Genomic DNA, 64,443 nt, shown 5'->3' on the forward strand with positions numbered 1-64,443 from the left:
ATATTAAGTGTGACTTAAATGTGAGACCACATTTATTGTAATGATATTATTCTTGAAGTAATTTTAGTTGAGTTTTACTATGAAGTGGGATAATGGTAACGATATTATTCTTCAAGTCTGTATATTGCTATAAATATTATAAATAAAATTTATACTGAATTGACCTAGCATAAAAATATTATTGGGTTATGGTCAAGTCACTCTGTATCTAAATGACTCAAGCAAAAGTGGTTAAAATGGAGAATGGATATGCGGTTTTAATAAATTTTTGGGTAGTTGTTCAACATATTACGGAGAGTTTTTGAATACTTATAATTAGCTCCGGTACATGGATATAAAGTTGCTAAGGTTGATGTTGATTCTTATAAAGTGGCTTGTTGCTTATTTAACAGATGTCAAGGTGGCGCCTTCATTCGAGTTCGAATTTAAACCTTTACAATTATGTATACAAACTTAAAAATAAAATCCTTTTTTTCATTAAAACAATTCACTAAACCAAAAATAGAACAAAACAAAACATAACAAAAGAATCGAAGAAATAAACAACCATCACGCACATGCATTTTCTACAACCTTGCAACTATTAACCTGATTTTTAGCATCTTCCCATTTCTTCATTGAGTTAAAGAAAAAAAATTATTTTTCCCTTTTTCCATGTGTTGTTCAAACATGGCATACGTGGCACATGTTGTGCATTTCCTCTTAATTTTATTTCCAATTGTCTTAAGGGGCAATGTTGTAACCCATCACCTTGCTAAACAAACCTTGTTAGGACATGAGGGCTGTGGATAAGGCCACCTGATTTTCCTCATGTTGGGGTTCGATTTCAATTTATGTTGAGGATAGTAAAGTTGTGGCTAAGCCTTAGGGATCCTCATTACGTAGTTCATTATATATTTGTTCAAGAATGTGTTTGTTTTAAGGTTTGTAATATAATTTTTGGGAATGTGAGATCGGAAATGCAACATTTCTATGTTTGTTTCAAGTTTTAAAAATTAGTTCATTGGAATGTTATATTCCCGAAAATGTTATTTACACATGATTTCTCCTCACACATGTATTTTATTCATTAAGATCACTATCCATGAGTTTCCACTAGTGAAATTCATTAGTAGAATACTACTCTTTTGGTCTTTTAACTATTTATTTGGTTTCACTTTAGCCAACTGGTTTTCATTCTGTAGATCTCTTAATTATATTTTTGTTAACTAAGTAGGTTACCAAATATTTCACCTCAAATGTTTAAAGTGGACCAACATTGTAGTTGATCAACCAAATACCTTACTAATTTTTTTTCTTTTAATTTTAATCATTTGATTTTCTTATTAAAAAGAAAACATTGGATCATTCGATCTTCAACCACTAGATATGATTGACCTTCATGATCCAATAGTTTCTTTTTGGCAAAAAGATCAAATAGTTAAAATGAAAAAGAAAAAAAGTAAGGTGTTGGTGGATCACCGACAAAGTTGATTATTAACGGAAATGATCTATTGAGTAACAAATATATAATTAAGAGATCAAAACGAAACTAAAATTAGTCAATGAATCAAAATAAAACCAAATAAATAATCAAGAGATCAGAAATATAATTAAGCCAACAAATATTGATCGTTAATAAATCAAATGCTTTAGGGGATTCGCGGCCGTTATTAATATATTTCTTTTTTTCTTCGTCAAAAAAAAATTACACAACTATTGAATAAGTCTCAAGGCATAAGTCACTGTGATCAAAGAAGGAAGTAAACATATTAAAAAGACAAAATTTATAATTAGTAATGTGTGTGTATGTGTGTATTTTTTTTTTTTTTGGTGAAGGTGTATGTGTGTATTAAAAAGACAAAATTTATAATTAATGTGTGTATGTGTGTATTAAAAAGAAAATTTATTTTTGAGATTAATTCTTGTGCATTGATAATGTATATTTTTACACATATATTCGATCAAATCATATAAAGTAGATGTTTTTAGTTCTATATTAAGAACTAAACTAAAAAAAGGCATCATAGGATGATTTGATTGAAAATATGTATAAAATAGTTTTAAACCGAGAATGTATACAAATTATCTTAAACATTTGATACATTGCATGAAGATAACATTGTTAGTGTATATGCCGCATGCTATCTTAGTTGAATTAAAAATACAACATATTATTTATTTGTGAGTGAATGTTTAAACAACGATGTTAGGACTCTTTAAGAGATTTAAGTGGAAATATATTTGTAAGTATTCTTTGAGTCTAAAGGTGTTCCATAATTTGGATTGAAATATCATCCTTTCACTTTAAATTTTTTTTTAAAAAAAAATGATGCGGTATATACATCTTTTTAAGATGTTATTATTATTATTATTTCCGTTTGATCAAATTAATTTGCAGTTTTATTATGGTTTTATCAAACATTAATAAAATAATTTTTATTTTTATTATTAGCATTTTGGTTTAGAAAATTGACGAGAGAAAGGATCATTATCATTTTTTTAAACAAGACTGGGATCAATTGCAACACACATTGTTCCATCCACACACCAATTGGCAAATGCTGCAAAAATCAACACCAAATAGGGAAAAAATAATAGCAGAAGAATGAAAAGACGGAGAGAAATTAAAATGTAGAGAGGAAGAGAAAAATCAGAGAACTCATAAGACCCAACTTTTGTCTACCCTTCCACCTTTCTCAACCAAAGTCATCTACGCCATAATGCCATTGTGCAATAGTTGATGGTGTTCATCCTGTCATCGCATAGCATTCATATGGTTGCCATGACAGCACCCTTGTGGTTGCCATGAGTCCCATGAGTTTTGATGTGTAAGCACTTTTGCTCTTCGCATTTTTAGCGCATGTGGCAATATGAGTGATTGGCGTTTTCGTAAGATAAAGGTCTTAGTTTGTTGGGTCATCGAAGATTGTCTTTCTAATAAACTTTGGTAATCCTAACTTTATTGTTGAAAACGAGCGAATAATATTCTCAAGATTGAAGTTTGGATTGCCATAACTTTCCTTGAGAAACAATTTTCATATTCTCATACAGGGGCGTCCTTGAGGGGGTGCAAACAGCTCAAACGAGCTGGGCCTCCCCCAAGGATGGGCCTCAAGAGTGGGGGTTCCTCATGATTGATTTTGGTGTTAGGTGGGGGTTCCTCATGTATACGGTAGTCATTTTCACCTCCGAGTGTACTGCATATATACGGCACCTTGTATTTATCTTTTAAAAAATATAAATAGAACATCGCTCTTTTAAAAAAAAAAACGTTTTCATTTTATCACTGACCTCTTTTCATTCCCCGAGCTGAGCCTCCAAATTCTCAGGGACAGCCCTGTATCTCATACATACTAAGATTTTGCATTTTTCATAGTCAACACATGTCAAGTAATTTGTCAATTTCACGAGAACATTGTGTTTGGATTTGCTTTGCGCGTCCTAATCCTCACGTCTCAATAATATTTCACCTTGAAGAAAAAAAAAGCAAATGCCACTGTAGTTGCAAACAATGGCGAAGTCTCTTGGTCACATAGTTAATGTTTTAGCCTTATTTCAATTTGGCTATGACTGTTTTTATTCATACTTTGTTGATATACACCATCTTTTTTAAGTAGATAAATGAAATTACAACAGTTATTGAAAATTTATATACATGAATGAAAGAATCGGGGTTCAAAGCTCAATCACAACCTCCGACCTAAAACTTTCATAATTTCCGTAAGATTAATTAGAATTTGTGGACTATTCACGGCTTTTCTTAATGAGGTGAAAACTATCATTGTAAAATACCTTTTTAATAACAAGGGTGCTGATTTTATTGCATCTCTTGGTCATTTGGCGAAAACTAACGTCCGACCTAAGGAATATTTAGCATTCTTGTCCTCTTAAATACTCAATTATTTGCTGATTGTAAGACATCTTTTTTTTTTTTAACACACAACAAAAGACCTTTCAATATCTTAATATTTTTACTTAGGTCACAATTACACCTTAATATACCTCAGCGATCTGGGACTTCTTGTAATCCTCTTATATATCGTTAACTAATTTCCTCTTTGCCACAATAAAAAATAAAAATAATAATTGATTGACACGTACTTTAGATCGAACCAATTTATTTTTTGGGTGTTAGATTTTTTTTTTTTTTTTGTTCCTAAAAACAGGATTGAATGCGATGAACTCAATTGTTGTTCAATCAAACAGACAAAATACGATGAGCTGACTTCAACTAAATTGTTGTTCCAAAATTTGTCTCCTTTTTTTCCCTTCTCTCTCTCTCTCATGGCATTTCTCTTCTCCTCTCTTCCTCAGGTACTTTCTCTCTCTAACTTTCTTCAGTTTTTTCATTCTTTATGCAAAAAAATAACAAGATCCCATGTACCAAATTTTGCATCTTTCTTAATATCTACCAATTGGGTGATCAAAAGTTTGAATCTTTTCTCATAAATTTCAATTTTTTATGATTAACTAAGATTTTTCCTTTGCGGGGTTTCTATGCAGATTAAGTCTCTGATTCCATAAAACAGACCCCACTTTTCCACTATTGTTATGATAACTTGGAACCTTTTTCAAGCAAGAATAACCTCTACACACGCAATATTGTTATCGTTTCTTCTTCATTTTTTGGCTAAAGAAGCTGTTGTATCTGAGAATCTTGTTGAATATTCAACTTGTGATATGGGCTATCTCAATTCTGTTTTATCACCTTCAAGTCAGGTTCATGCTGCTGATGATACACCTGTTAGTGGTGGAGGGCTCAGGTTTGTTAATGTTGTTAATTTTTGTCTAGATCTATAAATTTTATGAAATTGTTTTGTTTTATCATTTTTGTTTAAGGTTTTAAATTGATGTTGCGGTTGTATGTTGCACAAGGTTTGATCCTGAGAATAACCATGGTTTGTTTAAGGTTTTAAAAACTCAGAAGCCTCTGCAACACAACCACAATTGCTGCTGCATCTGCGGTTGCGCTGTCGAGGCTTCTGAAAACCTGTATATTGCGACTGCATATGTAGTTGCAGACGGAAATTTAAAACCATGGTTATTCTCAGGATTTTAAATTGGCGTTGCGGTTGCATGTTGTGTTACCTTTTGGCTCTGTTTGGTAAAAAATAGCGGATAGCTGATAAGCTAGCTTACATAGAGCAGTTTTTCTTCAGGTTTTAAATTGATGTTGCGGTTGTAGGTTGTGTTGTCTTTTGTGGTTGTGTGGCAATTCTTGATATTGTGAAATTTGTCTTGATATGGTGGGAAATTGAGGATAGATGCGGCTGCAATTGTGGTTGTGTTGTTGAGGCATCTAAAAACATTTATATTTTTATAGCAATTGTAGTTGCTGACGGCAATCTAAAACCATGGTTAGTCTCAAGGTTTTAAATTGTTGTTGCAATGCGGGTGCCTGTTTGTTGCCTTTTGTGTTGTGGTTAAGTTGCAATGTTTTATATTGTGAAAACTTATCTTGATATGCTGCTGCAATTATGGTTGCGTTGTCGAGGCTTCTGAAAACCTTTATATAACAACTGCAATTGTTGATGCAGATGGCAATTTAAAACCATGGTTATTCTCAAGGTTTTAAATTGATGTTGCGATGCGGGTGCCTGTTTGTTTCCTTTTGTGTTGTGGTTACGTTGCGATGTTTGATATTGTGAAATGTTATCTTGATATGCGGTTGCAATTGTGGTTGTGATATGGTTTCTAAGGCTTCCAAAACCTTCATATTGCGGCTACAATTGTAGTTGCAGAAGGCATTTTAATACCATGGTTATAGTTATTGTTGTTGACTAATGTCATTCATTCATACTTGGAAGGTTTTGCATTGAAATTTTCATGTTAAATTTGTCTCGAGTCTTCTATTGCTCCTTCTGTTGCTCTGCAGATTCGCAACTTGGTTTTATGTGGTTATTGTCTTTGTACTTTTCTGATCACTGATTGAGACGAAAAATTATTGGAATTTTTGAGATTTATTTTTACTATTGTTTGGTTGATATTATTGTCGTGTAGGCGAATCTATATTCTGTTGAATGTCTTTAGTCCAATCTTGGCTTTTTCATTAACTAGGCTTCCTTTAATTTTTCCGACGTTAGGTCGATTGACTAAGATGTTTCTTTTGACATACTTTGTTGTTTTGATATGTATCTACAGCCAGAATGGAAAATTCAGCTATGGATATGCTAGCTCCCCTGGCAAGAGATCTTCAATGGAAGATTTTTATGAGACAAGAATTGACGGCATTAATGGCGAAGTTGTTGGCCTTTTTGGAGTTTTTGATGGTATATTTACATAATTCTCCTATCTCCATCTCTTTCTATCCATGCTACTTATTTTCGGAGGTGCTTAGCTAAGGGACTGGTTGTAGTTGAAACATTGATCGGCTGATCGGACACGTGATGACCTGTCAACCCATAGAGAACTAATAAGATGTTTTTACTTATATTATTATTTTTTTCTTAATTTGTTTCTGTCAGTGGATTTTCCTTTTGAAGTTATTGGGAAATGGGAAATTAATTGTTCCATGTGGCTTAGTGTTTCCTTATGCAATGCTTCTAGGCTTTTGCTTTTAGTTTCTCAAATGCACATGCACGCCCACATAAAGAGGAAAGTTTGGATTTGTTTACAGTTATGGTCTCATAAAGTATAAATCCGGTTTTGGTTGTTTTGATTATTTTGATTGGACACAATACTCTTTTTTCGAACACCATCTCAGGAGGTTCCTCTTCTAAGTGATCTGTCTTTGAGAATAATTTCGAGAGGCTTCGCCATTGTCTTATATACTTTCTGTTGCTTGTAATTATTTAAAAAAAAAAAATTGTGAAGAGCCTTCAATTCATTAATAGAAATTTTTTGGTGCGATGTTTTTCAATATATGGACTTGGAAAGTAATTCTTTTGTAGCATTTAATCGTTTAAGAAGTATCAACTCATGACCAGTGTTGTCTATGAAGGCCAAAATCTGCCATATAAACACGTCATTGCGGCCTATGGCGCCGCCATGGAGCATGCCTTCACAAATTGCCTATGGTGGTGGTAAAAAAATCTTAGATGCCATTCCCCCTTGACGGCACCATGGCCACAATTTAACTACACTGCTCTGGACTAGTAGTTATGACCTATGCTTGATACTATACTATATCTATTAGAAATGAAGGTAGCTACAACTTTCTTGTTTAAAATCTTCAGGTCATGGTGGTGCTCGCGCTGCTGAGTATGTCAAGCAAAACCTATTTAGTAATTTGATCAGCCATCCAAAATTCATTTCTGACACCAAATCTGCAATAGGTATGTAGTTTCTTACGTATCACAGTTCAATCCTTTAAACTGATTTTCTTCAATTCGCTAAATATGAAGAATAATACAGCTCATGCCAATTCGTTTTTTTTTTTACACAGCTGATGCGTATACGCATACCGACTCTGAATTTCTGAAATCAGAGAATAATCAAAACAGAGATGCTGGATCAACTGCTTCCACTGCCATTCTTGTTGGTGACCGTTTGCTTGTTGCAAATGTTGGGGACTCCAGAGCTGTTATATGCAGGGGTGGAAATGGTAAGGCTAGTAGCTGCATGTTTTTGTATTATAAACACTAATTATGTTATTAGTTGCTTACAGTGTATAATTTATACTGTTTCACATGAATTTGATTTTCTTAAACCTGAGGAAATCATAATCGTTATGGTTGTCAAATGGTTCTGGAAGTTTCTATACGATGTTATTGGTAGTCCTATAATTTTCTGCTTGATTCTTACTATTATTGTCAGCCCTCTGCGTTGTTTTGTTTCTAAATGAACGTTGAAAGACTATTTTTGTATCATTTGTGGATGAAATATAAAGGGCGTTGATTCAGTTTTAATTGTTTAATTAGACTGTGAGGGTGTAGGTGTTACTACATCTATGTATGGTTTCTTGAGTATCTGTTGAGAATTGAGAAAAACATTTCAACTTTTTGATTTCAAGAATTGGTAAAATATTATAATTTACTATTTTTTTTTTTGTTTCCTTTAGCCATTGCTGTGTCCCGAGACCACAAACCAGACCAAACCGACGAGAGGCAAAGGATAGAAGATGCGGGAGGCTTTGTTATGTGGGCTGGTAAAGTCATCTTATTGTTAGCTCTTGTGATTTGATTTAGATTTTTTTTCCCATCTCTATGGAGTACTTAAAACCATACTTTACAGGAACTTGGAGAGTCGGTGGTGTTCTTGCTGTTTCTCGTGCATTTGGTGATAGACTCCTTAAGCAATACGTTGTTGCTGATCCGGAAATCCAGGTGTGTTCTAATATGGTGGCATACTGACATCCATTCTTTGATATTTCATCTCTTAGATTCAAGAGAGAAAATTATTCATATGAGACGATGAAAATTAACTGTACGTATTTATGGTCTTGCAGGAAGAAAAGGTTGATAGCTCTCTTGAATTTCTTATATTGGCTAGTGATGGACTATGGGATGTTGTCTCAAATGAGGTTTGCCATCATTTTCACTTCCTTCTCTTTTTTTTACAAATATAGTGCACTTTCTTAGTCATAAAGATAGAAATGAATTGATTTGTATCAAGATTTGCATTCTCTCTTTACCTTATTTTAGGGGCTCGGCGGTTACATTATTTGGCAAAGTTAATACATTTGTTCTGTTTTAAATAAAGTTATAACCTAGCATTTTTGTAAAATTTAAGCAACCAAAATTAAATACGTTCTCTTTAACCAAATAGACCTTCACTGTCACTTTCCTTACATAGATTAAAGGAGCAAAATGCGAGAATCGGATAGAGCAGGATTCCCGTTTACTTGCTAACAAAATTATTATCTTTCAGTTTTTATTTTGTATGTGGGTGGCTGGCTGAAATGACAATTGTTGATTTTCCTTTTTAATAGAGAGAAGATGGAAGATAACTAGAGAGAACACGTTTTTGGAAATACTGAAAATAATTGTTCTGAATTTTTTTACAATTTTCAAAAACATTCAACCTAAAGTCTTATCCAACTCTAACTCAATTTTTTTTCCACTTTTCTCCAGGAAGCTGTTGCTATGATTAAACCAATTGAGGATGCAGAAGAAGCAGCAAAGAGGCTGATGAAAGAAGCGTATCAGAGAGGTAGTTCTGACAACATTACTTGTGTCGTCGTTCGTTTCCTGATGAACAATCAAGGTTCTTCGTCTCGTAATAGCTCTGGCTAAGTGTACTTCAAAACATAGAATTGTGTCAAAATCAGTTAATTATAGGAGGACACTGTTCCTTGTAACTGTGTGTACTACCATGCAAGCATAGGAATCAAAAGTTAAACTTATTATGGTCCTCTAGCATAGATATGTTGCTATCACTGTCTTACTTCCTAGCATAGATATGTTAGGAAAAATCGTTTTGTAAAGAGTGTGGTCAGAGTTTTTAACTTCACATACAAATGTCTGCATGTAAATGTGGTGGTGTTGTTCTCATTAATTCTCTTCCTTCCAAACAAAAACAATATTCATGTATCTTTGAAGTATCCTTGTCCTTAATTGTCCATCTGGTTTTCCTAGGTTTGGTTGTTCTTGTTTGTGTAAAGGTTATCTTGTTTTTCATGAATTATGGTTGTATCAAGTGTAATAAACAATGAAGCACTGGTATAGACACGATACACACAAACATGTCGACACCGGTAAAAATTTGAAAAAGTTAATTAATTGGAATGTAATTATGTGTCGATGTTCAATACTAACATGTGTCGGACACCAGACACATTTTATTAGAAGTGTATGTGCTCGTTCCTCCAACAATTGGTTGTGCCTTATTTCTCACCGTTTTATTTCCTGAAAATCATGTACATGCAACCTCTAAGCATGTTAATAAACTCAAATCATATGTGAAAATCATAGGCTCCATCTTTATGAAAAATGTTTTTGATTTTCATTTTTAAAAAAATTATGTTAATTTCAAGTTGCCAACAATGAGATGGAAGATTCATATAGTGAATAATATTTGTGATAGAGGTGGAAAACAAACTAAAAGGAATGCGTTTTCAAAAATAATAATTGACATTTATATACACATGATTTGGATAAATCAATGAAAAGAGGAACAAATCTTGTTGTGATCTTTAAAGGGTAGGGGGCAAAAAAATGTACATGAAAATAAAGAGGAAATTGAAGAAATGGACTCAGAATATATATATATATATATCGGCAAAGCAACTTTGCTTTTACGCACGACGAGCGAACCAAGTATTATCTTCATTGTCCAAAACAAAATACACACACAATTTAGATAAACAAATGAAAAGAGGAACAAATCTTGTTGTGAACTTTAAATGGTAGGGGGCCAAAAAAATGTACATGAAAATAAAGAGGAAATTGAAGAAATGGACTCGGAATAAACATATATCGGCAAAGCAACTTTGCTTTTACGCACGACGAGCGAACCAAGTATTATCTTCATTGTCCAAAACAAAATACACACAATGTAGATAAACCAATGAAAAGATGAACAAATCTTATTGTGAACTTTTTTAAAGGATAGAAGGCAAAAGGTTGCATTAAATTAAAGAGACATTGTAGAAATGGACTCGAAATAAAACATATCAAAAGGTTACATTAAAATAACGATGAGTGAACCAAGTATTATCTTCATTGTCCAAATCAAAATACACACACAATTTAGATAAACCAACAAAAAGAGGAACAAATATTGTTATGAACTATTTTTAAGGGTAAAAGACAAAAATGTACATGAAAATAAAGAGGTGGTTGAAGAATTAGACTTGGAATAAAACATATCGGCAAAGCAATTTTACTTTTACGCACGACGAGCAAACCAAAGTATTATCTTCATTGTCCAACACAAAACACACAATTTAAATTGATTGAAATATTGAAAAATTACTAAGAGGTTTAAAGTTTGATTACTGCCCCTAAGAAATTCTCATTCCCCTAACAAACTACTCCTTACTTATAACATTTCACTATTGAAAAAAAAAAAAAAACATACAAATTAAGACATAGGGGAACTTCTTTGAGTGCAAAGAAGGGTGAATGAATGAAAAAGCAGGACAAGCTGAAGCTTTATATAGAAGGACTATATTTTCTTAGTTTGATCGATATTAAATTGTAAAATAAACGAAGTAAACAATATATGCATAAAGTAATATTGAGTTCAAAAGTCATGCCTTGGCCGACAAGAAATGGAATATCAAAGAAATTGTGGTTGTGAATCAAAACAAAGAAAATAAAGATGCATGGTCCTAATGTCCATATTCAATGTTTAATATTCATGCTATTTTCACCTTAAAAAATATGTAATAATGAATCGGAACAAAATAACTCGATGAAATTCTTGATAAAAACTTAATGAAATGATCTTATATTAGAGTTTGTTTAAATGGACGGTGCATGCAAATCATTAACGGTGATTTTTCCTCAAAAAAAAAAATCATCAACAATAATTTTTTCAGTAATGTAAATGTCAGCACGGATACGACGACAATTGGATCCAAATTTATCAGGATACCCACCAAAATTATCTAGCACAAGTAATCTTACTTTATGTACGCTAACAATTTTTTTAGGGTGTTTGATTTGTTAAAATATGAAGGATATGACAAAACAACTCTAATTATCCAGTGTTTGATTTGTAAAACTATTTTAGGTACTGGACAATCTGGAGACGAGGGACAGGACAAAAACTCATATTTTTGTCCCTCACCAAACTACATCATAATTTTTTATCCCACGTACTAGTTGTTTAAAATACCAAAATAGCATTTTGTCCCCCAAAAATCATATAAAACAAAAAAATTACTCAATGCCATAAAAAAAATTACATGTGTTGTTTTGTCTTGTGTTATATTGTTCTATCTTGTACTGTTTTGTCCAGTACTTACTGTTTTACAAACCAAACACACTCATAAAAATAATAATACAATAATATTAGTCTGGCACTCACCTCAAAAAAAAAAATATAACGAGAAATGTTAACTTCACATATTCTAATATAATATTTTTGACACTCTTATTTTAATTGGTTTAAATACAAATGGATTCCACTAAATCATGTAAATTTAGTAGGAATCGATCAAAATTCAATCAATTAAAGATAATGTGTTAAAAAAAGGTGTTAGAATGTGTGTTTCTAACATAATTCAAGTATAATATAGTAGTCTAACACTATAATCAATAATTTTAAAAGTATTTTTTTACGAGATTACTTTATCTACCCTAACAACTCCTTTAGAAAACTTGAAATAACAACGAAAATTTAGAGAGAAAATGTGAAATAATAAGTGTAGTTATTTTTTTGTTCAATAGTTTCGTGGTTGAAAATTTACTCCAATTTTAATGAATAATGAAAAATATGAGGTTTGAATTCAACTCTTGTTTGCTCACGGAGGCTAATAAGTTTAATTCTAATCAAAATAATTTCTTGCAAAATATTATATTATCATGAGAATATGCATGCCCTACCACCCATCCATGACATTTAAACTATTTATTCAAATGAGATGGAAGACGAAAACAACTTAGTAATAGGAGACTCCTTCAAAAACAAAAACAAAAACCTAGTTAAAGGAGACTTATTAAAAAAAATGGTAATGGGAGATGGAAAACAGGTCATGACAATGACAAAGGCAACATGTCCTACGCAACTTAAGTATACTCAACAAAATTTTCCCATGTAGCATGCGGTGGTCCTACACGATATGTTTGTTGATTATGAAATCGCATTTATTGAAATGATCTCACTTTAATTTTAGAACCATCAGAATTAATTTTAAAGGTGTAGAGTTGATTCTGAGATGTTTGATTGTCGTTGAGTAGAATTGATTACGCATCTAAAATTGATTATACTTAAAGTTAAGATTTGTAGTTTTTTATTTTAGAATTGATTTTTACACACAAATTTATAGTTTAACTCAATTTTATATGGATGTATCCAAAGACAAATAACTTTTAATCAGAATTACTTTTAACCAAAATCGATTCTATAGAATCAAACCTATCAAAATTAATCCTCTCTAGAACCAAACATATTAGACTGGTGCTAGTCACACCTCAAAAAAAACTAGTTATATCCAAATTTATTTAAAATTTTACAATAATACCAAAATCGCCCTCTTCATGTAAATTTTTAAAAACCCATCTTTTATGATCATTATGAACCCTTACCCCCTTTCATCCACAAATCACGCAACCAATATCTGAATCAACATCTTTGTTATTGATCTGTACTATATTCATAAAGGTCAGTGAATTTCATGAATTTCATTTTCAATGAGTTTCTATTTGTTTATTGTTTGTTTTGGTATGAGATATGTTCAATTTAGGTTAGTGTAAATTAAGTTTATTTATGTTCAATTTAGGTTAATGTAAATTTAGTTTACTTATGTCAATGTAAATTAAGTTTACTTATTATGTTCAATTTAGGTTAATGTAAATTTAGTTTACTTTACGTTCAATCTAGGTTAGTGTAAATTCAGTTTACATGTATATAAGAGGTTAGTGTAAACTCAGTTTACTCAATCTAGGTTAATGCAAATTAAGTTTACTCATTCAATCTAGGTTAATGTAAATTCAGTTTACTTATGTTCAATCTAGGTTAATGTAAATTCAGTTTACTTATGTTCAATTTAGGTTAATGTAAATTTAGTTTACTTATGTCAATGTAAATTAAGTTTACTTATGTTCAATTTAGGTTAATGTAAATTTAGTTTACTTATGTTCAATCTAGGTTAATGTAAATTTAGTTTACTTACGTTCAATATATAAAAGGTTATTGTAAATTCAGTTTACTCAATCTAGGTTAATGTAAATTAAGTTTACTTATGTTCAGTTAATGTAAATTCAGTTTACTTATTCAATTTAGGTTAATGTAAATTTAGTTTACTTATGTTCAATGTAAATTAAGTTTACTTATGTTCAATTTAGGTTAATGTAAATTTAGTTTACTTATGTTCAACTTAGGGGTATATTAGTCATTCTGGAGTGTAACTTGTTTTTTTTGGGGTGTGACTAGCACCAGTCAACATATTAATAGTATAATTGAACTCATTTAATATTTTATATTACATCATACTTCTAAATTATTTAAATAATTCAATTATACTTTCTAAATATCTATACCATCAATCATGAACTCTATTATTCTAATATTTTTGTATCTATCTCTCATCAAATGAATCTCACTCAACCGTCAATAATTCATCACAGTCCAAAAAATACGTGGGGGAATGATGGCAAGTTTGAAATACTTTTCAAAGGTAAATATCAGCAATCAATCTCTATTATAAACATTTCCCTTATTTTATTTTAATAGTACACATGACATCTTCATATTTCCATCTCATTTAATGCATTTTTATCAACCAATCAAAATGTTTATTGACTCATCCATTTTCTATTAGTCAATCAAAATGGATCATGACTCATTTATTTTTCATCAGCCAATCAAAATTGATCATGGCATAATTTTTTCCTATAAATAGATAACCATTTTACCAAAATTTGGAGTAAATTAAAAAAAATGTCTAATGAGAATGTATTTTGTCAATTCAGCATAATGCATCAACAATTTTTCATTTTCACTTGCAATAAAAGACCAAAGGTAAAGAAATTTAAAATATCAGAGGTTGAATGAAAAAATTCTCATGAAACATAATGACATTCAAAAACTAAATATTAAGATCCAACATTTAAATAAATGACATCTAAAAACTAAAAAAAAAAGTGCATCATAATGTTCTTACTACCGGGTGATCCTGTATTGTGTTTGATCATCACTTTAGACTAAAAGAAACCACATAAGTGATATTAACACCACATCTTCACCCTAAATCTCAATTCATTAGGTATATGGGTAAGACCTCGGTTAAGTTGCTCAACATCTATTTTTGCTTTCAATGGCGAACCTTTACTCACATTTCACACATTAACATCTCTCTCACCCGCATTTCCGCCACAAAGTCGAACCGGGTTATGCTACATCCATTGGGATTAATGGGGGAGCTAATAGTGGTGTGGATCGATCTATTGGACCTAGGGCAATCATCCAAATGAGAATGATACCACATTTCCACTGAATTTTTAAGTATATGAGTCTTCCAACTTATATGTTGTCCAACCTTCACTCTTTTATTCAATATTGAAATGTAACTGACATTTGATACATTACAACATTTTCTCTCCAAAATTTGACTGAAATGTAGCCCTTGCTTAGCACGGGTGTCCATACTAATATAATATAATTCCGACAGAGTGTTTTTGACTTCAATTAAGACATGATAATATTCAACCGATAATGATTATCCTATGGAAAGAAGAAAAAAAACGAGACATAATGATAAATACTTTTTATTTGTTGGCATGTAATAGTATTATGTTCAAATACCACAATTGATTTAACTACCATATTGGATAATGATAATCCAGAACTATTATATATTTTCATTTAGTGAAAAAATGACTTATATCTTCTCAAATAATGTTTTTATTTTTATTTTTATTTTTTTTATTTTTTTTTATATAATACTGATTTAACCACCACACACACGCACTCCCATTGATTGAGGGTGATGTTTGGAATAATATTCTAGAAACTGCTTCTCCAAAAAAAATATTCTAGAAACTATAGTGTCATTTAGTGAAAAAATAACTTTTATTTTATCAAATAATGATTTAAAACTCAAAATTAACGTGAGTTTATCAAACACATTATTGGTGAAATACCTGTATAATTCAATATACAAATTTCAAATTAGGTTTTGATGTAATTCTTCAATCAAGAAAAAAGAATTTGATGTAATAATTCAAACACTTATTCATCATATATCATTTTTCCTCTAAAAAAATAATAATAATATCATTTGTTAGTTAGAAGAAATTTGTGTGGTCACACTCGACATTAGCATGTGAGCCACGGATTCCACTTGAATGATTTCGTTTTTGTTTTTTTCAATTTTTTTGACAAATTGAATGATTTTGAATTTGCTGACTATTGATTTTGTCTGTATCTCTCTAAATTTTTTTGGTGATGGTCGGAGTTCGAACCCGAACATTGATATTGAATATATTATGCGTTATCTATATCACCTAAGTTAAACTCACATGAGGACTCTATCTTTCTAAACTAATACATGTTATAATCTTTTTTCTTTTAATTAAAATAATTTATTTCAATCATTTATTATCAATTAAATACATTAAAATCATCTTAGTATTTTTCATGAGTCACATTTTCTTCGGAGTTTCCTTGCGTAAGACACAAACATTATATAACCAAACATATTTTTTCTTTAAGGAATTATATAACCAGACATATTATTATCACAGACATAATACATCCCCTTTCAACCGAAGATAATGAGAAAAGGGGAGCAATGAGCCTTGCATGCATTGACATATGCATCATCAATATCATCGCTATTTTAAAAATATTTTCTAATCACACAAAAATACACTCTCATTTTTATCTATACTTCAACAAGGTCATTCCATATAATATCATTTCAATGAAGTTTTTTCTTTAACATGACTATGCACCAATGGTGTTTCGCATTTTGATACTCTAATTCGTAATCATCAGTCATCACAAAACCAAAGGAATTTATATATTTATACCAAAAAAACTACTATAACTACATCAAACTTCAATAAACATAGCATTACATAATACATATCTTTTAACATTGGAACAAAAAATATATACAGAAGTCTCGTAAAACTAACTAAACTGTAAAACGTACATATACATAACATCGTATTACATTACATTTTAATATTAATTCATAAGGTTAATGAAAATTCAAGATACTCGAGAAAGACTTGAAAGCATTCATTCAAACACGGACCGACCTTTCTAATCGACGTGTCAGATCCGGTGAACTTCAACAGGAAGGAACGACGCCGTATTCATCCTCTGCAATTAAATTCATATTTAAATCTGATCGTTTCGCAAACCTTCCTTTAATTCTAGGTCTAGTTTCTGCATAAGCTTTTCTCGAAGCGTAGCGAATAGTCTTCTCGAATCTTCTATTCTTTCTCTTCTCTCTGTACCTCATAACCCTAGCTTCTCTTTCCACCGCCGTCATCGGAACCGCCACCGTCATCGGCGCCGTCTCCGTCGCCGTTGTTTGGTAACTGCAGTACGATATCTCCGTCATCACGTTTCCGTCCGGCACAACTCCAACATCCATCGACGGTGAAGATACCTAAACAACACAAAAAAGAAATAAGAACATTCAGCTTTCAAATTGAAGAGGTAAATATAACGATTCATCGTAATTTTTTGAATTTATGATTTCTCTTTCTTACGGTGTGATTGAAATTGTAAGTGAAAGGTTTTGAGTTGGAGAAATCGATGTTGATATCTGAGTAGTGTTCATGTTCGTGTTCGGTGGCGGTTTTGCTATGAGACTGCACCGGAACGACGCCATCTGCGGTGGTGCCGGGACTGTTTTGCTCTGGCAAGTCTGTTTTAGTGTTGACAGTGACGAAATCATCGATTTCGGGGTACGAGTAGTGAGAGTAATTGAGATCAGGGAATTTAGGGTTTGAAGGAGTTTGGAGAAGCCAGGAAGCAGCTTCTGCTTCTTCCGTGGTGGCGTCGTGATCATTTTCAGAGAAGAATGATTGTTGCTGGCTGTTCTGGTGGTTGAAGGTGGTGGTGAGGGGGACACGTTCGTGGCGACGAGCTAGGGGGTTAGCAGAGTGGATATCATGATCACAGGAGATACATAGAACAGCTGCGTCGGCTTTGCAGGTGACGTGAGCCGGAGCTTGTTCACAAACTTGGCAGAGTGTGACACGGTGGTGGCGGGAGGCGAGTTTGTTGGCGGCATGGATGTTTGAATCACAGGTTAGACAGAGGAAAGCTGAATCAGAACGGCAGAATAGTGTTGCCTTTGTTGACTTGCAAGAATCACAGAGCTTAGTAGCCATTTTGTTTATTGAATTGAGAGTTGCTTAGAGTTTAGAAGGATGAGAGTGTTGTGAGTGTGTTGGTCAAGTTTTGTAATTGGATTGGGAGTGTAGAAGAAGAGAGGAGGGTATGTGTGGTTGTGGTGATTGGGGTAAAGTATCACTATCTGGTGGGGTAGGGGTGATCTTGAGAGTAGCTAATTGAGGGATGACCCGTGGGTGAGTCTTAGCCAAAGACATTCACTTTGAAATTTAGGGATAGGGATGCCAGGACAGAAAGAGGGACTCTTCTGAGATGAGTGGAATAGAATATAACTTGAACAAAGTTGATAATTACATTACTACATTGCATTATTACAGTACTAGCATATTACTTTTTCTTTTTTGTTTCTGTCTTTATATATCAACTTTATTAGTATTTCTTAAGTTACTTGCCTTTTATTTTTATTTTCTAGGAAAATTGCTAAAACTTGCTTACAAACGTTGCACCAAAATTAGAAGTAAATAAAAGGCATCAATGTGGCATACTTAGCATATTCTCTTTGGATTTTGCTTTACCCGCTTTTATTATATCCTTACCGACATGAAATTTATTTGTTTTTTCCTTGGTGCAGGTTGTGTTTTCTGTTTTCTTGCATAATAGCAGGTTTTTGTAATACACTTTAGTTGTGGTTATTTCTTAAACAAGGGAGAAAAAGGAGATGCTGAAATTCCTATCGAGGGTGAAGGTCGAGTTCAATGCGCTAGATCCACGAACTGCATCATGTATGGAGTTTCTAGCGCAATGCAACTCACGAAAGGCGAAAGAATCAAACCCTGCCTGCGAAGTTGAGGTGAAACGTGGAAATGTGGAGCACCCACCACAGATCACAGTGACATTTGTTAATGGTGTGGAAGAAGCGTTTGATGCAACATCAACACCGGTTCACCGTATAACGAGGATGATTCTGGAAAAGGGCCAGCTCCTTGAGACCGAACAAATGTTTCGTGAAGCAGGGGAACAATGGCCTGTTATCATTCCCGATGAAGAACTCTCTCAACATGCACCTGGCACCAAAGTGCGTTTTCTTTATTTTAAGCTCCTTATTCATGTTTTTTTTTTGTCATTCATTTCTTTGAATAAATTTATTATTTCAATGCTGTGTTTTTTGTGTTTATCTTTTTCCTCTTTTATTTGATCTGATTCGGTTTCTAACATGGTCCATAGCAACTAACTATAAGATATGAATTGAGATAAAGGGTGCAATGTAGCCGAGAATGAGTTGGCAGTAGAATTGAAATTGATTATGTTACCTTGATAATTCTTTGGTAAATTAGGAGCTATGCCATACAGACACCACTGGTAATAATAATTAGAAAATGAAATAATTTAAACTAACCACGTTTCAGTGTCGGACACCGTAAGTAGGACCTATAAAGTACAGATACCGAGCACAACTCATCGACACTGGTAATAATTTGAATAATTGAAATAGTAAGTAACCACATGTGTCGGTATCGGACATCAAACACACCCTTAATGTGAGGTGTCGGTGTCGGACATCAATCACACCCTTAATGTGAGGTGTTGGTGTTACATAAAGTAGGAGTTATTTTTGGTCTGAATGTTATTCTATTTGTGGGGGAAAAACCATTGTTGAGAGGACTGCTTTGTTTGCGGTTAGTGGATGGAGTTGTTTGTTTGTAGAATATGAGGTGGTTCAAGAGATTAGGTTAAATTTGTGTTGGTTTGAAGGGAATGACCTGAAAAGTTTCCATTACTGGTGTTGGAAGAATTACTATGAAATTTAAATTTTCTCTCATGAAAGATTTTATGTATTGACAGAAATGCATGTAATTCTTAATTGAGAGAATATCTCTGGTTTTCAAATCCAACAACATACCAAACACATTTATCCTTTTGAAGCATTTCAAATTTTTCTAGCTCTTGGGAAGAGTTAAGTGAGACTGACTGCGCTAGCCACGTTTAATAGTGTTCATGACTTCATGGTTCCTCTCAACCACACCATTTTGTTGAGAGTTTCAAGTTTCAATACATGACAACTGATGTTGAATGCTTTTAGTTGAATAAAACAAAAATCTAAAAACCTCTAATTAGTTTCATTAACAGATTTGATTATTTTTATGGAGGCATTGTGCTGATTTTGATCTAAAAAGACAAGTTGGCAACAGTGATGTCTTGTTTCTGGATTGGTTTTGTCATCCACAATAGTAAAAAAAATTTTTTTGCAACCTTCACATAAAGGTGTGAAGTAAGGGCCCCGTGTATGAACGCATGTAAAATTGGAAACAGATTTAACTTAATCATCTAAGTATTGAAGAGGGAACGATTGAATAACTTATGACAATAAGCCATTTTAAGGAGCTTGTAAAAATAAATTGACCACAGTTTTTGGACATATCCAAGCACTTGCATAAATGCTTGTCATAAGATAAGTCCAAATATGTTCTTCCAGACATCTGCTTACTATACTTGGTCCATTTATTACTTAGTTGGCATTGTATCTGCATTTCGAGGAGCATCACGATATTATCTTAGTATGGTTGTTTTGACAATAAGATTGGTTGTTATTTTCTTTTCTCATTCAGCAGTATATTTATAAACAGTACTTTAAAAGCATTTCGTGCCTGTATTCTTGTATGAAATGGAAGAGCGAAGGTTTTTAGGATGAGTTGAGGTTCACCAAATTGGCTGTACTCTTTGTTGTTTTAGTTATGGTTCCATATGCATCATTCATAAGTTGTGGGATCCAGTTAGAAGAACTAAATGTTTCTATAATAATTGGAATATGTTTTGGAGGAATCCGAGGTTTCACTATAAGGAACTGTTGTGTATTTTTGTGGTTCTACAGTGCAGTTAATTTCTTACGTTGCAATATGTTATGTAAATAGTAATTACAATTTACAGTACATTGGCAGTGTAGTTGTTCTATGGAAACTGTATGTATGTTATGTGGTTGATTTTATGATTTCTGTTTAATTAACTTGTGTGTTTTGTGTGTCCTTTCTTCCAGCCAAGGAAAGCAGAGGAGAAGAAGCAATAGCTAAAACTGGTTTAGCTTATTAACCACTAGGATTTGTTCTAGATTTTTTCCTGTTTTATCTCGCATCTGCTGCCTCCCTTGCTGTATCTTAGGGCTGAGTTATCGAGTTATCGTCTGATTTTCATAATAATTGATAGCTCTTAATCGCAGAATTTTGAAGTTGTAATCTTGTCATGCTTAATTTTGTTTCATCAAGTTGACGCCCATGAAGTTATGTGTGAGCATCGTCGCCTATTTAGTTTCACTATGCCTTGGTTAAAGCTGTCAAATGGTATAACTTTATTGGTTCGAAACACAACTCACAAGAGTGTCAATGCCTACATTTGAAGTTTGGTTTAGTGTTCTTGTTATTGAGAGGTGATTACTGTTGGCATACAATGCTTCTGTGCATTCTTTGATAGGATTACCCTGTGATACTGAGTACTGCAAGTTTCAAACAGTTATAGTTGTTGTGTTTGATGCCAAGCAGCTACATAGTGATCATATAGCAAAAAGTGCCCAATTTAAAATATTAACCTAAGTACAAGGAAAATTGAAAGTCCACAACAGTTGAGAAAAATTGAGATATCATCTTTCAGGATGCAACTATTTTGCTATTTTAAAAAGGTGATTCTGCAAATTTACCGTGTATTCTGAGATTGTATGTGGCTTGAAAATCAATAATGCTAAGTATGACATAGTGGAAATTAATGTGGATTAGCCAACTCGTAATTCTCTACTGGTATTTATATAGCAACAAGATGTAAAGGCAACAATTTAGAACCGTTGGGTAATGAATTTTATCTCAACGAAAATTACTGTAGTTTTCATTTATCCCTAAATAAATTATTTAACTCATTATAGTTTGTAACCTTGTACAAATATTTTTTTAAATATTTGATTTTTAAATTGGTCTTGTATAATTTTATAACGAGAAATGACATTTTTTGTAAGGATTTAAAATTGAATAAAAATTAATAAGAATTATAAACAACATCCCTAAAAAAAATATTTAAATCTTTAATTCAGCTAGCATGCATACAAAAGTTATTAATTTTATGGATCATGGTAACAAGTGCATTAAGAGTATTACTTAGGAGTTTAAAATGAATTTTTCTCGTTCATCAATTCTAACTTAATTGACGAAATTATTAAGCTGAAAGCATTGACCGCGTTTAGTACTCAGATTCTATCATTTGTGTGTGAGCAGCGATCATAGAAACAAATCAAACATTTAAAAATTAATAAATACACTATTTTCTAATAAAAAATCAGTTATGCTTTTTAATACAAGCAAAAAATTCGAGCACATTCAAGAAGATGCATTGGCTAGTCGTTAGAGTGAGAGGAAAACTCCCAAAATCCAGCTCCTATAACCTTAAACAGTTAAATTCTGCACTCATTTCTTCAGCAAATATCTTTAAAGGCAAAAGCAAAACCAACGCAAAATATAGAAAGACCAAAAAGAAGCAGAGAGAGTAGTGAATGATGGAAGATTAAAAATAAATAACAAATTATCAAATCACAACATTTTGATATTAGATTAATTCAAGAGATTTTGCTAACATCTGTAGATAATCCAACTATCTGTCAATGGACTTGGATTTTCTATGGCCTCAACACCATACTAGTAACACCTACCACATGACTTTACCAACAAACTAGGTAATGAAACACAATCATTGTCTATGTTGTGAAGAGCAAGAACCTACTTCATTTTCTTGTGAAGTGGAAGTAGCTGGAACAAGTACAAGGTTGTCAATTTCATTGTTAATGATGGACAAAACTACAGGGGTAGCCAAGAATGTTGGGTTCTCATTACCAGCCATAATGACAAGGATATTCTCTTCATAAACCTTGACAGGTTTCTTAGTTTGAGGGTCACTTTCTTTGTTGTCCAAAGCACTATGATCCTCATCTTGGTTGTCCCTTGAGAGTCTACAATATGAGCATGCTAGTACCAATAACGCCAAGGCTATGAGACCTATAATAGCAGCTAGTCCTCCAAAGAGATATGGCATTGGAGTGTGCCATAAGGAGTGAGGAATAGTTGTTGGGGTGATGTTAGGGTGTGTGTTTAGCAATTTGGTGGGTATACTCCTCATTTTGTCTTCTTTCTTTGTTTTTGTACTATTGATTTTAGGAAGGAAAAAACGATTTAGTTAGGAAGAGAGAGATTTAGGTGTAGTAGAAGGGAAAGGAAAGAGGGTGAAGGGTGTAAGCTTGGGAAAGAAGACATGGGGAGGTAGGTATTTATAATGGCCAACATCCATGAAGAAGAAGATTAATTGAGGGGACATGACATAATAAGTGAGAAAGTGGATTCACCTATTTTCTAACTGTAGCCAGCTTTTTTAAATTTCAATTTTCCTTCTTTTGATTTACATCTTTAAATAATTCATTATTGCCTAAAATATTTGTCGATTCTTATGTATTCGAATCATTAATGTAGTACTATGTATGAATTCAATCTTTGGCTAGGATAACTCTGTCAAATTTTATATCTCTCTTACGAATAAAACATTAAATTGTTCAGTTTCACGTGTCTTTGACTAGTTCCGACACTCCCACAACATGTTTGAATTTTAATGAACTTGAGAAAGATTCACCTATCTTATATTCAACTATTTTTGAATTCAAGTATTCTTTTTTTGATTATAGCAGATTCGGCTAATTCTTCATTCATCTACTTTCTATTCTTGATCGAGAACTTCACTATTTTTTTTTTATCTAAACAATATTGTTGGTTTTACTTTCACGGTGGAAACCGTACCTTCAACTTTTCTATCACTCAATATTTTTTTTTTTTTAAACAGCAAAGCGGCTAGAGAAACTCCGACTCCTATTATATTATACATTAACATTTGTCATGTGAGCGCTGAGCTCACATGAACTCTATCACTCAAATTTTTAACTCTCACACTCTAACCATCATGCCCTGTGAAGCCCCGATACTTTAAAATGGATGACGTATTGTATCCCCTGCGTATCCTGCACCGATACATGTCCGATACTTCCTGATACGTATCCGGAGAGTATCCAAATATTAAATTTTATTTTTTAAAAAAATAATTATCCGATACTTTGCGATACATCCCGATACGCACGGATACTTGTGTTTTTTTTTATATTATTTTGATTTCTGTTTTTTTTTTATTTTAAAAAATAAGAATAAAAACATTATATTACTATAATATATATACATTTCCTTTATCTATCTTTGGTGCCAGTACGACCCACACCACACCACACAACCAATTGCATCTTTCCCTTTCTAAGAAATTAGGGTTTCAACTTTTTCTTCCAAAGTGGTCGCTGTCCACTTTGGCCACCGTCAAACTATCCAAAAGCTTGCTTTAAAGCTTCTTGTGTAACCTTGTTCTTCCTCCTGTTGTGAGAGAAATTTGAGTACTTTCTCTTTTATCCATTCTTTGAAAAGAAACAAAATGGATCCAAAAAGGGTAGAAAATTTGGTTATGTGCATACTAATCTTCGACTATTGTCAAGGAAAGAAGATGGATATAAGAAAGGACAATCAAGAATGTGTGAACCACTTGATGATGTTGGAATTGAGTTAGCAGAGTTGTCTTTGGATGAACCGGATTTGGAAGTTGATTTGTATCTTGATGATGGGAATGGAGGAGAGGAGATGTAAACGTTAGTTACTTGTTTGTGTTAACTCTTAGTAGTGATGTGTTCTTTTTTTTTTTTTGGATATAGTGATTCTTTTTTGGATCGATATAGTATAACACTAACAAGTTCTTTTTATATATAGTGTAGCATTGATGTATAGCACTGATGGTGCTCTTTTTGGTATATATTGCGTATGTAATTGACTAATGACCACTCTTTTAATCGTCAATATTATTTATATTTATGTTAATGTGCTACGAGTCTGGTTTCTTGTGTTTGTTAATATACTTGCATATTAAAAAAATGGTTATAATTATATTGTAAATTTAATTATATAATTTTTTTTTTAACGTATCCCAGCCGTATCGTATCTTGATTTTTGAAATTTTTCCGTATCGGCGTATCGGTGCAGTATCGTATCCGTATCGTATCTCGTATCCAGGCTTCACAGATCATGCCGCACACATATATCCCCTTAATTATTTACTTATTGGATTACACAATTTTCTTATTACTCAAGTTTTAGTGGTACAAATTTATAAGCTGGAAATATTCTATCATTTTCTCATATATAATTTAAGAATCTCATGTGTAGTGTAAATGTGCCCGTAGTGTGTAAGAATCAATTTTGAATTGATGTTAATTATCGTTAAGTTGCACAAATGGGTTATGAGAGAAGAAGAGTGCAAACGTTTGAAATGTCTCTCTCCATCTCAAGGAGACAAGATGATGTCATGAGACAATTGAATTGTCAAGAGTGGGGATCACAAAATAAAAGAATAAAAGTTGATTTATAACAATAATTCTTTGAGAATTTAATGCACAAACATGAACGAGCTAATGTCAAATATTATTTAATCTCTTTCACCATTGCACCTTAAAAAGGAATGTTTCTTCCTGAATAAACCATCAATTTAGTTTATAAATTGTCATTTTTTATCTAATTTTGCCTATAAATTAATTATCAATTTTGTCTAACAATCTAGTAGTTAAAATCAAACACGTAAAATCTTGAGAAGCGGAGAATCTCATATTCAGACCTGTGTTCCGACACATCAAATATCTTTAAACTTTACGGACATTTACAAGCATTTTCATAACTTTATTTTTAGTTATGCTCATAATAAAAAATCTAGTTATGCTTTTCGAGACAAGCGAAAAATTAGAGCACATTCAAGAAGAAGATGCAATTGGCTGGTCCTTGGAATGAGAGGAAAACTCCTAAAATTCCAATCCCTATCACCATATAAAGAGACCAAAAAGTAGTGTACCAAATGATGGTAGATTAAAAATAAAAATTCTTCTCATAACTCATCCACACTTAATCTCTAATTTCAATTCTACGCGACTAATAACATTGATCGCATAAATATTAGATTAATTCAACGACTGAGATTTCGCTAATAACGGAAAAGGATCCAACTATCTATCACTTGACTTGGATTTTCTACAGCCGCAACACCATACTAACACCTACCACTAGTATCTACCACATGATTTTACTAACCAACTAGCTAGTGAAACACAATCACTGCCTATGTTGTGAAGAACAAGAACCTTCATTTTCTTGTGAAGTGGAAGTAGTTGGAACAAGTACAAGGTTGTCAATATCTTTGTCAATGATGGAAAAAACTACAGGGGTAGCCAAGAATGTTGGTTTCTCATTCCCAGCCATAATTACAAGGACCTTCTCTTCGTAGGACTTGATGGGTTCCTTAGTTTGAGGGTCACTCTCTTTGTTGTCCAAGTCATTGTGGTCCCCATCTTGGTTGTTCCTTGAGAGTTTACAAAAAGAGCATGCTAGTGCCAACAACGCCAAGGCTATGAGTCCCATAATGGCTGCTAGTCCTCCAAAGAGATATGGGATTGGAGTGTGCCATAAGGAGGGAGTAATAGTTGCGGGGGTGTTGTTGGGGTGTGTGTTTAGCATTGTGGTGGGTATAGTCCTCATTTTGTCTTCTTTGTTTTTGTACAATTTGTTTTAGAAAGAAAAAAGAAACTATTTTGTTAGGAAGAGGAAGATTTAGGTGTAGTAGAAGGGAAAGGAAAGAGGGTGAAGTATGTGAGCTAAGACATGGGGATGTAGGTATTTATAATGGCCAACATCCATGCAGAGGAAGATTATTAACTTATTAACTGAGGAGCATGGCATAATAATAAGTGAGAAAATGGATTCACCTATTGTATCTAGCTTTTTTAAAGTTAAATATTCCTTCTTATGATTCAAATGCTCATATGTTTTAAATATTTATTTAGACTGATTCTAAGGTGTAGAAGTGAAACAAGTCATGTATTATATTAATTTTTATCATTGGATTATTAAATTTCACCAATATTAAATTAACTAAGAAATGATATCACTTTTTGATCCGACGGTGAAATAGATATGTATGCATGGTGCAAAACTATTTTACTTGTGCATATTAGATAAAACCAAATATTTATCGCCTAAAATATTTATTATTTATTTTTCTTAAGTAATCGAATCATTTGGTAGTTAGTACATGATTTCTCTAACGAATGGTACATGATTTTTCTTTAGTAACTATTTTGCTTGTACTACATGATTTCAATCTATGAATATATGATAATTTTCTATCAAATTTTATTTATCTCTAATGTGCGAAACGTTGAATTATCAAGTTTTATGTTTCTTTATTAGTTCTAACATTTCAAGGAACTACGTTAACTTTATTAGACTTGAGAAAGATTCATATATATCGTATTCGATTGCTTTTGAATTTCACTATTTCTCATTCGGCTAAACCTTAATTCGACTGCTTGCCGTTCTTGGCTAACAACATAACTATTTTTAGATATATACAATATTATTTGAGATCATGTCTAGAGTCCAAGTCCTTACATTCAAAAAAAGTTTGAGATCGGGTACTAAAGAAGTTTTTTTCATTTTGAAAAAAGGGATTAACTTGTGGAGTTTAAAGTCTGACAAGAAAGAAATACTAACATTACAATTAACATTTTCTATTTTAAAAAAGGGAAATGCTAACCAGTGCCCTCAGAGCAATGGTTAAGGAAGAAATATAGCAATCTTGCATTGGAACTTGTGCATTCAACTTCTCAAAAGTATAAAAAGTGATATTTTTAACCTAAAACTTTCTTTTTTTGATTTCCTTAACCATTGTCCTAAGAGCACCGGTTAGCAAAACCTTTTAAAAAAAATATAAAACAATATTGTTAGTTTTATTTTGGTAGTAGAAATGGAACCTTTTATTGTCTTATCACTCAATTTTTTAATTCAAACCCTAACCATCAAGCCTCATATATCCCCTGATTATTTACTCATTGAATTACACAATTTTTTCATTACTCAAGTTTTAGTGGTAAGAATTCATGAGTTGGAAATATTCTATTGTTTCTTCATATATAATTTAAGAATCTCATGTCAGTAGTGTAAATGTGGCCGTAGTATAGTTAGAATCAAATTTTCAGCCGTGGTATCGTTAATTTGCACAAATGGGATTGAAATGTCACTACCTCAACGAGACAAGATGATGTAATGAGACAATCGCATTGTCAAGAGTGGGGATCACAAAATAAAAGAATAAAAGTTGATTTATAATAATAATTCTTTGAGAATATAATGCACTAGCATGAATGAGGTAATGTCAATATTCTTTAACCTTTTCCACCATTACTAGCATTGCACCTTGAAAAGGAATGTTTCTTGCCGAATAAAACATCCATTTAGTTTTTAAACTTTCACTATATTTTTTTTTTTTTTTTTTACAAAAACTTCTACTATATCTATAATCAAGTAGTTTAATGTCCTCGTGAGTTTAACTCAGTTGGTAGGAAGAATGCATAATATATGCAATGTACGAGGTTCAAACCCCGACCACCATGTGCTCGTGATTTTCGGATATCAAGCCATTAATTGATTTGAATCGTCAATCTTTGAACTCTCGATTTTTATTCGTGGGAAGGGAAAAAATGAGTAAAAACCCTTATCGAGACTTTGGATTCGGGGGTTGGTTACGCGAAGGGAAGGTGCTAGCACCCTAAGCGTCTACGGTATTCCGTAGGAACCTCTTACCTAATTTATCTTGTGCTAAATTCATTGGTTATTTGAAAATTATTACCTAAAAATCTAAGTGAAAGAATGGGGGAGAAGAAGTATGTTTTTGGTTATTTTTATTTGATTTGGAAGGATAAAAATCCTATGCCTACATACCCTTAAAGAAAAGGGATCAAAACCAATGTAGTTCACCTAAAAAGTTTCTTTTTGTTGGGTTAGGTTGATTTTAAGATTTTTTGAAAATGGGTTTTTAGAAGAGAAAGAGGCCTCAAGGCATGAGATAAAATAAGGTGAGGTTGGTCGAATTTTAATTACAAAGAAATCAAGTCTATTATGAATATTAATTCAATTAAGCATTTGATTAAGAAAAATAAAAGGAAAAGCAACTTGGGTTACAAGCCAAGGTTTATTAAGAAAATATTTTTGGAGTTTTGCATGTTTTTGTTGTTTTTGAATAATAAATGAAAATTAAACTAACGGAGCAATAAAAATAAAAGCGTGTGGATTTTTGTAGTGACGTTGGATCACCACAAAATCTCTAATCTAATTTTTTTGCATTTTTTTGATATATCTAAGGCAGTAAGGAAATAAAAGGACACACACACCCACACACTTTTCTCATTTATATTTACATTGGACCTAAATACATTCTAATTGCTGGAAAATAAATAACAATAATTAAAATGCTAAATAGAAATAAAATAAAAATGTAAAAATGCTAAAAAGAAATAAAAATGCAAGAAAATAAAAGAAATGGACTACCGAAGGGACAAAATTCCGAAGGGACTTATTCCGAAGGGACAGAAAAAAAGGGAGAAGAAAAGAATAGCTCGTTAACACAAGCTAAATAGGGAGAAGAGAGAAAAGTTCATTGACAACTCAAGAGAACTTTTTGGTGTCAAATTGTGTGGAATGAGGGCTCTATTTATAGGTGAGGAGGTTGATGAAAAAAGGAAAAATGGTTTAATGGAAATGATGGACAATTATGGTGAATTTTTAAAAAGGAATGATAAAGTTGACACTTGACTTGAAATTTTTTTTAGACCTTGTACATTTTATTTTGGACCTATTGACACTTTATTTTTTTTTTACACTAATTAATTAAAAAGAAATAAAATAAATCTAATACGAAATAAAATAAAACAAATTAAACTAAATCATGTAAAGAAAAATAAAATTAAAAGATCGAAAATAAAAATTATTAAATATAAAAAAAGTAACTAATCTTAAAATTAAAATTAATAAAAGAAAATTAAAAGAGAAAAGAGGGTCCGACTCGGAATAAAAAATGAGGTACTTCAAAGTAACCTCTTTGTCAAAATTTCGTCTGAAACGACGAAAATTCCCGACTTTAAAAATACGAATAAAATGGGTAAGAATAGAGGAAAGTGGTCAAAATTTGGGGTATGACAGATGCCCCTATTTAAGTTTCTCCGTCACGGAGATTTAAAAAAAAATGAAAATTTTAAATCAATGGGTCGAAGAGACTTAAATACTAAGTACACCAATTTTTGACCAGTTGAAATGCTGAGAATGCAATGCTTATGAATATACTGGTATGAATGTCTGCGATGCAAGTATGAATGCAAGGACGACAAAAATACATTGACTGGGGAAAAAACTGATAGATATCATTGGGGAGGAAATATTATTTTATTACCGTTACTGTGGTAAAGACGAACATACGAACATGAGTATCATCACTTACCTTTACTGAGGTAAAGACCAACATACGGAAGGAAATACTGTCAATTACCTCAACTCGGATAACGACCAACATTCAAAAAGGAAATACCGTCAGTTACCTCAACTCGGATAACGACCAACATTCAAAAAGGAAATACCGTCAGTTACCTCAACTCGGATAACGACCAACATACGGAAAGGAAATACCGTCAGTTACCTCAACTCGGATAACGACCAACATTCAAAAAGGAAATACCGTCAGTTACCTCAACTCGGATAACGACCAACATACGGAAAGGAAATACCGTTAGTTACCTCAACTCGGATAACGACCAACATTCAAAAAGGAAATACCGTCAGTTACCTCAACTCGGATAACGACCAACATACGGAAAGGAAATACCGTCAGTTACCTCAACTCGGATAACGACCAACATACGGAAAGGAAATACCTCAACTCGGATAACGACCAACATACGGAAAGGAAATACCGTCAGTTACCTCAACTCGGATAACGACCAACATACGGAAAGGAAATACCGTCAGTTACCTCAACTCGGATAACGACCAACATTCAAAAAGGAAATACCGTCAGTTACCTCAACTCGGATAACGACCAACATACGGAAAGGAAATACCGTCAGTTACCTCAACTCGGATAACGACCAACATACGGAAAGGAAATACCGTCAGTTACCTCAACTCGGATAACGACCAACATTCAAAAAGGAAATACCGTCAGTTACCTCAACTCGGATAACGACCAACATTCAAAAAGGAAATACCGTTAGTTACCTCGACTCGGATAACGACCAATATACGGAAAGGAAATACCGTCAATTACCTTTACTAGGTAACGACCAACATACGAAAAGAAAATACTGTCAATTACCTTTACTGGGGTATCGAATAACATTCAAAAAGGAAATACCGTCAGTTACCTCGACTCGAATAACGACCAACATACGGAAAGGAAATACCGTCAGTTACCTCAACTCGGATAACAACCATCATACGGAAAGGAAATACCGTCAGTTACCTCAACTCGGATAACGACCAACAATCAAAAAGGAAATACCGTCAGTTACCTCGACTCGGATAACGACCGATATACGGAAAGGAAATACCGTCAATTACCTTTATTGGGTAACGACCAACATACGAAAAGAAAATACTGTCAATTACCTTTACTGGGGTAACGACCAACAATATGAAAGTCACCTGTTACCGGTACGAGGATAGCTTACAAATGTTACTGGGGAGCTAAACTGAATTGACACAAAGATTGCTCGGTGGGACCTGCCACTTGAAATAAACTTTAACTGGTGACAAACTTGAATCAAACACATTGGGGATGATACTTTTTACAGGATACACTGAAATAAGACACTTGGTAATAATGCAACCATGCATGAATGATATTTGTGTGCATGCTATCTATGCATGAATGAATGAACATGTACGAGACAAATATAACAGTACAACGGAAGACTGTTGAGACAAGATTTGGACAGGTCCTAAAAGGAAATAGCCCGGCATTGCAGCACAAACACTCGAGAATCTTCCACGGGGATACCAATACAGGAGGTGAGTCAAACACTGACGGGGTATAGCTCTCCAAACAAAACGTTAGTGGGGTAAAGCTCAAAATCAAACCCCTGATAGGAGAACAAACCAATAATCAAACTAATGATGGGGGCAAAACCCAATAATCAAATCAATGATAGGGATACAACCCAATAATCAAACTGCTCATGGGGATACGACCCAACAGTCACCCAACTGATGGGGTAAAATCCATATTCAAACTACTGATGGGATACGACCCATGTCCAAACCAACTTACGGGGTAAAAACCCATGTTCAAACCAAACGGTAGGGGGCACGCCTTATAACCATACCACTGAAGAGATAGCAAAACTTGATTCAACCACTGAAGGGGTAACTGCCCATGAATCATACCGCTAAAGGGGAACGGCCCATCAATTATACCGTCGAAGAGGTAACAAAGGTAACAAACCATTTACTCAACCACTGAAGGGGTAACTGCCCACTAAACAAAACCAACGGCGGGGTCACCCCTTATAACCATACCACTGAAGAGGTAACAAAAACGTTGATTCAACCACTGAAGAGGTAACTGCCCACTAATCAAAACCAACGGCAGGGTCACACCTTATAACCATACCACTGAAGAGGTAACAAACTCCATAATCAGGCTACTAAAGAGGTAACATCCCATTAGGCATAACTTTGATGGGATACGACCCAATAAACAGACCATTGATGGTGGAGTAATCATTCCTTGGGGATAAAGCCCACCGATCATAAACCTGGCAGAAGTTGTCATCAATTAAAGCACAGGCAGAAGTCGCCATTTAAACAAACCATTGGCATGAGTTGCCATCAATCAAAGCATAGGCAAAAGTCGCCATTTCTCGGGGTGAAACCCATCAATCAACCATTCTGGCAGATGTTGCCCTTAATCAAAACATAGGCAGAAGTCGCCATTTAAACAAACCATTGGCATGAGTTGCCTTCAATCAAAACATAGGCAAAAGTCGCCATTTCTCGGGATGAAACCCATCAATCAATCATTATGGCAGAAGCCGCCATTTCTTCAAACCACCAGCAGAAATCGTCATCAATCAAAGCACAGACAGAAGTTGCCAACATTTAAATCATTATGGCAGAAGACGCCATTTCATCTAACCACTTGGCAGAAGTTGTCATTTGTAAATCAGTACAAAGTGATTCTTCCAAACGACCCACTTGAGCGGTGATGCCTCTGTCTTTTTCATTTCAATTTTTTTTTTTTTTTTTAGTCCCTAACTTTTGCCTGGACCGCCCTTTCGGGTTTTCAATCCACCGGGAATATATTCTTTTTTTTGTATGCCCCCTAATTTTTGCCTGGACCGCCCTTTCGGGTTTTCAGTCCACCAGGACGCTCATTTTTTGCTTAAGCCGCCCTTTCGGGTTTTCATCTTAGCGAGCTTTTTTTTTTTTTTTTTTTTTTGTATATATATATTTTTTGACAGAGGTCATCTCACAACTTTTGGTCATGCTTACCTTGTAGAGTTTAACTGTACTTGAGACGGATGTTGATGTATGTTTCACCTACCCATAAGTTCAAAGAAGATGTACCTGTTGTTTATGCTTTTCAGAAGACATGAAAAAAGTTTTTAAAAGATTTTTTTTTTTTTTTGCTTTAGGTATTAACATCAAAAATAGAAGAAAAATTTGCAAACAGAATAAATGAGAATTTCAAATAAATGGGCACAGGCTCAAATTAATGTAAATGGAGTGGTGGCCTGCCAAAGGTGTGGCTCCACAGATTTTAAAAGGAGTTTGGAAAATGGTAATTATATGGAAAAGGTACATTGAACACAATAACTATTGTTTCCTCTACCGACTTTGAATTCCACTGTTCTGAGTCTTTGATTTGCAGACGCTTCAGATCGGAAGCCCTTTAACAGCTAAGATACCCCAGATGAATCATATATGATTTGGTGCAATTACCTTGCAATGAGCCGGAGGTCTTTTGACAGCTGAAATGCCCCAAGTGAGTCATGTCCGACCAGATGCAGTTACTTTGTCATAATCCTTAACTTTTGCATAGATCGCCCTTGCGGGTTTCAACCTATCAAGATAAACATTTTTTTTATCATCTTTTTATATGTCTCTAACTTTTGCATGGACCGCCCTTTCGGGTTTTCAGTCCATCGAGACGCTCTTTTTTGCCTAAGCCTCCTTTTCAGGTTTGCGACTTATCGAGCTTTTTCATTTTAACAAAGTATTTCTTGATTGCATCGATATTCACAGGACATACAAGTTTACCGCCATTCTTTGTAATTTGGCATCCATCTGCCCCTAGAATTTGGTAGCATATTTTTGAGTACAAAGCCACTTTCTTGACAATCACGGGGACGAGCCTTCTTTGTTGAATACTTGCTTTATCCTTTTGATATAACTGTCCACGACATACGGCAATAACACTTTTAAATTCAATCAAGTTTAGCTTTCATTGGAACTTCCGTTGACAGGACTTTGACCTCCATGTGGGGCACTGCTTTATATTGCATACTAAGGGATGGCGGGGGGGCTGCCCCTGTTATAGTGTGCATGAAGTACAATATCCCTGCAAGACAGATGATGACATCTCGTGCCAGTCTTTGTACATGAAAGTCCTCTTCGGGACAATCTTTCTTGATATTTGCAGCTTCGACGGCCAAGATGCCCTAGTAGGCGAGAAATCTCAGTGGAAGTTTCTTCATCATCCTCTTCTTAAGCCTCAGATACAAAGAACTCAAGGTCGAGAGAGAGTACATGGTTAAAGTGTTCAACGGGTTTATTAATGCATGATTTGATTATTGATATAAACATTATGATTATGCAGATATGTGGAAATGATTAAAGAAAAAGAATTTTTTGGTTTTTTGTATTACCATTTTTCCAGAAAAAGCACAAAATAAAAACAAAGTCGGGATCGAGACGACCTTTCATTAATGATGAAAATACATAAAGCAAAAAGCCCTAAACAAATTCACTTTCGCCTCGGGTGGGACGAAAGGATTTTTTTGAAAAAAAACATAAAGCAACAAACAAACATATTAATTGACAAATGAGTAGTAGAAATAAACATCAGCAAAGACCCAATTGCAACTAAACATTCCATGTGACCAAGATCCGATAGCGGATTAACTTGCATGTCAGAGTTCAAACTTGATGGAAGACACAAGAGAGGTCGGGCCTATACCCAGCTGACAATTTCTTAGGCATACGAGGAGGTGGTTTGGTCTGGACAAGCTTTCTCCTAAGCAAATCGGGAAGCAACACTGCATATTTCATGGGAATCAGATCAAACTGTGGTTGTCCCGAAGCTTGTTGTCGAGGTTGTTGTTGATATTCCTGAAACTGGGGCTGATAACTCGAATTTCGGACAACATTCGTGATGGGCATAACAGCGGCAACAGAGCGGGAAGACATATGTTGTTGTTGAAGTAGCACTTTTACATCAGGGTCATTGAAGGACCAGACATTATTTTCAATCAACTTCTGAACTTGTTCCTTCAAAGGACAGTACTGCTCAATGTCATGACCTGGTGCCCCTTGATGGAATGCACAGTTGAGGTCAGGGCGATACCAAAATGGCAGCGGATTCGACACCCGAGGAGGTGGCAGGGTTTGAACAAGGTTCTTCTTAAGCAAAATGGGAAGCAAATTCGCATATTTCACCGGAATTGGGTCACACTGAGATGCTTTTCGGACCTGATTTTGAGGAATAAGCGGTTGAGAACCCTGTTGTCGAGGTCGTTTCATGCATGTTGGCTGACATAGTAGCTGAGGCCTTTGCTGAACAAGCGGTGGATCCTTTGTAGCCATCAATGAAGATACTAGGCTAGTTAACTTCTCTACCTCAGCCTGAAGTGTTGTTACCTCTCCACGAAGCTCGTGGACCTCTTGCTCAAGTCGATCCATTTTTCCTGTTTGCACGAGTGTCTGCATATGCGAGCCGAACTTGGATGAAGACATTGGACCACTTTACTGATGGATTGACCTTTTGTAGGTAGAAACAAAATATGAGACATGAACTACAAAACTATGAATGCAAAACGATGCATGATATGCTTATGCAAAAATAGATAAAAAAATTTTTGAAGGACTTATCAAAGTGAATTGTAAACATTGTAGAGGAACATAGTTTCATTTGAAAATTGTAAAGATATTGCAATAGGTTCTTTTTCAAAAGTTAAGAACGAAACCAAGGAAAAAGTTCTTAACAACAACTAAAGCTTAGTTAAGATTTTTTTTGAAGTTGTATCTCTTGGTGATCATTCTTAAAAAGTCCAAAGCCTTGATGTTTACAAAAACTTGTCTAAGTCCTTCAATTTTTGATGGAAAAAAGTTGTTTATGAATGAATGCATGTATGCATGGTTATGCTAAAGTACAAAGAATACACGGTGAGGTTAAGTTCCACAATGTTGGAGTCAAGGGTAACAACGCCATTTGGTAAGGACTATGGTTTCAAATTGTACCTGTATTACGGGTTCTACCAAGGTTCCTAAAGTCCTCGACCACTTCCGAATATTATCGGATACCGAGAAAACACCCGGTCCAACAACGTTCATAGGAAAGTCTCATTTGAGTGTAGTATCGCATGTCGACTAGTTCCGAGAAAACACCCGGTTAGCCACCGCACTACGTCCTAAAAGGCCAAGATGGGTTAAGGGTTACTAAAGGTCCTTAGCTTCATTGGAAACTTAAGAGTGATAAAGTCTAAACGTGAAAACACACGCCGACATATATAACTTCAAGCTCCTTTGCTAAGTGTGGTTATCTCACGTGTGACAAGACACAAGTATACTCTCGGTATGCCACTATGAGTCTACCACTCCTATCTTACATTTCCCTGAAGCTCGGGTGTAGAGCTTATCTCACCACTCACGTGAAAACAATAACATTTAGGCATGTATTTACAAGGCATAAGAAATAATGAAGCACAAGTATAAAGAAAGTAAGGTGGGTTTAACCCGCGTAGGACAAAGTCCCCAGTGAAGTCGCCATTTCTGTGCTCGTGATTTTCGGATATCAAGCCATTAATTGATTTGAATCGTCAATCTTTGAACTCTCGATTTTTATTCGTGGGAAGGGAAAAAATGAGTAAAAACCCTTATCGAGACTTTGGATTCGGGGGTTGGTTACGCGAAGGGAAGGTGCTAGCACCCTAAGCGTCTACGGTATTCCGTAGGAACCTCTTACCTAATTTATCTTGTGCTAAATTCATTGGTTATTTGAAAATTATTACATAAAAATCTAAGTGAAAGAATGGGGGGAGAAGAAGTATGTTTTTGGTTATTTTTATTTGATTTGGAAGGATAAAAATCCTATGCCTACATACCCTTAAAGAAAAGGGATCAAAACCAATGTAGTTCACCTAAAAAGTTTCTTTTTGTTGGGTTAGGTTGATTTTAAGATTTTTTGAAAATGGGTTTTTAGAAGAGAAAGAGGCCTCAAGGCATGAGATAAAATAAGGTGAGGTTGGTCGAATTTTAATTACAAAGAAATCAAGTCTATTATGAATATTAATTCAATTAAACATTTGATTAAGAAAAATAAAAGGAAAAGCAACTTGGGTTACAAGCCAAGGTTTATTAAGAAAATATTTTTGGAGTTTTGCATGTTTTTGTTGTTTTTGAATAATAAATGAAAATTAAACTAACGGAGCAATAAAAATAAAAGCGTGTGGATTTTTGTAGTGACGTTGGATCACCACAAAATCTCTAATCTAATTTTTTTGCATTTTTTTGATATATCTAAGGCGGTAAGGAAATAAAAGGACACACACACCCACACACTTTTCTCATTTATATTTACATTGGACCTAAATACATTCTAATTGCTGGAAAATAAATAACAATAATTAAAATGCTAAATAGAAATAAAATAAAAATGTAAAAATGCTAAAAAGAAATAAAAATGCAAGAAAATAAAAGAAATGGACTACCGAAGGGACAGAAAAAAAGGGAGAAGAAAAGAATAGCTCGTTAACACAAGCTAAATAGGGAGAAGAGAGAAAAGTTCATTGACAACTCAAGAGAACTTTTTGGTGTCAAATTGTGTGGAATGAGGGCTCTATTTATAGGTGAGGAGGTTGATGAAAAAAGGAAAAATGGTTTAATGGAAATGATGGACAATTATGGTGAATTTTTAAAAAGGAATGTTAAAGTTGACACTTGACTTGAAATTTTTTTTAGACCTTGTACATTTTATTTTGGACCTATTGACACTTTATTTTTTTTTTACACTAATTAATTAAAAAGAAATAAAATAAATCTAATACGAAATAAAATAAAACAAATTAAACTAAATCATGTAAAGAAAAATAAAATTAAAAGATCGAAAATAAAAATTATTAAATATAAAAAAAGTAACTAATCTTAAAATTAAAATTAATAAAAGAAAATAAAAAGAGAAAAGAGGGTCCGACTCGGAATAAAAAATGAGGTACTTCAAAGTAACCTCTTTGTCAAAATTTCGTCTGAAACGACAAAAATTCCCGACTTTAAAAATACGAATAAAATGGGTAAGAATAGAGGAAAGTGGTCAAAATTTGGGGTATGACACACCACAACAATAAAAAAAATCAAGTAGTCTAAGGGTTAAAAATTCACCTTTTAAAAATAAATAAATGAGGAGCCGGAGCGGATTCGAACTCGACATTTGCATATATAATAAAATGTCTCCACCAATTAGTCTTTAAATTATATAAATATATAATTATATCTTAAAAGTAGAAATTAACATACCAATATATATATATATATATATATATATATACACTTTATAGACTACTTATGATATTTATATAAGGGTTGTGTTAACCGATGCCCGTAAGTTAAGAACGTTAAAAGTAGAATTTTTTTATTAAAGACAACAACTTTTTTATTTTTCTAAAGTCGAACATTCCATTTTTCATCATTTCTCAATGCAGAGTTTCTATATTAATCCCCGGACACTGGTTAACATTTCCCTTTATATAATAGGGAGTTCCATTGACAAAAATACTATAGTTTAAAGATTAAGAGTGTGTTTATTCAAGTTTTTTTTTTTTTTAAGAAAAAAACGTTTTGCGTTAAAAGAATATAGAGATTTTTTTTTATGATTTGAAGCTCTTGCATTTGAGTCCTTGTTACTAGAATTTTTTTTTCTTTAGAAAAACCTACTAGAAATATCTTTTCATTTTGAGGCAAAAAATGATTTTTTTTTTTTTTAACAAAATGGAATTTTAAAAAATCTGAAACAAACACTAAAAAAAAATTGATTTTTTGGTTAAAAAATAGTTTTTTTAAAAAAAAAAATCCAAAACAAACAATCCATAAATTGTTAAATTACTCGTTTTTAGTGGGCTAAGTTTTGTACATTTTGAGAGAAGAATAAAATAAAGAAAATGACTCTTAACTATATTGGGAGAGCCACAAGGGGTTCTTGGGTCCCATCCAAGGGGATAGTGAATGAGGAATGTGTCTCATGGGTGGATGTTTACTTGACGAGAGTAAATCATCATCAAATATATATTGGGATAAAAGAGAGCTATCAATGTATGCAAAGTGGAAACAAAGTAATTGTGGATTTTCCTTTTATTTGTTGATTTTAATCGACTTTTAGATTTGAATGTATATATGTTTAGATCGACCTTAACTTTAGAGGAATTATGGTGCATGTGTAAATGTTATTTTTGTTAAATATAACAAACAGGCTCTTAATATTAGATTCAAATATGCAACATATATAAATGTATTTAATAGATTGATTTGATTTCTCCTAAATCTAAAAATATGATATGAAATCAACATATTTTGATTTCATATCTTTTAAATAAATCTCAGAGTTTTTAGAGCGATAATGTTCGTCAAGAGGTGCCCTAGTTTACTAAAAAAGAAATCACATATATATCTTTTTAATGGATTGCAAAAGTGAATATTTGTCCTAAATTTCATATAATCTTTTACGTAAGGGAATCTCCAAGCCATGTTGAATCAGATTAAATTCCTCATCAAATGTTCTTCTCAAGATACACACCAACATGGCGCATTTAATTTTTTTATTTAAGATTCTATTCATTTTATCAATTTTGCTTGGAGGTTCCCTCAACTTTTTCTCCCATGATTAATAATGTCAATTTTTGTTGTACATTAAGGCTACACAATTGCGATACTCTCATGGACGGCCCAATATATTTTTATGCCTAAAGCGAAATTTGAATAGAAGCCTTTCAAGTGTGTTTAAAGAGAATAAGACAAAATTAAAAAAAAAATCCATAAGTTTTTTCGATGAAAAGTAATTTTATATGATGTGTGTCAGACACTAAATAAATATGAGTATTTTGTTCGCTAAAAATCAAATTTTGATTTGTCAGATTATACGATTACATCCTCTTTCGCTATAATCAACTTTCTTAGTGCGTGACCTTTTTAATATGTGTGTGTGTTGTGTGTGCGTGTGGGTTGAAAATAATATGAAGGCAAAAATAATTTAAGGTACAAATAACCAATAAAATAGCTATCATTGAAATCGAACTTGCAACATGAACTAAGACTCTTCATTTACATACCACTTGAGCTTTGAGTGAACATGTTTATAAAATTTGACGTACAAAAATATTTTTAAAGACAAATATGAGACCAAATATGGGGCTTGAAAAACTCGGGGGCCTAAAGCCCTTGCTTTAGTGGCATCCCCCTTGTGCCGACCCTGACTCTTCCTTACCAACCTTCTTAACATCCAAATTTGAATCTTTGCTTCCAACTCATTCACCACTGGATCATTATTTGCAGCCATGATTGAATTTCTTATGTTTAAGTTTTGAATGTAGAGTTATAGATATGTGTATATTACATGTTAATAATGTATTTATAGAAGAAGACTGTAATCCATTGCCATCATGGATTTCCATTGAAGGCAAAGATTCTAGGAAGAAGATTAGAAACAAAGAGGGAAATTTGAAAAACTAGTTTAACTAGTTTGCAATGATGTAGTACGGGGAAGAAAAGCAAAAACAAAAGGAGAAAAGAAAAAAAAAAAAGGCCAAAAAGAAACTGATCTGAATTACACGTGACTATACTTCCTATCATGTGCATTATTTCTTTGTCGTCTGATCAAAACAGTTTTGATGCTAACATATCACAGACGCACGATATACTCGTGATTTGTACCTCTTCATCGTGACCTTGTAAGATACAACTGTTGAGTTATATGTATCCATCAACTACGTCAAAGCATCTTGAAATCCAGCAACAATGCGTATTAATTAATTGCACAGTTTAGAGATGTTGCAGAATCATGTGCCTAGAAAAAGAATAAAGAAAATGCTAACGAGTAAGATTTTATGATACTCTTTAAGAGTTTAAAATAGTAAGATTTTATGAAAATGTGTACATTCAATTGAAAATTGAAATGTTTAACTTTTAAAGTAAATATAGAAATAATTAATTAAAGAAAAGAAGAAAGATATGAAGCAAGCTTGATTTCATTCATAATTAACCAACCATTACACACATCTAATTTCTTGATAGAAAATAAAAAACTTAATTATATTAATAAAAACAAAAAATAAAAGTGATTGCTTCTTCATCAACCCTTCTTAGTTACCACCTAGCTGCTCCATGCGAGTAATCTTGGAGGCAGCATGAGCCTCAATGCTAGAGTTGATATCAACAAGTTTGTGATAAGATTTTGTGTTTTTTCAATATCAGTTAGTGGATGTTGAATCTCTTGCACCGACAAAGCTATGAGCTCTTCCCATCGCCGGCCCAGTGTATTTTTATGCCCAAAGCAAAATTTAAACAGGGGTTTTTAAGTTCGATTAGAGAGAATAAGATAAAATTAAGAAAAAAAATTCATAAGTTTCCTCAATGAAAAGTAATTCTATATGATGCGTGTCAAACACTAATTAAATATGAGTATTTTGTTAGATAAAAATCAAACTTTGGTTTGTCACATTGTGAGATTATATCCTCTTTGTCTATAATCAATTTCGTTAGTGTGTGACCTTTTTAATATATATGTGTGTGTGTTGTGCACGCGCGTGCGTGCGGGTTGAAAATAATATTTAATATAGATATTATTTACCAATTGTTAGATATCTTAAAATAACCAAATAATTTTGAAATGATACAAATATAAATTAATTTTTTATTTTTACAAACTCTGATTACACATTACTTGTCTTAATATATTTAGAACAACCGATATTGAATTACATTGATAGGAATCTGAAGGCAAAAATAATTTAAGGTTCAAATAACTAATAAAATAGTTAGCATTGAGATCGAACTTGCAACATGAACTATGACTCTTCATTTACATACCACTTGAGCTTTGAGTGAACATATTTGCAAAATTTAACGTACGAAAATATTTTCAAACATAAAAATATGAGACCTAATACGGGACCTAAAAAACTCGGGAATCTAAAACTCTTGCTTTGGTGGCATTCCCTTAGACCGGCCCTGGATACTCTTAGAAAATTTTCTCTCCTTATTCGGAAAGAACTAAATCTCTCTTTAAATTTATTTAGTAATGGATTTGAAGTCATTTCAACAACATATTGTAACTAACCTCAACATGCATGTTGATATATTTTATAGTAAGCTAGTGTAAATATTCTTTATCTCAATGTGATGTGATGTAGCTTGATTACATATTCTATCTACCTATATTGATAAATTTCCTTCATAAAGATTTTCGGATCAAAATAGGAACCACCTTTTGTCATAGGCACAATAAATCACTTTGATGCTTCATTGTATTTCATTTGTTTCATAACATCAAAATATATTCCCTACCCATTTGCTAAAGAGTTGAAATGCTCTCTAACTTTGATCTTTCATATTTCTTTGGGTCGTCGCTTTTAGATAATATTCTCACTGGTAAAAAAATATCAGATTCTTTGCTTTTCATTTATACATTCCTTCTGTCAAAATATTTAAAAATAAAATAAAAATTAGTGTACATTTGTAACCAATAGTTAAGATGATTCATTTATTGAAATTGTATACAAACGAGTGTGGGCCAGAGCCAAATGGTGGATGCAGCGGCAGTGAGCAACTCATCAGCATCAGCATCAGCATGAGCTTGTGATGGTACTGCCAGGAGAATGTTGTGTTGTTCCATGGCAAGAGTGTTAAGAGACTTAGAGATACAACCATTATCATCACCAATATACAAAATATTCCAAGGGTTATTTTGATTGTCCATAAACCATGACACCATATTAATTCGCGGTTATGATTATAGAGAAGAAGTTCACAAAAAGTGATCATGAATAAATTAAGTAATTACCAGAGATGTGATGGATGGATGGAGTTGCCAGAGGAGTAAAGTTCATTTACAACTTCAGTATTCGTAAGATAAATATGCAAATGAAATTATATTGATGATTATTTTTTAAACAAAAAGGATTGATATTAATTCATAAGGTCATGAAAATACACATCGTTAGTTGCTAAAGGCACCTCTCTTCCATCCAAACCATATTAGGTTCAGAATGGGCTAAGTGGGCTAAACTATCAGCAAACTTATTACTAGATCTATTTAGTAAAATGGAACAAACATTTATTGAAATTTCAAAATACCCGCAGAGTGTGCACTACATTAGTCAAAATAGTTCCCAACAATAAAATATTTTGTTAATATAAGGACTGAAATGACAATAAGTAAGTAGTTGTCATGATTGATATGAGAAAAATATATTGAAAGACAAATAAGACAGCATTAACGAAGTGTTTTAGCTTCAGATACTATTTTGACTAATAAAATGGTCAATCAACAACTATTTTAAAATTTTGATACATTAAAGAGCTATGGTGACTAATCGTTATAAATTGAAAGAGCTCGTAAATGACTATATCTTTATTGATGAAATGCATATCAATTAACGTATTAATACCACTAAAAGTAAGAAAGATTCATAAATGGATTAAAAAAAAAAAAAACATTTTTTTAATATAACACAATGCTTGAAATGAGCACACTGAAGGTCTTAATACAACAACACTGGACCAAGTTAAAAGAAAAGAATCAAATTTTTACACCAAAACTAAAAAAAAGATGAAGGAGGTTCTACTGCATAGCTTAGTTTCGTCAATGGAAGCTTGTGGGGGCCAGAAATGAGAGTCGAAAAATATAGTTTATAGAAGAGAAAGAGGGGATGAGGATGGTGGTTTTATTTTAGTACAAGGCGGTCGGAGTTGATGGTTGGCTTGAAGGTGTTATCGGTGAAGAAGGAAAAAGGGAAAGCATGCATGCATATATAGAGACCCGTCTGGTTATTAAGGGTATAAATAAATAGTCTAAAATTTACTTTATGTAAGTATATGACCTAACATAACTACTATGATGTTATATCTAAGTGCTGGTTTGCAAATACTAAGTTATTTTGCTCTTCAAAATTCACATTGTCATCACATGCAACTACACATGTACCCTTTTCGGTTGAAAAAGAAGTTCGAAGTTTGCTAATTTTGTACATGATAGAAAATGTCATTGATCCTTTTCAATCAAAACTTCACACTTCTCAATTGTCCTGCATATCCTGTTCCATAACCATGATCATATTTCATTTGTGTATATGCTTATTATTCCTGTCTCCCATATTTATCATATTTCTTTTGTGTATATGCTTATTATTCCTTTCTCCCATATCTTCATAGATAAGAAAACTAGTACTAGTTCGATTATGCCTTTTTTGTCCATGTCGTGTGATCTTCAACACTCTTGTTCTGATCATGTTCACGAGCACGCGAAACATCTTCTACCAATCTCTTCTGCTAATCAAATTGTCAAACATGCACACAAGGCCTCCACATTCTACCACTTTTCACTCTCTATAGCCAAGCTTGGCATGATTAACATATATGCCACAGCTTGAGAGGGATATAGTATTAACTGATATAGCTCATCGTTGGTTAGTTAGTTATATTAGTTGTAATTCTGTTTTTAGTTGTTAGGCTGAGCTCTTAAGCTACTCCTTCCTTAAATGTTCCAAGTGTGTAACGAATGAATATGGAAAAAGGGTCGGTGTACTTGGAATAGCCGAAAGCATTGAAATTTTCCATGAAGTACCGACACGGACACGACACTGATAATAATTTGAGAAAACGAATTAATTGAATTTAATCACATGTGTTGGTGTCGTGTCGGTGTGATGGACACCGGATACGTCTTCAATCACAAGTGTCGGTGCTACAGAGGAATTTTTCACAAGTGTGTAGCAGTAGAAGAAAATAAAATACTACCATCAACTTTGAAAGAGATTACCTTTTCTCTGGTATGATACTTCTTTTGTGAAGTTCCTTTGTAGTGCCAATGGTCAAAGTTTCCAATTTATAATCTATTGGGAAAGGTTTTTATACCTCTACATTCACACTCCAATTAGTCCTATACTATCTATTTTTGCAGCACTCCCTTCAGCACTACTAGAAAAATTAGGAGTCAAAAGAATATTTTAGATCTATACAATGACACTGATGAAGAGAAGAACACGATGCATTCTTTCGCAAAACTTTCCTAGGCTCTTATTTCCTTTATACACAAGTAAAATTTACATGGCTGTCAGCTTAGATACTTTTCAAGACACTCTTTCAATTTTAGGAATGTCACTGGTTTTGACACAAATGCGTCCATACCGTTGGCGAAACATTCTTCAGCACTCTCTGACATTGTGTTTGCTGTCATCTGCATTTAATATGAGATGGTATAAAAAATGATAATATACTACTAAAAGATTGTGTTTATTGTAAAAATGTATCCTCGCGTGCAATTGTGGAGACTAATCTCTCTATAACTTCCTAAGTTGTCTGTTATTGTTGTTTGTATATTTGTAAAGATTAATATGTAATTGCTCACCGCAACAATGTGGATGCGCTTTTTAGGTGGCACAGAACATTCATCCGAAGCTGATAAACTTTGTTCAACTCCAGCTTCTCTTGCAGCATCCCAATTGCCTGTTTCCTCATAAGACCTGATCAGTTTTGTTGTTTGAAGACCATTCATAACTGGCATGTAAACATCCTGTAAAGTGAAAGTATCAAACCGTAATTCATAAAATCCCATAATGTGTGAATTATAGGAAAAAGCAACAAAATGAAAGATACAGTTCAGGATTGAAGAAATTACCATCAAAATAATGTCGTAAGAATGGCTCTGAACTGCGCGTATGGCTTCCACTCCATTATTCACGACATCCATGCTATATCCTAGCTGCTTCATCATTGACTTTGTCACCATGATATTAATCTTGTTATCTTCAACAAGAAGAATATTCGGCTTTAACGTCGATTTGGTTACTTCTGATGATGTGCTATTGCTAGTAGTACTATCTTCCTTCCCTTGACCCTGACATGTTTGTTGTGGTTCATTTGACTTTGTTTCTAAATTCATTTCTCTACTTGCTTCCTTCCAATGGATAGAGTTTGCACTACCATTTTGTAACCTATCATGTGCCTTATTATTATCATGGTTTTGTTTGTTTCCATTACATAAACTTTCATGCTTAGTTTCTAGGCTGTGACTAAACGAATTTGTTGATTCTGACATATCTGAAGCATCAACAATAACAGAAGATGCATCCTCAATTGAATTTGTTCCATTTGAAATGATGTTACTAGAATGGTTTGAGTAAGAATCGTTGTCCGGAAAACCATTGAACTTGTGTGAGATTCTGTGTGGCCTGGTGGATCCATTAGAAGTGAAAAGCGAGCCCAAAGTTCGTGGTTGGAATTGGAAGAATCCCTCAGTTGTGTCATCTTCGTTATTATCGACATCCGAAAGATCATCTGGATCATCAGAATTTTCACAAGCTGTTGAAACCTTGTATGGTAGTATGAATGTGAAGGTAGAACCACAATGTTCTTTGCTAGTCACTGTTAGACGACCCCCCATTAACTCAACCTGTTCCAAATCCATGGAAATCTATTAGATATATAGTTAATTAAGAGTTTGTTAATCGGTTTCTGTAATATAGTTAGTTATCCTCGTTAATTGGTTTCTCTAAAAACTCTTTACACGTCAGTGCATATGAATTAAATTTATAACTAAAGGAAACAAAAGATTAAGGCAGAATAATTTGTCAAATGAAAATGCTTTGGCGGAAGAGTTTACCAGTTGTTTACATATTGCTAGTCCTAGACCTGTGCCTCCATATTTTCGAGCATGGTCTGCACTAACTTGCATGTACCTTCTAAATAAAGTAGGTATAGCCTTTTCTGTGTGACATTACAACATGAAAAAGAAAAAAATTAAGTACACTTGCTAAACAAAAATCAAATTTCACTATATGAATACAAAATATAATCAATTCTAAAACAAAAGAAAAGAACGCTGTTACTAACACATACCTGGTATGCCAATTCCTGTGTCGTACACATCACAACGTATCCACACTGTTGTTTCAATTGAATGAGTTTGTTCTTCAGTATCATCATCATTCATTGAGCATTCACTGTTAACTGAAGATCTGCATTCATTGCTAAACGCATGATTCTGGATAGGATGGTCAGCGTGTTTTCTATCATCGATAAGATTTTGATCACATCTCATACTTCTTGGTGATGGTGTATGTTTATCTTCCTTCAATCCATTTGCTGAAATAGTTGACTGGTCTTCTGTGACCTTTTGGTGAGATTCTTCTTCTTTGGCAAATGCTGGTTCTGGAACAACATAAAGGTTTATACCAACTTTGCCTTGATGTGTAAACTTGACAGCATTGCTGCAAAATAACAGATAATCAGAACTACAATATTTAGAACAACGAATCCAATTCTAACGAAAACAGAGAAATAAACGTATACAACAGATAAAATACTAACAAGCTCGCTTGGTTATACAAAATCAAGAGATTAGCAATCAAATATATTGTAGTACCTGACTAAATTTGTGAGAATCTGCCGAATCCTTAAAACATCTCCAGTGACCTGCATTTTTATGCATGAAAGAATTGTTAAGTGTAAATTTCTTGGCATTTATCTGATAACTAAGTATACAAGTGTTGCATACCTCAATAGGTATATCATCTGCTACATTTCCTTCCAGTGTTAGCATTTTCTGCAATGGTGCTGCAGCTGTCTGGAGTACATGCCTTACTACCTCTCTTGGCCTGAATTTTGTAGCTTCCAATTTCATAGCTCCTATACATAAGTTGTGAAGTTGGAAGAAATTTAATCATTTGTTTGTGACAGTTTTTTGAATAAATGAAATTCTAAAAACTACTTAAAATAGAAAGTTGTTTTTATAATAAGTAATGGTGAAGGAGATTTCTAACCTGACTCGACCTTGGAAAGATCAAGTATATCATTTATAAGTTGAAGAACCAAATCTCCTGAAGATAACATGACATCCAAAAGCTGTCTTTGCTCTTTATCAAGTTTTGTTGTCGTAAGAATTTCAGCCATGCTAACAACACCAGAAAGCGGTGATCTTATCTCATGAGACATTGTTGCCAACATTTGTTTTGCTCTCATTGTCTCCTCTATTATTACAAGGGATCAAGAAAACAATAATAAGCTTCTTGATATCAAATCAAATTAATTGTAACACTAAAATTCATATATTAAGATTTGGCTTGATTGATTAAACCTGTAATGTGAATGGTTTTATTAAGTTCTGTTTCCTTTGCTTTCTGAACTGCAATTTCTTCCCTTAGCTTTGCCATTCTTTCTCTTTTTCTCACCTGCGATTTTTTTGATATTATAAATATTTTCTTCACAAGAACAATACTGCAATTAAGTACCTTAAAAACAACCAAAATAACAATATTTACCTGATCTGTTATTTCCATTCCCATATAGTTTACTCCAATTGTTTCACCTGCCTTGCTAAACACAGGTTCTACATATATCAAAAATGTCTTAAATCCAAATAGTTCTGTCTCAAAAGTTATTTCCTTTTTTGCAGGTACTCCTTTCTCCATTACTTCTCTCTTAAAATCTTGAGATTCCTTCACACCTGCTCCCGTGAAAATTTCGACATCTGTTTTTCCTATAATGTCCTGGAAAAATTACGAGCAAGTAAATTAACTCATGAAGAGCAAAGAATACTCTATTTTAAAGAAGTTTCTGCAGAAATTTTATGCTGCTTTTGGTTTAATATAAAATTATAAAGTTGCATATAACCTTGCAACAAGAGCTTCAAAAGAAATCATTACCTCTTCTTGTAAACTTGGAAAATGATTATAGATAAAACGATAGCGCAACTCTTTGTCCTGGAAGAGATAATCAGAATGTTAAAACAGAAATCCTGGTTCAAACAAAAATAGATACGAAAAACACAAACAAAAAACATATGATATTTGATCACAAAGTTCAGCCAATAGTCCTTTCGTCTCTGACTGCAGAGTAGCTACTTAGGTTTTCAAATTACAACTCATGTTTAAATACTATGGTCCACTTTACAACACTGAGTCGGCCTTTAAAATTGAAAAATTCATTACATTTGCAAAAACAAATTTAGCATCCAAAATGATGAATCAACTAAAACTTAAATAGAAGATATATAATTTAACCATTACACATAACATGGAAGTTTTGAATTATATGACAAGCCATACACCAAGTTTTTTTGCAAGTAATATCAGGTAAAGAAGAAATAAACACAATACTCACTGTAATATACCTGATGGCCAATAACAACAGGTGCATTTTGAAGTATAAAATGTAAGAAATTATCTGCTCTCTTAAGAATCTGTGACAGTTCCTCCACAGGTGATGATTGTCTTTCAATAGTCTCTATACTTTCTTGCAATTTCTCCTTTAATATATCCTCCCTCCGAATACTAGCTTCCAACTGTTTTTCAAAATCTTGCGACCGTTGTTTCCAGTAAACAACAGTATCATACTCAGCCTCAATTTCAATTCTCTTGTTCTGAACAACAATATCACTTTTCCTTATCGCCGCCGGTAGATCTTGCCAAGTATAGTAAGCATCGTCCAATATTGAAACCGGACGTTTGTCTCCGCCATAACTAATCTCTTCCTCGAATCGATTATTCTCTTTAAGTATCTCCAATTTTCTTTGCTCAACTTCCTTCCTTTGTTTGCTAAGATTGTCAAGCTCTTCTCGAAGAAGCCGAACCGCGTTCGCTTGCTTATACTCCCAATGTTGCATTAAATAAGCCAATTGAGATGACCCTTTATCTGTATAATTTGTAAGCTCCATTAATCTTTGAAAATCAGCTATTGCTGGTTCTTCTAAGATTGTTACTTCTTCCAACATATCTTGATCTCTTCCTGGTTTTTCTATGTTGAATTGTTTTCCAACATCAGTTCCAACATCTTCTGGCCACATTGAAGATAACTCTTCAATGTCCATCATGTCTTCAATACAATCACTCTCCATCTCACAAACCATTTCAAACAAACCTCTCTTATTATCAAATCCAATTTTCCTTTCTACAATATAAAAACTTTGATCTCAACTTCAATGCCAATAGAACTTGCATCTCAAGAAATTTTTGGTCCAAATACTTGTGAATCACCTAGAAAAACACAAAATTAATACAAATTTTATGACTTGCAAAAATTAAGTTATGCAATACATTAAAAGAAAACCAGTCTTACATGTTATTGTGAACCATGATGAGAGTGAATTGTTGAAAAAGCATGAACCTTTAAAAATGAATAGAATTAAAACAAGTGACCAAAAAAGACACAGAATAGATGAATAGTTGATGATGACAACAATGTACAAAAGTTTTTTCCTTGTAGATCTAAGGAATCTCTTCAACTTTGGAGTCAAAAGCATTCAGCTGAAACAAAAACAAGTACTAATGAGGAGAGAGAAAGTAGAGAGAGAGAGAGAGAGAGAGAGAGAGAAATAGCATATACATATGCATATGATTGTAAAGTAAACTTGTGATGTAAAGGAACAAACTTTATAAAAACACAAAATTTAATACAACAGAAACCCAAGCAACCATGTGCATTAAGAGGTCAAATATGTTAGAAAAATGAAATTGGACACATTATAAAAAAAATATATATGAAATTGGACAAATTTTATATTGTTTTGCTTTATCTTATTTTAGTAGTTGTCTTTCATGTGTCATATTGTGAGGCAACAACGTTGCTTTCACTGTTCAGAGGTTTTTTCTTACAACCTGCAGAAACCTCATGAAGCCAAAATTATAGGTGTTAGCAATTACAGCCATGCAACTATATTAAGTATATTCAATATATCTTATAAATTAACTAATTAATTATTCATGTGTTTTATAATAATGTCTTGTTGTAATGTAAATATTCTGTACCAATTTTTTTTAACATTATCTTTACTTAAGATAGGTATTTTCTTTTAATAAGATATTACTTCGACATAACTGAGATTTATTTAACGGATTGACCGTTTTTCAATATATATATATATATATATATATATATATATATATATATATATATATATATATATATATATATATATATATAAGAATCAAGTCCTAGATGTTACGGGGTTTAAATATCTATCGCTTATGTCATGTTATGTTGGTATTGTAAAATAAGTTTTTATATAACTTATTTTAAATATTATAATCAACTGAGACATTAGTTTGAATTAATTTAACTTGTAGAATTTCATGTGATTTTCATATTATTTATTAGTCCTGAATAATTACTATTATATTCATAATTTATTTTCCTCAAAAAATAATAAACACTAATGGGGGTTTGGTCTAGTGAAAAGGACTAGACTACTACAACATGGTGAATCAAAATCTGAATCCAGATTAAAAGAGGTATTCACATTTAATATCTAACACGTTTTGAATATGATTATCTCCGACTTAGTAAACTTATGTGAAATCCAAAAAAAAAAATAGTCTCATGACCAATCTGTTGGGTCATGAGGGGGAGCTTAAAGAATCATCTACATTTGATCCAAAACAACAACAAAAGTGAGTTAGACACCAAACTTAAACAAAAAAACTTTAAGATATTGAATTTATGGATCATCTCATTTATAACGTGCTCAACCTCCATTTTTCTAGCAATGTGTAACTTTTAACTCCACTTGCCACACAACATGATCAAATCATATAGAAAGAGTTGATTATGCGACTATCTCTCTCCATAAAAGATAGAAATTTGACTTATATTTTTAGAGTCGTTCATTTTAAAAGACAATTTAACTCTTGAGAAAATTAAACATTTCTCTATCAAATTGGAGATTAGTTTCATATCATTTTTAAATGAAAAAATAAGTTATCATTAAAAGTAAATCATATAAAAAGCAAAAAAAAAAAAACGTATTTTCCCAATACCTAAATTTCAAACCGAGTTTTTCAAAATTGAAGAGAGAACTCCCAATCAAATAACTTCTTTAGAGACGAACTATAGAAACCCAAATATTATAATTAACTTGTACCATACACCATTTTAACAAGAAAAAATATCAAATTTATATTAGAGTTTAACAACGCAATATTATAAAAAAATTTATAGAAACCTATTGTCATATTTAACAATCATTTCAATTTTCTATATAAGTATTGAATGTGTATGAAAAAAGAAATCATTATTTTTAAGAAGAAATTCTTTTTGCTATTATAATTTTTGTCTTTTATGTTTTTTTTTATGAAAGAAAACACTTCACTTATTAAACCAATCAAATTTTAGGAGACAGAAAAGATAATTGTTTTTATGGGAGGTTGTGTTTTTTAAATCCAAAGGAAAACTATATGTTCCCCGCCATTTCCAATGTGACGTGTGTAACAGTGGCGGGAAGCGCGTGAATTGACGCGCTATGAAAGTGTTGTAAGTTTAACTAAAATAAAAAACCCACATGATAGATCTCTGATTAGTGTTTTGTTTACTATTTTACTTTGTGATGTGATACATTGCATTTGAGACCTAAAACTCATTAAATTAATGAGTTTATCTCTGATAAGCTTTTAGTATTAAGGTAAAAAAGTTTTTTAACTTAATTTCAGGTAACAGTTTGGTTCTTTTTCTTTTTTTATTTTAATTTGATTATTTTTGTCCATTTTCATATACATTTTCAAGCTTCAAATCTAATATTCTTATACAAACATAAACGAGGATCATAGATTTGAAGACTGAAAGACCATAAGAAAATAAAATCATGAATTTTAAGCTTAAAATTTCATATGAAAATGGACAAAAATGACCAAATTGAAATGAAAAAAAAGATAAAGGACCAACCTGTTACCTGAAATTAAGTTAAGGGACTAAAAATATAATTTTTGCCTAATATTAATCTTAGATTAATTATATCTGATCAGACTTCAGTTGTTAACATGCTACGTTTGTTTGGTAATGTTATTTTACCAACTCATCATGTGTCACTATGCCCACGTGTATGTTTACTATAAGAAGTTTTGATTAGATAAATATGAACAAATAATGTAGGATGTCGATGGTTACTTCAAGGTTTATTTAACTTAACTAACCCGGGAAGCAATACCAAGCACACCGGCCACAAATTAATTGGCACACCTTTAAGTCTTTAACCATGTTTCAAGTAATCTAATTTAGGTTTAATTGTGTTTAATGACCGTTTATGAGTGCTTAAAATATTTTGTAGTAATTGACTCAATATTTTGAACTTTTGAAAAAGTAGAATCGCGACACGATTCTTAAACCATGACACGGTTTTTTTTTTTTTTTTTTTTTTTTATAGAATGTAAGGTATGTTTTGAAAGACAAATCATGATACGATTTTGATAGGCGTGACACAATTTTGGGATAAGGGGTGTAGTATTGTACTGTGTACGAAACTTATCGTAACACAATGTTGACAACCGTGACACAATTTTGACAGGTTGTAGGCACTATATAAGCATTCAATGTTCATCTTTTGAGTAGAGCTTCAAGAGGGAGAAACTTAAAAAATTAAAGGAGGTGACTTTAGAGTTGAGTGTCTTTGGTGAGGTTCTCTTAGGTTGGAAAGCATTTGTAAGCACCTTGTTGGAGGGAAAACCGTAGAGTGTATTGTTTATAGAATGGAAAAAGGGTAGAAATTAGAGTTTGTTCTTTGTGAGCTTGTTGAAGCTAATTTATTGTAACCCTTTTGTATATCTTTGTAAAGAACATATTGATAGTCGATTGGAGAGATCAATATCTTCCTAGAGTAGGTCAATTTAGACCAAATTAGGTAAACATTTCTTAATGTGTTTGTTTCTCTTCTCTCTTTATCTTTTGTTTGTGGTTTTGTTTTTTTTCACATGATTCCTAGACTAGATCTAGGTTTGATATTGTTGTTGTTGCTTGAAGTCACTTTGATATTAGTTACTATATATTTTCCTTTGCTCCACGCATCTAAATTTATGGGTGTAATTTTGAGTCTGAATTCAAAACATTTTTTTTTTTCTCACAATAGTCTAAACGTATTATAATATCGGTGGATGCATGATTTACGGCTACCAAATATTGATTTTGAGGTTAATTCAAAACGAGTAGCTGATTATTTCAATGGAAGCAATGACAACATCAATGAATTTGGTGTTATTATGGACAACAACATACATTATTATTCTCTTTATTTAACAAACTCTCATGATGAGTTTACTAGAAGACAATCAAATGAGATTATCCACAAATTAGCAAAGACAACCACATATTTACCTAACTTTCATATTTTTGATGACGTACTGACATGTATAAACGATTTGATTGCTAATGAAATGTTATAAGCATATTTTTCTTAAAACAATATATTTTCAAATGGTGCTTAGATAGCATTTGAACTTAGTTTATAACTTATATTTTATCAATTTTTTTCACTCTATTTATTCTCATTATTTTAATCAATGATGGTATTTGAAAACTTAACTTTTTTTTTTTTTTTTGCCTCCATTCAACACTTGATTTTTTTTCTTTATCTATCTTTCAATGACACTATCAACATATCTCATTTCTCTCTCATCATTATCGATGTCTCAAGATGTATACGCATTTGAGATGTTTAGGAAACATTTTCCTATTTTAATTGAAAATTTAAATTTTAATAAAAAAAAACGTATTTTATGTCATGTTATATTTATCATTTACTAATTTTAATTGTCAAACACATCAAATTTAATTTGCTATTTTGTGCATTGATAAATTATACAATTTCTTTTTTATCAAGTAACTTAATGACTAAAAGCTCACAAATGAATAAATAGGATGTTTAGAATTCAAATTCCGACTTTTACATATAATATCTATTATTAATTGAACTACAAAATAAAACTTATCTTCGATCAACTAACTTATATGTAATCATATACTTTTTGTCGAACAAAGTTTATATATTGTCCGCTCTTGATTTATGCTTTATGTGAGGATTTACATGCTGGTCATCTATTGCAAACAACTTTATTATTGGGGTATGATATATAGAATAATTGATAGATCATAGGTCTCTTAAGCTTGTAATCATGAAGAGTTCCATTATAGGAATTAGAAACATGCATACAACCATAATTTTTGTCCCCTTAATTAAATTTCAATACCTATACGTTTTCTCTTTTTTGATTTTGTATAGATTACAGATAATCCTATTCACTCCATTGTGTACTCAACTCTTGTTTATTCTTGGAAGAATTATTTGTATTGTAGAACAAACACTGAGATGAAGTTATTGTTGGAATATTTTATTGTTTTCCTAAAAAACAACGAGAGTAAACAAGTTAGATACTTGTGTGATCAAGCTATATATCTCAAAAATGAATATCTCTATCGTGGATGCTCTTATCCTCTTCATATATATCCCGATTTACAACTAAAAAAATTAATGATGTCTTCTGATTAAGAAATGAAAGATGTCTAAAATATTCAGAAATCCTAATCAATAAAATCACGTCCTTGTCCAAAAAATTGATAATATTATTAGCAATAAATAGTTGGAGAGACATGGGTGTGCTATAAATTTGTCTATGCTATAAAATAAAATAAAAACACTAAAATTGCATATTATATCATTTGTTTATGCATTTGAACAACTAAGCCATATTCTGTTCTGTTGTGTCTGCTTGTTGAACTCTGTCAAATAAGCCAATTCCCATGTGACAGTCTGTGCATTCGTACAACCACATCAATTTAACTACTGCCATGTACCACGCTGACTTTTGTGACATTTGGCATTAATATAATTTTTTTTTTTTTGGTAATTAACCAACTATATGACATTAATGTATGGTTTATATAGTTATGTACTTTTTCTTTCTTTTCTATCTTTCAATATTAAAATTGAAATGCCAGATAACATTCAATCATCCCTTCTGGATAGAATGATTAACATCCACAACACAAGCCAAGTTGCAAAACTTTTTATTTTCAAATCAAAATTATTATAAAATATAAGGTCGTATGTGTCTCAATTTTCATATTTATGTTTGAATTGAGGATTAATTTTGGGGAGTCAAAATGTGTCACGGTGATTTTGATCATAAAATTACAATTTGAAATGAAAAAATCATTAGAGAATTGCTCTATCCAACCTTAAGTTGTTCAAAAGTCTCTCATATTTATCATATGGTAACTCTCGATCGCATAAATGTATCAGGAGTTAAGACCCAATAGTTATGTTTTTGATTGAGTTGTAACTTACGATCGCCTTATTTTTAAGGTCCGAACAACTTGAGGGGTGAATAAAACAATTATCAAATCATGACTTTGTAATTTTTTCAAACTCATCATCAATCTAAACATGCTTGAAATATATATTTATCAATCTATAAATCTTACTTTTACGAACCGGTTAGAACACTCAATCTTATAAAGTCATGTGGATCAAGCCCTTGAAACAATACATAATTTCCTGAGGGAGCACGCTAGTTCCGGTATGCATGGGTTACCGCACCGGGACGCACCTTCGCCTCTCCTGCACCATACATGTGCCTTCTAACGATCCCCTGATGAGGTGCCACATTTTACGGAAGCCGTTAGCGCCTCCTTCGCCTATATAAGGGTGACTCATTGTCACCCTCAAAATACGATTCATTTTCACATATACTCGCACACATTTAACTTCATTTCTCTCATTGACTTGGACGTTAGAGTGCTAACGTGTTCGCTGCATATTTCACTCTATCATAAAGACTGTACCACCATCATACCGAAACATCGCAACAACCGTTGCCTCTATTTTATCACTAGCGGAATTAGTAAAATTTATTGTTTGTAGTCAATATTAAGCGCAATAATTTCTGTAAGTGGTTACTCTTGGAGTTTAGCTATCTCCACTCTATATATTGAATTGAATATATATTGCTCTCATAACTTTAGTACACATGTCATAAAGGCTACACCATAATAACCGGAATCCTAAAGGTAATGAATTTTGCTTTATAGCTCAAATTAGAAAAAGACTAAATACTCACTAGTGATTTAAATTGTCTGTATCTAATAATTGTTGAGAATTTTAGTGAGTTGTTCTTTCCCGGCCTACTTTTATAATGTCTGGTCACTCACTTATCAATGCTTGGATATGGAATTGGATGGTTCTTTTCATGATATTTGTTTTTTAATAGCCAAAATTAGAAGTTTTTGATAATTGGTTTTTAGGAGTTTTTTTTTCTTATCAAAAATTAATTTTGACTATTAAAAAACAAATATCATTGCAATGAAAAAACCGCTATTTATCTTTTAGTCCCTCAACTATCACTTTATATTAATGTGGCTCATTTTCTACATTTTGGTTTCAATGAATGAGTTTGACATCTAAAAAAAATAGACAATTTCCTCAAGAAAAAAAAAAAAAAAAAAAGATTGACAATATATTTGATTTGTTGAAGAATTACATTGGAGATGGTCTTATAAAGTTGAGACTCTCCCTTAAAGACGGTCTTAGTCTTTTCTATATGAATTGTAGTATATAATTTTGATTATAGAAAAGTGTAGTTTGAAATAAGCTTTTTTTTTTATTTTTTTATTTTTTATAGAAATTATAGGGCAAACAGGTTTTCAAGCAAAAAGATTGCTTTGGTCAAAACATCCTTAATAAGCGGAATACCTTGTTTTTTCGGTTAACGTGATCCATTCCCTTTAACTAATTTTCTAGATGGTCTTGTGTTATATTAGTGTGTATAAATAATTAAACCTTATAATTGAGATGGTGCAAATCCACATAAATTTTCCTTTAGCCTTTCCGGGTAAAAATATTATGTATTTTAATGGATCCGATAAGCTTAATTACATGAAGAATCCTAGAGTGTTCACCTATTTGATTTTACTAAATTACACCATCCTAACTATAAGTAATAACATTGTAGCCGTTAGGTTCGAACCGAGTACCTATATCGACGGAAGTAACAAACTTCCAACGAAGAGATCTTAAGCATGTAATGCTCTTGGTTCTTTTTTTTTTGGTCAAGGTAATGCTCTTGGTTCTAATGATTCGAAATGAAATATTTGATCAGACGATAATGATCTTTGACTAGATGATTAAATGAACGGATTATCTTTCAAATGAATAAACTTTCATCTTTCACTATTTACCATACGATCCTCTTTACTATAGTTGGAACTTAGAAGACACACTTTACACGCCCATTATTTGTTATATATCTTATTTGTTGGGAAGAGGCACTTGAAACCTGAAATGTTTAATGATCATGCATGTAAAACTCAAAGCGTATGGGGTTGCCACACTAACCTTTAGGTTCGATTCGTCCCCACCAATAAATGTATATTGGATGCAATAGGAATGACCGGCGAATCCCCTTCAGGATACTATGAGTTCCTTGACGTGTATTGCACAACCACACCAAGCGTATCTCCTAACAGTATTTTACAGATTTATGGTTCCAGCAATTCACTCATGCATTAGAGAATTGATGGATGATTTAGAATAATAGAATGGTGAAGAATTATGTTGTTAATGTAACAAAATTCTGTCCAAATTGTGTGTAGTTGTGTGGTTTTTTGTATCTTCAACTAATGCCCAAATGTCAAGCATTTATAGTGCATTATATGACTCTTCACATGAGAGAAAGCACATCTTTAACTTGAATCAATGCCATGATTCATTAAGCACCCTTTTGCCAAAGGTTATAACCATATATACTTGAATCAATGTCATGGTTCATTATTAATAATAAATAATAATGTTCCAATGTATATGAATGGTTCCTATGAAGAGTTACAACTTTTGGTTCTAAAGTGATTCCATTATTTTGGAAATCACCAACAATCCCCCACCATTTTCAAAATACTAAATCACATAAATCTGGAAATTCCATGCCTTCAGATAATGGTATCTCGCGATTTGAACCATTACTTAGTAAGTTAAGTTTTCGCTCATTCCCAAATAGTATGGTAGGCAAGCTTTGAACCAACTATCCATTAGAACAAGTGTGCATAACTTACACATAGAATCTCGGTACCATTGATAAAGAGACTTGTAAGATGACACATTAAGAAGGCCTTGTGTCATATATCCCTTTTCATGAGAATTTAAGAGTCAAGCCCTTGAACTCCGTGAAGCGGCCAAACTTCATTCTCACATAGGTAGACTATATCGGGAATGCCCCATAAGTATGCATTCCAGCAAATATATGCTATATGTCCATTAAGAGGAAAACCTCATCCTACCTTTTTTCTTCTTATGGTCCAAGTACTTTTACCTTTGGGATGTATCTATTGTCAAGTACTACAATTACTCTAATAGTGTACTTTCACCATTGAACCCAAGACTTGATGCTACTCAAGTGTGGGTTGAGTTTCCACTATTGGTAATCAATTAGATATGGGCTTGAGTCCCATCCCCAATGATGTCTTCAACACCATATCCTTTGTCAGACCTTTCGTCAAAGGATCTGCAAGATTCTTCTCTGTTCTTACGAACATGATGGAAATTATTCCATTAGAAATCAAGTCTCTTACATAGCTATGTCTTAAACCAATATGCCTTGATTTCCCATTATAAACTTGGCTATAAGCTTTTGATAGTGTGGATTGACTATCACAATGTATGGATACTGGCGCCATTGGCTTTTGCCAAACTGGTATGTCATACAATAAATTTCTTAGTCATTCTGCCTCTTTACTCCCTGCAGCCAATGCAATAAATTCTGCAGCCATGGTGGAGTCGGCAATGCATGTTTGTTTCTTTGAACCCCAAGAAACTGCACCTCCACCAAGGTTGAAGATCCATCCACTTGTGGAAGCATGATCTTCAACATACGTTACCCAACTAGCATCTGTGTATCCTTCCAAAACAGAAGGGTCTCCACTATATGTTAAACAATAATTCATTGTTCCCTTTAAGTATTTTAATACTCTTTTCACAGCGTACCAGTGTTCTTTACTTGGATTGCTAGTATACCGACTTAACCTTCCAACAGCATATGCTATGTCAGGTCTAGTACAAGTCATAGCATACATCAAGCATCCGATTACTTTAGAATATTCAAGTTGTGCCACAGGACAACCTTTGTTTGGTTGCAAACTGACAGTTTGGTCAAATGGGGTAGAGATCGGTTTACAATCTAAATGATTGAATTTCTGAAGCACCTTTTCTATGTAATGAGATTGGGATAAACCAATATGGTTACCATCTCTTATGATTTTAATTCCTAAAATCACATCAGCTTCTCCTAAATCTTTCATATCAAAATTGTTGGATAAGAAAGCTTTAGTTTCTTCAACCTCATTTATACTTGTACCAAAGATTAACATGTCATCTACATATAAGCAAATCATGACACCTTTTCCATTTTGGAATTTACTGTAAATACACTTGTCAGATTCATTTATGATGTATCCGTTGGCTAACACAACTTGGTCAAACTTTTGGTGCCATTGTTTGGGTGCTTGTTTCAACCCATATAAAGACTTAGTTAATTTACACACTTTATCTTCTTGACCTTTGATCACAAACCCTTCCGGTTGTTTCATATATACCTCTTCATCCAACTCTCCATTTAGGAAAGCAATTTTAACATCCATTTGATGGATTACAAACTTATGGATGGATGCCAGTGCAATTAGCATTCTGATTGATGCAATTCTTGCAACAGGTGCATATGTATCAAAATAATCAATGCCTTCTTTTTGCGTAAACCCTTTAGCAACTAGTCTAGCCTTGAATTTATCAATGGTACCTAAAGATTGTTATATATCTTGTTTGTTGGGAAGAGGTTGCTGCACTTGAAACCTGAAATGTTTAATGATCATGCATGTAAAACTCAAAGCGTATGGGGTTGCCACACTAACCTTTAGGTTCGATTCGCCCCCACCAATAAATGTATATTGGATGCAATAGGAATGACCGGCGAATCCCCTTCAGAATACTATGAGTTCCTTGACGTGTATTGCACAACCACACCAAGCGTATCTCCTAACAGTATTTTACAGATTTATGGTTCCAGCAATTCACTCATGCATTAGAGAATTGATGGATGATTTAGAATAATAGAATGGTGAAGAATTATGTTGTTAATGTAACAAAATTCTGTCCAAATTGTGTGTAGTTGTGTGGTTTTTTGTATCTTCAACTAATGCCCAAATGTCAAGCATTTATAGTGCATTATATGACTCTTCACATGAGAGAAAGCACATCTTTAACTTGAATCAATGTCATGATTCATTAAGCACCCTTTTGCCAAAGGTTATAACCATATATACTTGAATCAATGTCATGGTTCATTATTAATAATAAATAATAATGTTCCAATGTATATGAATGGTTCCTATGAAGAATTACAACTTTTGATTCTAAAATGATTCCATTATTTTGGAAATCACCAACATTATTTTGAATAACTCTAATAACAAAAATAGAAAGAGTGGACAACACCATTCCTGTTTTTGTTTTTGTCCGTACTATCCTATGTCCTCCTAACCTAGTATGTTGCAAAAATGCAAATTATTGATCGGCTAGATTTCAATTTCTATCCTTGCCAACATTTGATCGATAATTTCCTAAAAAATGGATAAGATTCTTACACTAAGCTTAATTACATTCTTTCGAGTGTTTAAAGTCCTAAAAAGAAGTGAGAGGGAAGGAAACAAATTTAAACTATTACTTTATTTGGTATCAGCTATCAATTAGCTTATAAATTATATGTTATAAGTTCATCCGTTATAAATGAATTTATAAACTATCTATTATTTTTTTTACTATTCAGAGCTTTAATTGATCCTCACAAAGCTAACTTATGTGACGAGTGCCACTTTCTCTCAACTATTTTCATGCCACATATTTTTTCATATGAGACTTGGTATTTTCCTAATAAAAAACGAGTTTTAAAAAATGGAAAGAAGAAAAAATAATAATCAAAGTTGTATATAAAACTAATCTCTACTATCATTTTCAGTTAGATATTTTAATTCACATATATAGCTCTCCACTAAAAGGCACAGTACACTACAGTACGCGTACAAACATACATCATATAGGTCCTAAATACCTAATTATATTTATAAACTTAATCTAAATTTTATTTAGACAGAATCTTATTATTTTTATTGCTACTTGCTTTTTGAGAAGAAAAAAAAAAACTAGTTTGATCCAAAGCTTAGGTGCATGTTTGCATTTCCATTGAAAAGAGGCTCCATGCTCCAATGTACATTCTTGTGGAAGCACCAAAGATAAGCTTTCTGTTTGATTGAGTCGAGTCTCTTACAATGTGTGTGATCTAAAAACCAAATTAAGGAGTTAAGCATATCCATGCATGTCTTGATTTTTGTGCTAAAATCAAACACAATGCAATGATATAGAGTCCCCCCCCCCTTTAATTTAATTGACTAAATTAATCATAAGAAGAAACAACAAGGAAGGTTACTTTGCCAAAGAAGAAGGGGGCAAATAAATAGTATTATATTTCATTATTTCACCATTATTCTTTTTATATGAATAAATATGTATAGTTGTTTATGAGCAATAATTAAATTAATGGAGCACAATGCGTGCCTTTACTATAATATATAGTTCCTCTCTCATCTTCATATGACACATTACAAATAAAATTGGATGTATATTAATTAAATAAAAGAGGAGAGTTTGCTCTTATATTTAATAAATATAACTAATTAAGAATGGTTCAGTTGAACTTGAACATGGATGGATTACTTTATTAGGACACAAAGGTTCCTTCCCACATGCTGGTTCTACTTATTTAGAGCAGAAAACAATTTGGATCCACTTAATAGTCCCCTAATCCTATTGTTTACAAGTGTTATCTTATAAAAATAGAAGTAGTGGAAGTTTGACTAAATACTAAAATAGAAACCAATTAATGTGTTGTGATCCAAATAATGCTTCCTTGGTGGGGATTCCATTAAAATTGCATTATTTTTCCTTTTGCTTAGCCGAAACATTTATTCTTTATTTTTCACTAAAAGAAATCGGGTCAAAAAGCCCAATATATCTACCTTGAGAAATGGGCCAGAGTTCTCCTAGATTCTCTAAAAGCCCATGATGCTCACACTTTCTTTTCATAAATACTAGACTATTACTTTTCCCACCCTATGTCTTTCCTTGCACACCCTACCTTTTTTCCAATTTTACCAGAAAATTTGGATTTCGTTTTCCGGATTACATTGTTAGAATTTTGCAGATGTTTTCGGATTTGACAATCTGGAATAATGTTTTACCATAACTTTTGCAATTTTAATCTTCAAAATTCATAAAATAAAAAAAATAAAAAAACAGAAATAACAAGACACAAACATAAAAACAACTCATTTTAGCAATAAACGTCACAAGAAAGGGGGGTTTGAATTGTGACCCTTTAAAATTATTCCTGAAACTTTAAATTAGATTTTATATACTCAAGAAGAATCTTGGTCAGTATTAGTTAAACAGATAAATAATTAATTGATGTCTATAGGACCAGAACGTTCTGGAGAGTGATAATATAAGCAGAATAATAAATTGATATTATGCTAAGTTATGAGATTAGTTTAGCAAGGACCAGAATGTTCTGGAGAAATATAAATGTAGAATGATAAAACAATATAATAAACTGAGATTTAAACTTTTAGTTAAATATTAAGCAGTTGTTTTATCTTGGACCATAATGTTATGAAGGAAGTTTAATTTATCAATAAAGTATAGGTTAAGTTAGGACCAAAGAACTCTGGATTAATATGATTGAGATTAATTAGGACCAGAATGTTATGGAGGTGAATATTAAAGCTTTGTGATAATGTGTGTGTATAGTGTGTACGCGAGAGAGAGAGAGAGAGAGAGAGAGAGAGAGAGAGAGAGAGAGAGAGAGAGAGAGAGAGAGAGAGAGAGAGAGAGAGAGAGAGAGAGAGAGAGAGAGAGAGAGAGAGAGAGAGAGAGAGAGAGAGAGAGAGAGAGAGAGAGAGAGAGAGAGAGAGAGAGAGAGAGAGAGAGAGAGAGAGAGAGAGAGAGAGAGAGAGAGAGAGAGAGAGAGAGAGAGAGAGAGAGAGAGAGAGAGAGAGAGAGAGAGAGAGAGAGAGGAGAGAGAGAGAGAGAGAGAGAGAGAGAGAGAGAGAGAGAGAGAGAGAGAGAGAGAGAGAGAGGGGAGTTATCCTGGTTCACCAAACCCGGTTACTTCCAGCCCCCACACTTCATGTGAGATTATCCACTGTAGTATACAATTGGTAGAAACTTCTAACCAACATTATAAGGTCTTGATCACACCAGATCAGTCCGTAACCACTGTATTATCAACCTCAGCAGGCTTCTACAATTCTTTGCTTTCGCACAAGAAAGGTTAGAACTCTTCCTATCTCAAAC

General features: G+C 32.8%; 6 protein-coding genes across 8 annotated transcripts; 2 read left to right on the plus strand and 4 right to left on the minus strand.

Annotated features, from left to right (window-relative positions):
- The first annotated feature begins 4,134 nt into the window (after positions 1-4,134).
- LOC25481967 (probable protein phosphatase 2C 59) lies at positions 4,135-9,709 on the plus strand. The gene is made up of 9 exons (XM_013610392.3): positions 4,135-4,296; positions 4,486-4,745; positions 6,124-6,251; positions 7,158-7,256; positions 7,367-7,525; positions 7,982-8,068; positions 8,155-8,246; positions 8,369-8,443; positions 8,994-9,709. Exons 2-9 carry the CDS (start codon positions 4,534-4,536, stop codon positions 9,153-9,155), a joined length of 1,014 nt encoding a protein of 337 aa, XP_013465846.1. The 5' UTR covers positions 4,135-4,296; positions 4,486-4,533; the 3' UTR covers positions 9,156-9,709.
- Positions 9,710-16,590: 6,881 nt separating this feature from the next.
- Positions 16,591-18,025, minus strand: LOC11431452 (zinc finger protein CONSTANS-LIKE 4). Its single transcript, XM_003588760.4, has 2 exons — positions 17,256-18,025; positions 16,591-17,152 (listed from the first exon to the last, which is right to left on the minus strand). Exons 1-2 carry the CDS (start codon positions 17,880-17,882, stop codon positions 16,829-16,831), a joined length of 951 nt encoding a protein of 316 aa, XP_003588808.1. The 5' UTR covers positions 17,883-18,025; the 3' UTR covers positions 16,591-16,828.
- On the plus strand, positions 17,064-21,280 carry LOC11431903 (uncharacterized). Of its 3 annotated transcripts, none has more exons than XM_003588759.3 (3): positions 17,064-17,202; positions 18,476-18,919; positions 20,876-21,203. In XM_003588759.3, the coding sequence occupies exons 2-3, from the start codon at positions 18,563-18,565 to the stop codon at positions 20,903-20,905; spliced, it is 387 nt and encodes a 128-aa protein (XP_003588807.1). In that variant the 5' UTR covers positions 17,064-17,202; positions 18,476-18,562; the 3' UTR covers positions 20,906-21,203. The 3 variants fall into 3 exon arrangements, with proteins under 3 accessions (XP_003588807.1, XP_039688194.1, XP_024631061.1); XM_039832260.1 differs by lacking the exon at positions 17,064-17,202 and adding an exon at positions 18,202-18,220 and having other exon boundaries at positions 20,876-21,280; XM_024775293.2 differs by lacking the exon at positions 17,064-17,202 and adding an exon at positions 18,343-18,361 and having other exon boundaries at positions 20,876-21,280.
- Positions 21,281-22,430: 1,150 nt separating this feature from the next.
- On the minus strand, positions 22,431-23,204 carry LOC11431451 (protein GLUTAMINE DUMPER 5). Its single transcript, XM_003588758.4, has one exon. It carries the CDS (start codon positions 22,987-22,989, stop codon positions 22,564-22,566), a length of 426 nt encoding a protein of 141 aa, XP_003588806.1. The 5' UTR covers positions 22,990-23,204; the 3' UTR covers positions 22,431-22,563.
- Positions 23,205-25,679: 2,475 nt separating this feature from the next.
- Positions 25,680-26,585, minus strand: LOC11431901 (protein GLUTAMINE DUMPER 5). Its single transcript, XM_003588756.4, has one exon. The coding sequence runs from the start codon at positions 26,466-26,468 to the stop codon at positions 26,046-26,048; it is 423 nt and encodes a 140-aa protein (XP_003588804.1). The 5' UTR covers positions 26,469-26,585; the 3' UTR covers positions 25,680-26,045.
- An 18,473-nt stretch (positions 26,586-45,058) lies between these two features.
- LOC11435987 (histidine kinase 5) lies at positions 45,059-50,618 on the minus strand. The gene is made up of 13 exons (XM_003588750.4): positions 50,352-50,618; positions 49,408-50,269; positions 48,941-48,997; positions 48,557-48,784; positions 48,373-48,466; positions 48,059-48,265; positions 47,794-47,924; positions 47,662-47,711; positions 47,136-47,506; positions 46,900-47,003; positions 45,916-46,689; positions 45,646-45,810; positions 45,059-45,474 (listed from the first exon to the last, which is right to left on the minus strand). The coding sequence occupies exons 2-13, from the start codon at positions 50,140-50,142 to the stop codon at positions 45,352-45,354; spliced, it is 3,039 nt and encodes a 1,012-aa protein (XP_003588798.2). The 5' UTR covers positions 50,143-50,269; positions 50,352-50,618; the 3' UTR covers positions 45,059-45,351.
- Positions 50,619-64,443: the final 13,825 nt, after the last annotated feature.

Source organism: Medicago truncatula, chromosome 1, assembly GCF_003473485.1.
Source record: "Medicago truncatula cultivar Jemalong A17 chromosome 1, MtrunA17r5.0-ANR, whole genome shotgun sequence".
Taxonomy (NCBI): domain Eukaryota; kingdom Viridiplantae; phylum Streptophyta; class Magnoliopsida; order Fabales; family Fabaceae; genus Medicago; species Medicago truncatula.

Bases quoted from the DNA above. Each gene is read 5' to 3' on its own strand.
- LOC25481967 (XM_013610392.3), top strand. From the start codon at position 4,534: ATGATAACTTGGAACCTTTTTCAAGCAAGAATAACCTCTACACACGCA. The intron at 7,257-7,366 runs GTATGTAGTTTC...TTTTTTACACAG, and splicing joins TGACACCAAATCTGCAATAG to CTGATGCGTATACGCATACC. The intron at 8,444-8,993 runs GTTTGCCATCAT...ACTTTTCTCCAG, and splicing joins GGGATGTTGTCTCAAATGAG to GAAGCTGTTGCTATGATTAA.
- LOC11431452 (XM_003588760.4), bottom strand. From the start codon at position 17,882: ATGGCTACTAAGCTCTGTGATTCTTGCAAGTCAACAAAGGCAACACTA. The intron at 17,153-17,255 runs GTAAGAAAGAGA...TGTGTTGTTTAG, and splicing joins CTTACAATTTCAATCACACC to GTATCTTCACCGTCGATGGA.
- LOC11431903 (XM_003588759.3), top strand. From the start codon at position 18,563: ATGCTGAAATTCCTATCGAGGGTGAAGGTCGAGTTCAATGCGCTAGAT. The intron at 18,920-20,875 runs GTGCGTTTTCTT...CCTTTCTTCCAG, and splicing joins AACATGCACCTGGCACCAAA to CCAAGGAAAGCAGAGGAGAA.
- LOC11431451 (XM_003588758.4), bottom strand. From the start codon at position 22,989: ATGAGGAGTATACCCACCAAATTGCTAAACACACACCCTAACATCACC.
- LOC11431901 (XM_003588756.4), bottom strand. From the start codon at position 26,468: ATGAGGACTATACCCACCACAATGCTAAACACACACCCCAACAACACC.
- LOC11435987 (XM_003588750.4), bottom strand. From the start codon at position 50,142: ATGGTTTGTGAGATGGAGAGTGATTGTATTGAAGACATGATGGACATT. The intron at 48,785-48,940 runs GTAATGATTTCT...TAATTTTTCCAG, and splicing joins TTCCAAGTTTACAAGAAGAG to GACATTATAGGAAAAACAGA. The intron at 47,712-47,793 runs GTATGCAACACT...ATAAAAATGCAG, and splicing joins CAGATGATATACCTATTGAG to GTCACTGGAGATGTTTTAAG.